General features: G+C 45.1%; 7 protein-coding genes across 7 annotated transcripts in view; 3 read left to right on the forward strand and 4 right to left on the reverse strand.

Annotated features, from left to right (window-relative positions):
* Nucleotides 1-451: 451 nt before the first annotated feature.
* Nucleotides 452-2325, reverse strand: LOC117057346 (putative olfactory receptor 10D4). Its single transcript, XM_033168187.1, has 2 exons — nucleotides 2264-2325; nucleotides 452-1403 (listed from the first exon to the last, which is right to left on the reverse strand). Exons 1-2 carry the CDS (start codon nucleotides 2323-2325, stop codon nucleotides 452-454), a joined length of 1014 nt encoding a protein of 337 aa, XP_033024078.1.
* Nucleotides 2326-6579: 4254 nt separating this feature from the next.
* Nucleotides 6580-7503, reverse strand: LOC117058992 (olfactory receptor 10G6-like). Its single transcript, XM_033170426.1, has one exon. It carries the CDS (start codon nucleotides 7501-7503, stop codon nucleotides 6580-6582), a length of 924 nt encoding a protein of 307 aa, XP_033026317.1.
* A 4035-nt stretch (nucleotides 7504-11538) lies between these two features.
* LOC117058726 (olfactory receptor 958-like) lies at nucleotides 11539-12460 on the reverse strand. The gene has a single exon (XM_033170071.1). The coding sequence runs from the start codon at nucleotides 12448-12450 to the stop codon at nucleotides 11539-11541; it is 912 nt and encodes a 303-aa protein (XP_033025962.1). The 5' UTR covers nucleotides 12451-12460.
* Nucleotides 12461-25351: 12891 nt separating this feature from the next.
* LOC117058489 (olfactory receptor 4E1-like) lies at nucleotides 25352-26332 on the forward strand. The gene has a single exon (XM_033169678.1). The coding sequence runs from the start codon at nucleotides 25355-25357 to the stop codon at nucleotides 26318-26320; it is 966 nt and encodes a 321-aa protein (XP_033025569.1). The 5' UTR covers nucleotides 25352-25354; the 3' UTR covers nucleotides 26321-26332.
* Nucleotides 26333-32889: 6557 nt separating this feature from the next.
* Nucleotides 32890-33852, forward strand: LOC117058517 (olfactory receptor 4E1-like). The gene has a single exon (XM_033169715.1). The coding sequence runs from the start codon at nucleotides 32890-32892 to the stop codon at nucleotides 33835-33837; it is 948 nt and encodes a 315-aa protein (XP_033025606.1). The 3' UTR covers nucleotides 33838-33852.
* Nucleotides 33853-40244: 6392 nt separating this feature from the next.
* Nucleotides 40245-41183, reverse strand: LOC117057347 (olfactory receptor 1509-like). The gene has a single exon (XM_033168188.1). It carries the CDS (start codon nucleotides 41181-41183, stop codon nucleotides 40245-40247), a length of 939 nt encoding a protein of 312 aa, XP_033024079.1.
* A 14333-nt stretch (nucleotides 41184-55516) lies between these two features.
* The window catches only part of SALL2 (spalt like transcription factor 2), a 21608-nt gene continuing 21406 nt past the window's right edge, over nucleotides 55517-55718 (forward strand). Inside the window, exon 1 of the mRNA XM_033169558.1 lies at nucleotides 55517-55697. Coding sequence (XP_033025449.1) covers nucleotides 55625-55697 — 73 coding nt within the window. The 5' untranslated portion in view covers nucleotides 55517-55624. The remainder of the gene's footprint in view (nucleotides 55698-55718) is intronic.

Below are 55718 nucleotides of genomic sequence, written 5' to 3' on the forward strand. Positions count from 1 at the left end.
TAATTCCTTTTTGTGACTATGTGGAACCCAGTCCAGCTATTGATTGATTGATCGATCGATCGATTGAGTGACTGTGGAAATGGATAAAAGCCCCCCATCCAAACAATGACTATCACCTGTGCAGGTAAAATAATTTTTTTTTATCATCTACAAACTGTCTTATTTATTTTATAGTACAGTACATTGATTCTTGCTTTCATTTTATGGATCAATGGTCTCGTTAGATAAAATTCATGTTAAATTGCTGTTTTAGGGGTTGTTTTTAAAAGTCTGGAACGGATTAATCCATTTTGCATTACTTTCTATGGGAAAGAGCGCCTTGGTTTTGGAACACTTTGGTTTTGGAACAGACTTCCGGAACAGATTAAGTTTTAGAACCAAGTTACCACTGTAATATGCTCAATAAAAGGCCAAAATGTTTATTCCAAGCATGCACCCTTTAGGAACATCATTAATGTGCCATCAACTGTGGGGCTGTCTGCCTCCCCATTAGTTTCTTCAGAGCTGCTTTCACATCCTTGTTTCGCAGAGTGTAGATGACTGGGTTGAGCATGGGTGTAACAACATTGCCAAAGATCTGCACCGGGGTGACCAGGACCCCACTCAGAGACGGCTGGGTGTAAATCAAGGCACAGGGTCCAAAGAAGAAGGTAACCACCAGAAGATGGGAGGCGCATGTGGAGGCCGCTTTGCGCCTCCCCTCCCCAGAATTCATCCGTGCGATGGAGTAAATGATGCGGACATAAGACAAGAGGATGAGGAAGAAGCAGCTCACACCCACAATGCCAATATTGTTGAAGCCCACAGCTTCAATGGTGGAAGTATCTGCACAGGCCAACTTGACGACTGGGAAAACATCACAGAAGAAATAATCTATTATGTTAGGGCCACAGTAAGGCAATGTGAAAGTGAGGCTGGTGAGAACGATGCCCTGGATGGAACTGGCGAGCCATGTACCTGCCGCCAAGATGATGCACACCTTCCAGTTCATAATGACCATATATCGCAGTGGGTAACAAATGGCAATGTAGCGATCATACGCCATGACGGTGTACAGCAGGCACTCAGAACATCCCATAAAATGGTAGAAGAAGACCTGGGACATGCACCCCCCTACGGAGATAGTCCTGCTCTGTGCCCAAAGGATGGATAACATTTTGGGAGTGGTGACGGAAGAGAAACCAATGTCTAGGATGGCCAGGTTGCAGAGGAAAAAGTACATAGGGGTGTGGAGATGGAAGTCGAGGAGGACAGCCGACATAATGGTCAGATTTCCCAGCAAAGTGCAGAGATAGAAAGCCGAGAAGACAATGAAGAGGGTGGTCTGCAGGCCTTCAGTGTTGGGGATTCCGAGGAGAATGAAATGGGTCACTACTGTGTGGTTCTTCTGGTCGGACCCATCCCTACAGCAGCAGAAAGATAAGAACGTTCATGTTGTTTCTCCTCTTGTGCTCTGAATCGTGATAGGAACATGGGAAGCTGCCTTAAACTATATCAGGCTATCTGGTGCAATATTGTCTACACTGACTAGCATTTTCACATATCCTCCAACCTTTCTCTGATGAAAATAGGGACGTCCCATTCCGTAATGATAATTTTACTGTTTATACCCCACACATCTGACTGGGTTGCCCAAGCCACTCTGGGCAGCTTCCAACATATATTTTAAAAAAAACATAATAAAACATTAAACATTTTTTTTTAAAAAAAAAACTTCCCTATACAGGATTGCCTTTAGATGGCTCAAGGGTCAGATAACTCCATACCCTCCAACATTTCTCCAGTGAAAATAGGGACATCCTAAGAAAAAGCAGGACATTCTGGGATCAAATCCGAAACTCGGATGGCTTCTGTTACTCAGGAATGTCCCTGGAAAATGGGGACACTTGGAGGGTCTGGTGTCATGCCAGGACAACAGAGCACTTTAATTGCATGAACCTAAATTTCCTGTTATGCCCTCCTGCAAAATCTTGGCCGTCAGCAGACACCCGGTCTCTGAACCTTGAGGTTTCATTAAACTATTGTAGCTAATACCCACTGGTGCCCTGCCACTCCCTTCATTTTTACACTACCATTTCAAAGTCACCCAATCCTGCAACCATTGGCACTTCTTGAGCAGCAAATCCCACAGTTGTTTCATGCATTTATGTGAAGAAATAAACCAATGTTTAACATGCAACACTGGTGATGTGGAAAACAAATTCAGGTGCCAGAGAAACTTGGATGCAGAATGAAGCCGATTCCCCATAACTCCTTCACCAACGTTGTGATGCCACGAGCTATTCTCACACCAGCCATAACAATTTGGTTGTGGAAGAATGCCATCTCTCACAGATCTATTCACAAACACATCTGCCTTTTGACTTACCTACAGGATGCATTCAGTTTTCCAGAGCACATAATCAATTAGCATGGAAGAAATTAATGCTCTAACTCATGAACACCATACATGGTGCTACACTGTTGCTTAACCCCAGTGGCTTCACTGCTTTTATGCCATCCTCTTTTGCCCATCCTGGCGTCTCAGCCAGGTTTGTTTGTTGTTTAATAGTTTGACAACCTTAAGGGACTTGATCCCTGATGGTTCACCAGTTTCCCAAGCCTGAAACCTCCAAGGAGATAGCAACTAAGTGCAACGGTTTCATCATTTCAGACATAACCTTATGTAAGATGGAGCCAGGCAAATGAATGAATCTTACTGGATGAGTGTCATGCCAGGACAAGGGTTCTACTTAGCTAATTGTCACTTCTGGGGGCTCATGACCAGGAGCTCGTGACCAGAGGTGAGGGATTGGTGGAGGAGGCTGAAGAGAGTGAGCTTGTTTCTTTTGGTTTAAGGCCGGTTGCTTGTCTCAGCTGTTCGGAGATTTGATTGTGAGTTTGCTTGTGGGTGTGGCTGTGAGCTCTGCTAGAGCACATGGTCTGAGGGGAGGGGCTACTGCTGAATGAATAAGTGAGTTGGGGGAGGAGTTAGCAGCCAGCAGCTGTTCTACTTGTTAGCAGCCAGCAGTTGTTTCCTGACAGTGAGAGCTGTTCGGCAGTGGAATTTGCTACCAAGGAGTGTGGTGGAGTCTCCTTCTTTGGAGGTCTTTAAGCAGAGGCTTGACAGCCATCTGTCAGGAATGCTTTGATGGTGTTTCCTGCTTGGCATGGGGTTGGACTGGATGGCCCTTGTGGTCTCTTCCAACTCTATGGTTCTATGATTCTACTTAGCTGTAATACGAGGCAGACTCTCTTTACATCTGTGTGTCTCCTAAAAAGAAAAAGGAAATCCCATCTGGCAGCTATCTTTGCAGGGCAGTTGTCCTTGGACATTGTAATGATACATGCTTTAGAATGGAACTGTGTTTCCGTAACCCATGTTACAAGTGGATTTTTGCAAAATCGGTAAAGCTCAACAACTTTGACCTAAACAAAAAAACTACTCAACAATTTTGTCCGGATTTTCACTTTCGGGAATACTAAGAACATTAGCATTGAGGCCCAACAAGACGTGATGTTGGGAGGGTGTGTGTCTGTGAATAGGAAATAATAATAATAATAATAATAATAATAATAATAATAATAATAATAATGGCAGACACACGATGCTGGATTAGGATCACATTACTTTGGAGTGAAAGTTAACCCTTTCTCTCATGTTTAAATAAAAAATTTAAACCTCTCCCCAAATTTATTTTCACTCTGCGAAGCAAAACATGCAGGTATTGTAAGTGTACCTGTATGTGGTGTAAATAACATATTCAGTTTGGCTAGTGTGAATCAGGAAAACAGGCATGATCCCAGTCTGAATCAGGGCACCTCACAACTGCAATTTATAAAAGTAATAAATTAAAAAGCAACTTTCTCAAACTTTTAAAAAACTTTTAGAAACAGATCCTGATCATTGATCTCTTGAAACATCTACTTTGACTCCGAATAATTATATTAATAGAATAGTAAAGCACAGGGATGGGTGAATTTGTAAATTTTTTTGTTAATCTCCATTTCTCATCTTTGCAGATTTAAGGTCATTTCTCCACATTTCCACATCAGCTTGCAATTTCTTTTTTTAAAAAAACTCATGAAAACTCATCGTATTAAGGGCAAATTCCTCCTAATATACAAATTTTTATACATGATTGTGCTTAACACACATATTTTTGTATATATTTTTGCCGAATGTAACTCACTTTTGCAAGTTATTTTCGTTAATATTCATTTTATGATCACTTTATCTTGCTGTATATGTTTTGGTACACCTTACAGTACTTGCAGTGCAAAGTTCAGTGCAAATTTTTAAGGATGGTTGTGTTTCAGTTCACGTATTATTTCAGGAAGTGTGAGAACTAGGTAGGTCCACCTTTAAACGTGAACTGAATCAGATGTTTCACCCCAGTGAACAAGATGATGCTGAAGACATCTTTCACATGTCTCTAATGTTTCTGATACAAATAAACTGGCTGTGATGGCCTGGGAGTCAGACTCTGATGCTGAACCTGAGGGATCCCAGCCTGCACAGGATTCCCGGCCTCCAGAACCAGCTGAGCCGGGGCCAGGGCTTGAGCCTGAAGGATCCCCACCTGTGCTGGATCCCCAGGTGCAGGCATCAGCAGAGTCTGCTCTGGCTCCTGATGGGAGGGAGGACCCATTGCCTGCAGGTGCTCCACTCCCAGCCTCTTCAGAGGAAGCTGAGGCATCCCCTGGGTCCAGTAACCCACCAGCCTCTCCTGAGCTACAGAGGCTCAGGGCAGAGAGGCGAAGGGAGCTAAGTGCCTACAGGAGGAGTGCTCGCCTCCAGGCCCGGAGGAGAGGCGAGTCTCCGGAGGATCGGGGCCGCCCTAAGCATAGGGCCAGATAAAAGCCAGCCAGACCCAGCCCAAGTTGCGTGAGCAACTTAGTTGCAAGCGTGTGCTCAACCTCGTGCCTGCACCTGCCTTGGACCTTGACCTGCTCCCTGCCTCGCTCCCCGCCGGACTGACCTCCTTTGGACCCCTAGACCCCTGGGGCCAGCACACTGGCATGCAATCCTCATCTTCGGGATTTCACTTGTAGGAATTCCACTCGTCAAATGGAAGAAAGAGGACGAAAACATATTCCCAACAGTGCCAGAGGGAAGAACAAACTTTAATGGGCTCCAGTTACAGGATGATCAATTTCACATGAACCTCAGGAGAAATTTGTTTATGGCAATGGAGCCAGTTAACTACAGGCGTGGTAAGCTCTGCGCTGCTAGAGGTCTTCAAAGAGAGGCTGGGCAAACATCTCTCTGGGATGCTGTAGGTCTCTGTATCTTTTTTATTAAGCAGGATGTTGGGGTAAATGGTCTACAAAGCCTCCACTAAACTCTATGACTCTGTGCCCTGATTCAAACCATTTGTCATGGCAATGGTGCATGTTGTGTACATGGTACATGGTGCATGTTGTGTAATAAGCTATACTTGTCATCCTTCTTTTGCTTGAGGCAAGATGGTTGTCCAGTTGAATCACTGCAAGAGAAGTTCGCAGGCAAACCCATAATAACAAGGCTGAATTCTCCAGTGCACCTTCCTTGATCCCCATTGCAACGGCAATAGAAGCCCACTTGAATGTGCGAGTGGACACTCACAGATTAAACATAGAGTCATAGAGTTGGAAGAGACCACAAGGGCCATCCAGTCCAACCCCCTGCCAAGCAGGAAACACCATCAAAGCATTCCTGACAGATGGCTGTCAAGCCTCCGCTTAAAGACCTCCAAAGAAGGAGACTCCACCACACTCCTTGGTAGCAAATTCCACTGCCGAACAGCTCTCACTGTCAGGAAGTTCTTCCTAATGTTTAGGTGAAATCTTCTTTCTTGTAGTTTGAATCCATTGCCCCATTTCTGCTTCTCTGGAGCAGCAGAAAACAACCTTTCACCCTCCTCTATATGACATGCTTTTATATATTTGAACATGGCTATCATATCACCCCTTAACCTTCTCTTCTCCAGGCTAAACATACCCAGCTCCCTAAGCCGTTCCTCATAAGGCATCGTTTCCAGGCCTTTGACCATCAGGGATGGAGGCTTCCTGTAGCTTCCACATCCCCTCAAAATATTTGACTGTGCAGCCAGTTCACTGCTTAGCCGCAGGTCAACAAAGCATGTTGGGCACTTATGCATGTACATCTGTTACACACATTTGTCCTGCTGGGGAAAACCATGTGCTTGAGATGTGCTTGGGATGGTTTGGATACGACTACAGTCTTCTACTCAATCATTTCTCCAAGCCATTTTCGGAATATGTCATACTGACTATTATTATCATTATTATCACTGTTATCATAAGAATAATCTTCATCAACACTGTGGTCATTGTCCAAAGGTCCATCTAATCTAGCATTGTATTCTCAAATTGACCAAGCAGATGCCTATGGGAAGCGACACGAGCAAAACAGCAACCTACTTATGATTTCAGAGACATACTAGTAGCCACTGGTAAACTTTATCTCACAAGAATTTTTCTAAAACCCTTTGATGGGCACCAAAGTTAGTGGCCATTACTATATCTTGAAAGTGTAAGATGCAGCCAGGAACAGACCTTAGAAAGATCTGTCTGAGCATACACATGGGAGAGGAACTATGTTTTCCTGTCTCTTAGTCTCAAGACAGCAGCTTTCATCTCCTTGTTTCTCAGAGTGTATATGACAGGGTTCAGGAAGGGAGTCACCGTGGTGTAAAACACAGCCACCACCCCTCCCAGTGGATCTTGTGCTCCTGGTCTTAGATAAGTAAAGGTTAGAGGAATATAGCAGATCATTACAATAATGATATGGGATGTACATGTAGAGAAGGCGCGCCGTCGCCCCTCGGCACTACGAATCCTTAGGACTGCCAAAACAATGTACATATAAGAAACGAGGAGAAGGAAAACACAAGTCATGGCTACAAGACCAACATCAATCAAGGTCACCATCTCATTGAGGGTTGTATCAGCACAGGCAAGTTTCAGCACAGCAGGAATGTCACAGAAGATATACCTCACCTCATTCCCTGGTCCATAGGGCAAGCGGAAGGTGAGAGCTGTCTCCATGGCTGAGTGCAGACAACCACCTCCCCACGTGCCAATAGCAAGCCAGAGGCAGGCATTGCGGTTCATGAGGGTGCCATAATGGAGTGGCCGGCAGATGGCCAGGAAGCGGTCATAAGCCATCAGGGTGTAGAGGAAGCATTCTGTGCACCCCACAAAGTGGTAGGAGAAGAGTTGGCTCACACAACCCGCAAAGGAGATGGTCCCACCACCCTCTAGAAACCCAGCAATCAATTTGGGCACCACTACGGTCGAGGTGGCAATGTCCAAGACGGACAAGTGGTAGAGGAACCAGTACATGGGCTTGTGCAGCTGTGGTTCACATATCACAGCTAAGAGGACAAGGAGATTACTAAGGAGGGTCAGCAAGTAGATGGACACAAAGAAGCAAAATAAAGCAGCATGTAGCTCAGGTGGGTGTGGAATCCCCAAGAGGACAAAATACATCAGGGCTGTTTGATTTTCACACTCCATTCTTTGAATGCCTTTAAAGTTTATCCCTACAATGTACAAAAGAGAGTGACAAAAAATATGAAGCTTTGGCAAGCTCTGCGTAACATTTTGGATATCACACCAAGCTCTTGTCATTTGTTGCCTGGGAGGAGGGAAGTAGTGAGATGTGGAATATCCATCTTTTCCACCCTAAATTCTAAAGATCCAGAGTCTGGGTGTAACAATCATGTAACTTCATCCCCGGGGTTCATTTCAATCACGGTTCATCAGTACTTTCCTCAAGAAGCTGTTTTCAGATACATTCCACATATAAACCAGGAAAATGCAAAAAGAGAGTGCTTTTAAATAATGAGCACCATACCTTCTCCTATCCTTCCTCCAGACATACAGATGCACAAAACAAATTGTGGGGAAAGTGTTCTAGGTTGGAGGACATGATATAACCAGACTTGAATGCCTGTTTCTATACATTTAGCAGTTGGTCACTTTTCTCCCGCATATTCCATGCAACTGTGGAAAAGGTTGTAATCTGATAACTGTCCTTATCATAATGGAGACCCTTAGGAAGGAGAGGTCCAAGCAATACAGGTTGTGTGCTTGGGTCATGAAGACACAGAACCCCACCTGCTTATTCATATTGAGATCCCCAATAGAAAAGGTTCTGTGCCTTTTTCGTGCCTTCACTCAACTATCTGGAGAGACAGCCAATCCTTTTTCTGTCCTTCAGTCAAGTTTGAACCCTGAAATAAAAGGGTTATTCAATGTTCAATGGCCAGCACAGCAGAAGAAGTACTCTTCTCTAGAGGTCCTAAGTTTCTCATCGTAAATCCGTTCCTAACATTCTCCCACAGCTCTGGATTTTTCCTATAACTTCTTCCCTTTTCTATAATACCATGTTTGTGTCTGATCTTCTTTATATCTTCTCCCTCCCTTGTGCATTTCTTTCCTCCCTAGGTTTCTGATTTCCAAGCTTTTGGGATTTGAAGGCATTTCTGAACTCATGATTGCGCTGTGTGTTTTGATCATAACAATGTACCTTGGGCTTATAATAACTCCATTTGGAGTTACATCAGATTTTCAAAACATCATCATGGCAAAGTGAAAGGCCATAACTCAGTGGTAGAGCACATCTTTTGTGTGCAAAAGGTACCGAGTATCGTTGGCAATACTATGCTAGATGAACCAATATAAGGCAGCTTCCTACATCCACGCTGAATATACGGTTTCTAAATACATGCTGTGCTTCCTTTCTCCCATATATGTTTGTGGCTTCCTTTAGTTTTCATGGGGAACAGTATAGCTGCCGAAATTAATAACAGCAAACAGGCCTGTTGCCCTTGATGGTTGGTAGCGATGAAGCCTGGGAGACCAATAGGAAGAGGAGCTAGAGCCAATGGTAGGCAAAGTCACTCCCTGATTGGTTGGAAGTAAGAAGGCAGGCAGCTGACTGAAGCTGGCACAGGGAATACCCAATTCACCCTAATGAACCAATCTCCACTGCTCTTGTCTCTTGCACATAGATCTTTATTATTTGTAGCTAGAACCAAGTTTCTACATAACAAAGTCCCTACCTGAAAGCAACTGCATGATCTAAGAGACCTTACACAGGAGCAGGCGATCTTTCAGGTTACCTGGTCTCTGTTAAGAATAATTGTTTAATGCAGTGGCATAGCATGGGTTGCCAGTGCCCGGAGCCATGCAGAGGGGGTAGTGGTAGGAAGGTAAACAGATGGAGTAGGCATGCACATTCAACTGCCCAATGGCATCCGCATCACCTAGGAGATCACAGCTGCAGAGATACAAAAAGAGTCATTCATTGTCTGCAGAGGTCACTTCCTGGTTCGCATGGAGAAGCTGTTTTCAATGGAAACCAGCTATGGAAGCAAGCAACTTTATTGAGGCAGCACCGGATGTTGAAATTTTGTATCCCCGAACAATTTTGCACCCAGGGCAACTGCCCTTGTACCTCCCCCAACCACCTATGCTACACCACTGATTTAATGTACATTGAAACAGAGGCGTAGGAAGGTCAGGTGGTACCCGGTGTGGAAAATTTCTTGTCACCACCACCCCCCATTGATTGTGGGTTGGTTTTTTTGCATAAATAATTTTACATTATTTCATATTGTCTTACAAAGGTATGTGGATTATGGGCCTCTGATAACAAGGAGGTGACTGTGGACAGATACTTGAATCTACAAGATGGATTGTGTTTTGGCTCCACTGAATTGAAATTTCAGTCTTCACGACATATGAAAACGGCCAAGTAAACAGTTATTTTCGTGGAGGAGGGTCAGGATATTAACTGATATGCATGAAATTTCAGATATAGCTATATAATCCCTAGTGTAGTAAAATAAGACCTTTGGAGCAGGCATTTTCAAAAACAGTTTTTTAATGAACCGCCCTAGTAGGGCAGTAATTGTTCCTTTTTGACACCCCCCTCCATGATGGAACATGGGACAACTCGCCCCCCACTCACCCTTCCTACGCCCCTGCATTGAAATGAAAGATTGAAGCATATTTTTTGAATGGGAATTTTTTATTTCGATACAAGAGCTAGTTTTTGTTTATCCAGCAGCTTCTACATGCAATAATAATAATAATAATAATAATAATAAGGAGGAGGAGGAGGAGGAGGAGGAGGAGGAAGAAGAAGACCTCCAAGGTAACCTGGTAACTGATTGTCAGCCAACGCACTTCTCTCAGCACAGGTATAATAGATGCATATCCAGTTGCTTCACTCGACAGCCTGGCCACAGGGTTCTGCACCAGCTGCTGCTTCCAGGACCTCAAAACCACATTTCCCCATGTCATTGGTACCAATATATATATATATATATATATATATATATATATATATATAAAACCAACTAACCTCACATCACCATTCTTTCACACTTCTTCACATAGTCAACTACAATTCAATGAGTGATGCAAAGGGCTGGTGCAGTATCTGCTTTGCTTTCAAAAAGTCCAAGGTTAAATCCCCAGCATCTCCAGGTGGGACTGGGAAAGGCCTTTGTTTGAAACAAACAGCCAGTGTGGTGTAGTGGTTAAGAGTGGTAGATTCGTAATCTGGGGAACCGGGTTCGTGTCTCCGCTCCTCCACATGCAGCTGCTGGGTGACCTTGGGCTAGTCACACTTCTCTGAAGTCTCTCAGCCCCACTCACCTCACAGAGAGTTTGTTGTGGGGGAGGAAGGGAAAGGAGAATGTTAGCCGCTTTGAGACTCCTTTGGGTAGTGAAAAGCGGGATATCAAATCCAAACTCTTCTTCTTCTTCTTCTTCTTCTTCTTCTTCTTCTTCTTCTTCTTCTTCTCCCTCCTACAGACATGTTTAAAAAGCTGTAGAATGTTAATCAGCCAAACACCTTCCCTAGCCGCTGGACGAGGCTGAGATCCTCGCAGCCTCGCAAAGCAGATTGGGGCTGGCGTCACGTTGGTGGCAAGGGTTGGGCTCGTGCATCTGCACTCACCTGCCAGCCCTGGATGCCAGGAAGACATACTCCACCACTGCCCTCTTGCAAGAAGGCATTAATCACCTACCTCCCTGTGCCAGACAGCTGCCCCATTTCCTGCTACTTTTAATCAGCCAAGAAGGGCAAGGGTCTAGAGCGCAAGTGATCGCCCTGGCCAATCCAAGCAGTTTGTCGACATGCTTGAGCCTTACGAACTGAAAGTCACCCAACACAACAGGACCAGACAGTGCTGCTCTGGACACCCCTTGAGATTCATCTGCTATAATAGATGATGAATAATAATAATTGTTTTTATTTCTCTCCTCTTTGCTAAATAATCTTGCTTCACTGGGCCTTATCTCAGACACATTCCAAACAATCAAAAGCACTTCCTGAGAGAGGGGATGTGGCCTGGGAAGGGACATGGCCTGGGAAGAGCCTTGAAGGTCACATCGTGAGTTCTGGAGGGCTGTATTTTGCTACCGGGCCTGAGGATCCCAGTATCCCTCATGTTATCATATTGTGCCATCCAGAGGTGGGAAGCTTAGTCTGGTGTTCTGTTTCCAATTTGTTTCCCCCTCTTCAACAGAAAGGATCTAAGCACCTTTCATCCTCTTGAAAGCTGCCTGAACCTCCTTGTTCCGCAGAGTGTAGATGATGGGGTTCAACATCGGAGTGACCACGTTGCAGAAAATCTGGATGGGTGTAGCTAACACATCGCTCAGGGACGGCTGGGTGTAGAGGAGAGCACAAGGCCCAAAGAAGAAGCAAACGACAGTCAAATGGGACGCACAGGTGGAAGCTGCCTTGCGCCGGCTTTCCGCCGAGCGCATCTTCAGGACCGAGATGGCAATTCTGACATAGGATGTGAGGATGAGGCAGAAGCAGGCCATGGGCACCACGCCAATGTTGGTGAAGCTCACCGTCTCAATGATGTAGGTGTCAGCGCAGGCTAGCTTGACCACTGGGAAGATGTCGCACAAGAAGTAGTCCACCTCATTGGTTCTGCAGTAAGGCAACGTGAAGGTCAAGCTGGTCAAAATGGTGGCATGGAACGAACTAGTGAACCACGTGCCCGCTGCCAGAAGGGCACACACTTTCCGGTTCATGATGACCGTGTACCTCAGTGGGTGGCAGATGGCGGCATAGCGATCATAGGCCATGACAGTGTAGAGGAGGCACTCAGTGCTTCCCAGGAAGTGGTAGAAGAAGACCTGGCACATGCAACCACCTAAGGAGATGGTTCTGCTCCCTGCCCAGATGTTGGCCAGGAACTTGGGAGTGCTGATGGAGGAGAAGCCCAGGTCTACCACAGAGAGATTGCAGAGGAACCAGTACATGGGAGTGTGGAGGCGAGCATCAGTGATGATGGCAGAGAGGATGAGGAGGTTGCCGAGCAAAGTGGTGAGGTAGAAAGATAGAAAGACGGCAAAGAGGATGTTGTGTATGCCTTCGGTGTGGGGGATGCCAAGGAGAATGAATTCCAAGATGACAGTGTGGTTTCGCATTTCAGATCCAACCATGTTGCTAAAGGGATTTTGGGGGGGAGGGGAGACAGAAAAAAACACACAATCTTGGTCAATTCTTCAGAAATGCAGCAAATCTATTTAGGATACTGAGTTGCAAAGGATCTACATCTGTTGTGAGGAACCTGTGGCCCTCCAGATGTTGATGGAATCTCAGCTCTCATTAGACCCAGCCTGCATGGCTGATGGACAAGGATGATGGGACTTGTAGTCAACATCTGGAAGGTTCCCCGTTCTACAGGAGCTGGAAGCAATTCTCCAATGTTTCAAACAAAAGTCTTCCCCAACCCTACCTGGAGGTGCCAAGGATTGAACCATTTGCAGCGTTTGTCAAGCATATACACCCAGAGTCAGCTCCAGATATTATTGGAGGGGTTGCAGATAAGAGTCCTAGCTCATCTTCTTCCTCCTGTCCTGACTGGCTACCTGACATAGAAGGTACACACTGTAAGGCAGAGCCTGGAATGAATAGCAGCTGAGGGAAGGAAAGCACCAAAGGTTGGGGGCTGGAAGCAAGTGAGCAGCAGAAGGGAGAGGAGAGGCTGCAAAACAGATTGGAGCATCAACTGGACTGCAAATCCCTTTGAACTCAGCAGGATCTATTTCTGAGTAAGCTTGCATAGTGTCAGTCTGTGATCCCTTTGAACTTCTGAGTAAGCCTTTTAGCCCAATAAGATTTGCAGCTATGTAAGCATTTTTAGGATCGGGCTGTGGAGTGCTGGGATGTCCGGCAGTGTGCACAAATGTGTGAACTGTGCATGTTTCTACGGGATCTCATTCACAGATCTTTTCCTGATAATCTCCAGGTGAAGCACCCATTTTGGTATCAAGCTTTTACATGTAGCGCACGCCATGGGAATCATTCCAGAATTAGTCCTGCTGAAATCCATGCCACTGTGAACCCTTGGCCTCAGTTCCTCCATCTCTAAAATGGGAAGCTGCCCACCTCATCAGAAGGGCAGGTTGTAGCAGCTGGAGTGGGTGATCAAGGCTTAATTAGGTGCCTCCTGCAGCTAAGAGCCTGGCGTAATCCTGCAAGCATTTCACCAAAGGACAGGGTGAAGATTTTAAATGGATTTTGCAAATGCAGAAGTTATATATGAATAATAATGCAGTAAAGGCAATTATCCTGAATCAGGCTGCAGCAGAGGTAGAGTGAGGGAAGTTCTGCTGAGAAGCCAGCTCTGGCAGGCTGCTCTCTCCATCAATTGTCACCTGGAAGCAGTTTCAGCAGAAAGAGAGAAGGGAAGCAAGAGACTCTGGGCTCATCCACACTTACCTTTTGCCCTGTGCTTTCTAGACATGTGTTAAAGCATCATGTCCCAGTACATTCCCTGCACAAACCTGTTCTCAATGCTGAATCAGAACAAATGACAATTTGGATTTTCCACATATTGCTGTTTGCTCTGATTCAGCAGTAAAGAGCAGTTTTTTCATCTGGAAAGCAGCATGGAAAAAAAGTGTTCAGATATTATAGAATCATGGAGTTGGAAGGGACCATGTGGATGATCTAGTCCAGGGGTGGCCAACTCCCAAGAGACTGCGATATACTCATAGTTAAAAACTGACAGTGATCAACCCCATTTTGGGAGGTTCAGGTCAGATTTGTTGAGCTTTTTTTAGGGGAGCCAAGGTTGTTGAGCTTCTTTGGGGGGAACCAGTGATCTACCAGTGATCTACAGATGGCCGGTGATCTACCTGTTGGACCCAAGGTGAAATCTCACAACCCTGAGATTAAAAGTCTCATACTCTACCAGCTGAGCTATCCCAGCTATGTGGCTCTTGGAAGTATGAACCTATTCCTAGAAACGTGGCACAAAAGGAAGTCCGGATGAGCCCTCAGTGGTGAGAAACATGTGTGCTACCAGGTCTTTTTATTAAGCTCCAACTCCCATCAGCCCTTGCCAGCATGGCCAATGGTCGCAGAGGAAGAGAACATCTGGAGGATCGCACCCTGAACTAGCACCTGAGTTTGTTTGTTTTCCCTCCTCCCTTCCTATCCCTTTTTCCCTTTGTGTCATCTCTCTTAAGACTGCAAGCGGAAGAGTAGGATCATTGTCCTTTGCAAGCCATTCAGCCAATTTGTACGGAAGAACAGGGCAAATGCATTTGGTGAATTGGCAGCAAAATGGGACCTTTTGAATAAGGAAAGGTAGATTTTTTTAAAGCATTTGAACAACAAATAAAAGGAGCCGGAGAAAAGAAATATTCACTTACCCTGCATGCATCGAAGACAGAGAGTTACTGCATTCCTTAGTTCTCTCTGATACTGGATCTTATCATCTCAGCCCACCAGCAGCACCTGTTTCCTTGAAATAAAACGTCTACTGAGTGATTTTCACAAGAAAATCTACTTGGCTCTTACATCAGTTCAGTAAAAATGCAGAACTCCTGCACTGCAGGTTCTGAAAGTCTGAACGGCCCCAGCCTTCTGGAGGCATCTTTACATCTTCTGTGTCCTTCTGTAGGGATTTGAGGCTCTGGAGAATTTCTTCCAGTCTCCCTGTCTCATGGCAGCACTCAATGAAATCACCAGCAGTGTTGCATCAGTTGTTTTGAACAGTCAATTAGCTTCCTGTAAAATGGAAGGGGAGGTAGCCGTCTCTTAGGGGTGGGCCGTCGAACAAAGCCTGGGGCCTTTAAAAGATCTCTGTGGCACCCTTAGCACCCTTCAAGAAAATGATCATCTCCAGGTTTAAGGATTAGTGCCTTTGTAGGAAAGCAAAGGAGTTACGTGTGACCTCTAAAGATTGTGAAGGATGCACAGAGATCATGGTGGATATGTTCTCCCTCCAATGTCCCAGGCAGTATGCCTCTGAAAACCTGTTGCTTGGAATCGGAATTGTGGAGATCACTGCCAAACTCCTGCCCTCCTTGCAGGCTTCCCATAGGCATCTGGTTGGCCACTGTGAGAGAAGTATGCCAGACCAGATGGGAGCTGCAGTTCAACAGCGTCTGGTGTGCCTTTCATTGGTTACCCTTGGAGTGGACGCGGGTGGCGTTGTGGCCTAAACCACTGAGCCTCTTGGGCTTGCTGATCTGAAGGTTGGCGGTTTGAATCCCCACGGCGGGGTGAGCTCCCGTTGCTCTGTCCCAGCTCCTGCCAACACAAAAGCACACTAGTGCAAATAGATAAATAGGTACCGCTGTGGTGGGAAGGTAAATGGCATGTCCGTGTGTTCTGGTTTCCGTCACGGTGTCCAGTTGCACCAGAAGAGGCTTAGTCATGCTGGCCGCATGACCCGGAAAGCTGTCTGTGGACAAATGCTGGCTCCCTTGGCCTGAAACCGAGATGAGCGCCGCACCCCATAGTCACCTTTGACTGGACTTAACCATCCAGGGGTCCTTTACCTTTTACCTTTTACCCTTAGAGTAGCCATCTGGACTGTGGGAACAAAGGGTTCTATCCAAATAAGTCTTATTCAGATTAGGCCCACTGAAATTCATTGACTTAGTCATGTTCATTAACTTCTTTTTTCCAATTATATTTTATAAAGGTTCAACATAGCATATACAATCAAAACACAATTACATCTTTTTGCTTATTTTTGTTGACTTCCCACCCCATTTTCCATGGAATTGCTGTTTCTTCCCTTCTGCTGCCCTGTTGTCTATCTACTAAATCATAACCTCAATATTATAATCTAATTACTTACGTTGCTCATGGCTCAAATCCTGCTTGCGAGTTCGTCATATGGTAGCATTTCTTTAAGTAGTCCAAAAAGTCGTGTTCATTAACTTCAGTGGGTCTATGCTGAAGTAAGCATTGGATGGGACCCAGAATGCTGGACCAGACAGACCTTTCATCTGATCCAGCAACCTCCTCTTACATCCTTCTGTTTGACAGTGGATCAGAGTGTCTAGGAAAGGGATGGACTCTTCTCCATTAGAGGTTGACTGGCTGCCTATCAGGGATGCTGCAGCAGCTGTTTACTGACAGGACGGTGGACTGGAAGACCTTTGAGGGCCCTTCCAACTCTAGGATCCTGTCAATGGTATCCACGGCAGGGCACTGTGCTGAGATTCTGCTCCAAGAGCAACACTTGAGCAGGCCGGTAGCTTTTGTGCAGATGGCGCCTGGCTTCCTTCCACTGTGTTACTCATGGCACAGAAGTATACAGCAGCGTCGCTCAGTCTTGCCACGTCTTTTTTCAGCGTGGTGCGGCGAGATTCTTTGATCACATCTAGCGTGAACTCCTCGGCAGCTGCAACAGACTTTCCATCATAGCTGTGTCCCAAGTAGGACATTGTGCTCCCAGCCTGCTTGTACCAATACATTGTGTCATGGGATGCGCTTAGGTTTTGAGTACAGTCAATCAGGATCTTGCCTCCTTCCAAGGAGAAGACTTTCTCAGGTTGCATGACTTGGCCAAAGACAAAGCGCTGAGCCACTGTGCGGAAAGAGACGGTGATTATAGGCATTGAAGGAAGGGCTGTAATTCACTGGTGGTGCAGAAGGTCCCAGGTTCGATCTCTCACAGCATCTACAGGTAGTACTGGGAGAGACACTCTTTCTGAAATCCTGGAGAGCTTCTGCCAGTTGATGTAGACAACGTGGAGCTGGATGGATTGGAACAATCTCCGTCTCTAAGACCCTGGAAGGCTACTGCTGGTCAGACTATTGGACTAGATCTGGCTTAGCTTACATGGTGCCCCCCAGAGTTCTTCCTGGACCACAACATGGCAGGGGGTTGGACTGGATGGCCCTTGTGGTCTCTTCCAACTCTATGATTCTATGAACTCCCATCAGCCCCAGCCAGCATGACAAATAATAATAATAATAATTGTCAAAACAAAATAAAAAATCCTTCCAGTAGCACCTTAGAGACCAACTAAGTTTGTTCTTGGTATGAGCTTTCATGTGCATGCACACTTCAGTGTATCTGAAGAAATGTGCATGCACACAAAAGTTCATACCAAGAACAAACTTAGTTGGTCTCTAAGGTAAAGGGACCCAGGTGGCGCTGTGGGTTAAACCACAGAGTCTAGGGCTTGCTGATCAGAAGGTCGGCGGTTCGAATCCCTGCCACAGGGTGAGCTCCCGTTGCTCGGTCCCAGCTCCTGCCCACCTAGCAGTTCGAAAGCACATTAAAGTGCAAGTAGATAAATAGGGACCGCTCCAGCGGGAAGGTAAACGGTGTTTCCGTGCGCTGCTCTGGTTCGCCAGAAGCGGCTTTGTCATGCTGGCCACATGACCCGGAAGCTGTCTGCGGACAAATGCCGGCTCCCTTGGCCTATAGAGCGAGATGAGCGCCGCAACCCCAGAGTCGGACACGACTGGACCTGATGGTCAGGGGTCCCTTTACCTTTACCTTTAAGGTGCTACTGGAAGGATTTTTTATTTTTGTTTTGACTATGGCAGACCAACACAGCTACCTACCTGTAACTGTAATAATAATTGTATTATTTGTACTCTGCCCGTCTGACTGGTTTGCCCCAGCCACTCTGAGCAACTCCCAGCACATACAAAAACATAATAAAACATTAAACATTAAAAAAAAACAATACAGGGCTGCCTTCAGATGTCTTCTAAAGGTTGTGTAGTTACTTATCTCCTTGACATTTGATGGGAGGGCGTTCCGCAGGGTAGGCACCACTACGAAGAAGGCCCTCTGCCTGATCAGAGATGATGGGAGTTGAGGACCAACAATATCTGGAGGACAGCACATTGCCTAGTCCGAGGCTAGATGGACGTATGGTTTGACTCGGGCCACACCGTACATTGAAAGCACTATGATAGCACTTTAAACAGCCATGGCTTCCCCTGAAGAATTCTGGGCACTGTAATTTGTTAAGGGTGCTAAATGTATATGGGTAGCTCCCTACGCACCTCACGGAACTACAATTCCCAGACTTCCCTGTGAAAGAGGATTGATAGTTAAATCATTGTAGTAATTGTATCTCTCAGGGGAACAGGGGTCCCCTAATGACGCTCAGCATCCTTAACAAACAACAGTTCACAGGATGAGCTAGACTTCAAGAGCAAATAGCAGGCTCACCAATTGTGAAGAGCAGGGTCAGGAACATCTTTCGGCTCAAGGCTGAAGAGTAGCTGTTCTGCTGAAACGAGGAGGGTGCCTGGCGTCCCCTAGCTCTTAACAGGTCCTTCTGTCAAAAGATCACCACATTACGAATGACAGTAAGGGAGTTTCCTGTATCGCTCTGAAAAGCCTACTGATCTCGGCACACCACAAACCACCACCACAAACTGATGCTTTGCTTTCACCCTGTTTCCCCTTCTTAAAGCTGAATGATCCAGAACATTCTATATGCAACACATGACCAATTGTGGAATCTGTTGTAGTTTTCTTATATAGCAGCTTGGGGGGGGGGGGAGTGATTTAAACCAGGGAAACAGTACGGATGGAAGGGTTAAACAACCCCACGCCCCAAATAGCACTGCTCCTCTAATATTTGTAGCCCCTTGTGCATAGGAAGCACCCTGCTTCAGTGTCTAACATGTGGAAGAACATGTGGAAAAGGAAAAGCTGTCCCTTTAAAGTCAAGAAGAGTAGAAGTTGGCCCCCCTCTTCGCCACACATTTAAAGCAATATCATATCGCTTTAAATTGGCACGGCATCCCCCAAAGATTCCTGGGTGCTGGACTTTGTTAAGGGTGCTACATGTGGTTTAACAATCAATCCCTCTTCCCAGGGAATTCTGGGAACTGGAGCTCTGTGGGGCGAATGGGGTCTCCAAATGACTCTCATGCTGAGCGGAATTGGCCTCTATATGTTTAGAACAACAGATTTAACAATGGTTAGAAAACATGTTTTAACCTCCATTTACAGGGGCAGAATTCCTTGGAATGAGGGAAGGAAAAGGATGAAAAGGGGGGGGGATTAAAAGGAGGCCCATTTTTCAAGCTGGGGTGAAGGGAGGAGAGCAACCTGTTCAACCCACACTGAGCATTAAAGGCCGTGCCTGTACCTTCACTCTTCCCCACTCCCTCACTATATTTAAGGGTCTGGTGACTTCCATTTCAGTGTATCTGAAGAAGTGTGCATGCACACAAAATCTCATACCAAGAACAAACTTAGTTGGTCTCTAAGGTGCTACTGAAAAGAATTTTTTTTGTGTTTTGTTTTGTTTTGACTATGGCAGACCAACACGGCTACCCACCTGTAACCTGTACCTTCAGTTGCTGTGACTTGCTGATAACACAACCTCTTGCTCTTCTAGGTCCAATGTGTGAGACAGAGAATGGCTAGGGAAGTTATCATCAGAAATATCTACATGAAGCATGAAGAAGACTTAAATTTCTCATTCACATGGGCTGATGTCCATGATGTAATTTGGTGTTGGGACACTGGCAGGCCCTGTAATGAGATCCGAAGCCTCTCATTCTGTTTCAATCACACCTTCATCTCCTCTTCGTCCTCCTTTTTTTCCAGAATTGTATCCTTCCTTATCACAAAATTTTAAAAGCCATTGATCATTCCTGGTTGTTTTCTGACACCTAGTGGTCACTTTTGTCATTCTCCAAGCTTACCTAAAACAGATGTTGGGGGTGAATATAAACACCTCCTCTCTCTACTTGCATCTTTCTTCTTTAAAAACATCTAGTCCAGCATCCTGTTCTCCTGTGGGAATCCTCAAGCAGTACCCAAGCACAATATCCCTCTCTCCACCTGAGGTTTCCAGCAACAGGCATAGAGAGGCATTGCTTCCCCCAACCACAATGATTCTTCAACATCAACTTCGTTGGACTGGTCATGTTATTCGGATGCCTGATTATCGACTTCCAAAGCAACTACTCTATTCCGAACTTGAAAATGGAAAGTGTAATGCTGGAGGTCAACAAAAGACTCTCTCAAGGCAAATCTTTTTTTTTTAATATAGTTTAAACACAGACAACTGGGAAACACTGGCCTGTGAGTACTCCAATTGGAGAACAACCTTTACCAAAGGTGTCGTGGGCTTTGAAGACGCTTGAACTCAGGACGAAAGGGAGAAACGTGCTAAGAGGAAGGCACGTTTGGCAAACCCTCGCCGTGATCAACTCCCGCCCAGAAACCTATGTCCCTGCTGTGGAAGGATGTGTGGATCCAGAATTGGCCTCCACAGTCACTTATGGACTCACTGTTAAGACTGTGTTCATGGAAGACAATCTTACTTGGCTACAAGTGATCGCCAAAGAAGAAGACTATGCCCCTAACTGGACAGGGATAGCCTAACTACTGTTGTCTGTGCTCTGGTAACCTCAAGGTTAGATTACTGCAATGTGTTATATGTAGGGCTGCCTCTGAAGATGATCCAGAAACTTCAGCTAGTGCAGAATTCAGTGGCCAGAGGCCAGAGTGGGACAGTTTGAGCATATTACACCAATCCTGGTCCAACTGCACTGGCTACTAATTAGTTTTTTGTACCCAATTCAGAGTGCTGGTTTTGACCTCTAAAGCCTTGAAACGGCTCAGGACCGCAATGCCTCAAGGACCACCTCTTTCCATATGAACCTACCTGGATCCTGAGATCATCTTCTGAGGCCCTTCTTCATGAGCTTCCTCCTCGAGAGATCCGGAGGGTGGCAACACGAGAACAGGGCCTTCTCTGCAGTGGCTCCTAGTCTGTGGAATGCTCTCACCAGGGAAGTTCGCCTGGCGCCTTCATTATACACCTTTAGACACCAGGCAAAAATGATTCTTTTCAACCAGGCCTTTGGTTGATTTGATTGACATCCTATGCCCTTTTAAAATGTGATTATATATATTGTGGTTTTATATTTTTGATTTTGTTCTGAGACTTCAAGTATAGGGTGATATATAAATTCAATAAATAAATAAATATATGTTTGTTAAGAGGTGCTGAGAGCTATTAGGGGACCCCTGTTCCCCAGAGCTAAAATTATCAGAATGGCCAGTTCTTCTTGACATGGAACTCTGGGGATTGTAGTTCTGTGCGGAGAGAATTGTTGTTCCAAGAGAAAAGCAGTTCAGCTCCGACCTCTGCAGCCAGTGAGAAAGGCACCCTTTTCCGGGGAGGGAATTTTTTTGTGTGTGGGTGTGTGAGACATCACATGTCTACGTTGTGGCAGTGGGCACCCACAGGCCTGAGAATAAGATGCCATCCCTGACACAGTTTGTATGAGGCTGCCCTGGACCCCTCTAGTTCTCCAGATGTCACTGAACTCAAACTCCCATCAGTCCCAATCAGAATAACAGGGGATGGTGGGAGTTGTAGTCCAGCAGCAACTGCAGGACCAGAGGTTCCACATCTCAGGGAGGGGCATGATTAGGTTGAAATTGGGGGGAGTCAGGCTTGTGGGCTCTTGCCTCCTCCTCCTCACCACCACCATTATTCAAGGGCTCCTTCATATCTCATCTAACCGGGCAGCACAAAAGCACACCACCTTGGATCAGAACAGCAGAGAATCCAAATTAAAGAATAAAGTTGTCGTGTGTTTTTTTTCTCCCCCTTGCAGAGAACAGCGGTGCTGTACAAATGTTCGAAAGCATCGTGGAAGTTTCGAACATCCTAACTATCTCCCTTGTGGTGCCATGTCAGGAGTTCTGATCTCTGTGGGGCTGACTTGCTGAAGATTTGCAACAAAGTGAAATTGGCAAGAGCCTGGATTGGTGCAAAACAGCGGACGGTTATATATCCTGAGAGAAGCAGTGCTGCAACCTGGTTCTTAAACTTTTCAGAAGGCAACAGCGGAGACGGCAGCTATATTCCCGAGACTACTGCAACGTCGCAGGTCTTTTCAATTTATCATTTGAAAGCATGGATCACTTGAAAAGATTTAGGGGTTGGTTGATGCTAAAAAAAAACTTCCTTAGAGGTTCGAAATAAGGCTCCTTGTCAGCTCCTCCTGCTCCTCTTCTTCTGCTTCTTTTAAGATAAATCTTAAAAGCAGGGATGTGGGTGTGAAAGCAATTCAGATCAGGGAGTGGTGTTGCTCCCCAAAGCACTTATTCTGATCAAAATCTCTCTCTCTCTCTCTCTCTCTCTCTCTCTCTCTCTCTCTCTCTCTCACACACACACACACACACACACACACACACACAGCTGCTATTGCATTTGCCCCAATGTACGAAAAATACCTGGATTCATTTTTCTCCAGCAAAATTAGCAGCTGTGTGTGTGTGTGTGTGTGTGTGTGTGTGTGAGATTTCGATAGGGGAAATCTCAAGGATGGCGAGGGGTAAACAGTGTGAATTTCCCTGAAGAAACAGATTTTGTATGCAATTTTGACTAGAGTAAACATTTTTGCGAGCACTTGCTCCTAACGTAACGCATTTTCGTATGTCATTTCTACTGTTATGTTCATTCCCCTAATATATGCATTTTTGTAAAGCTTCATTGGCCGGAGACCTTCACTGCAAGATTTAGATAAGTGTGGGTTTTGATGGATGGCTGTGTGTGTGATGCTTATGATTGTTTCAGCAAGAGCGAAGTTAATAGGTTCATCTTTAAATGTGGCCTGAATCAAATCTCTCCCTCATCCCTTACCACCTCTAAATTAAGGTGTACTTTGGCCATAGTGAAGCTATAGTAACAATTATCTATATTTCATTTGAAAGCAATCTGGCTGCATTGCCTTATTTCTTTACCACTCTTTACAATCCTTCTTCTCCTCTCCTCTCTCAAAGGAGGGGGATTCTCCCAAAGAACCCCGGGAAGGAACTGTAGTTTGTTAAGAGGTGCTGAGAGCTATTAGGAGTCCCCTGTTCCCCTCACAGAGCTAATATTCTCAGAACGGTCAGTTCTTCTTCACAGGAAACTCTGGGAATTGTAGTTCTGTGCGGAGAGAATCGTAGTTCCGAGAGAGCAGATCAGCTCCGTCCTCCGCAGCCAGTGAACAAGGCACCCTTTTCTGGGGAGGGAGTTGTGTGTGTGTGTGTGTGTGTGTGTGTGTGACATCACATGTCTACGTTGTGGCAGTGGGCACCCACGGGCCTGAGCGTGAGATGCCACATATATGGTTAACTGAGAGTTGGTGGTATGTGTGTACAGGGGGCAGAATACATGGGTGGATAGGAAGATCATTGTGTCAAAGATCTGACCCACATGGAGAGGCAGAAAAGGCTCCTGGATTATTCAGCACCAGGGTGGATAAAAATCATTTACAAAAATAATAATCAATGATTTAAAAAAAATTAAAAATTGATTTTAAATTTTTTAATCAGATTTTATTTTTTTTAAATGCATTTTTTTAATTTAAGTTGGGTTTTAAAAATAAAATGATTTTGGAGGGAAAATCTTTCTAAAGATAGTTTTCTATTTAAGTTGCATTATAGTCCAAAGGATTCATCAGGAAATAAGGGTTTGTTTTAAGTTTTTCATGTGTGCTAAAACTTTTATATATTAAAAAAAAGTTTATCCACATCAGTTAAGAAACATGGATACATATGCTATAATGTTACTGTTTTAATTAAATAAATTGTTTAAATTGTTATTACGAAAAGGATTATTTTTCTCCTTCCGATAAAGTACAGCAGATAAAGTTGTCCAAATATAAACAGTTAACTTATTAAACCTCACAATAATTTCATAAGTATCCGTCTATGTATTTCTAATAATATAACCAAATCAGTAATTTTTGATATAACTGTAAAAACTACTCTGAAAATTTATTATTCCGAAAATGAAACCTTCATCTGGTTGTAAATATTAAGACTATAGCAGCAAGAATGTTCTGTTAAAATCATGTCCAAAATTTGGGGTCGTCTTATCCATGGGCAGTTCAGAATTGGGACAGGTGATTGCTTTCTGCCACAAGTTTGAGATTGTCAGTGGCGACCGTTCTGGTGATTGGTGGCTGTGGCAAGGGCTGCTGCTGATTGGCTGCTGTTTCGGCAATTGGGTGGGCGATTGGCGGCTGATGTCACCGACTGGGCAGACGATTTTAGGCTTCTGTGACATTTGGAATTGGCAGTGTTGGCCAGTTGGGTGAGTGACTACCAAAAGCTCAACAACTTTGGCCAATCCTCCACAAAAAAGCTCAAAAACTCTGGGCAGTCTCCCCCCATTTTCTTAATTTTGAGTCCCCCAAAATAGGGAGCGTCTTATGCAGGGGGGCGTGTTATACACAGAATAATATGGTAATCAAAAACAACCCAATAACCCCTCCACACACACACATTGGCCATGATAACTACATAGAACCTCCATGGTCAAATTATGCCATTGGAGGTGAATTTCTAGGGAGCCAGTAGCTTATGAATCTGTGACTGTCATTGCTGTACTGAAGTGTGGATTTGAAACCCCTCCCAATTTTGTAAGAAATTGATCTTTCTGTGTGGCAGAACCCACACTTTGAAATTGCCTTCCTATTGACATCTAACCAGTGGCTTCACTGTACTCTTTTTTTCCCAGTGCAAAACACGTATTTGTTCAAGCAAGTCTACCCAGATATGTAGAAGGTTAATCTGGTTTTTAGCTTATCGTTGGCTTTCTTTTATTTTTTTTTAATGTCTTAAATAACTGTTTTTGCTGACAACTTTGTTGCACCATTCTTTTTTTTGACATCTCTATTGAAAGTTTAAAAAATACATAATTATATGTGCACTAAACATGGTGAGATGTAAATGAGAGAGAGAGAGAGAGAGAGAGAGAGAGAGAGAGAGAGAGAGAGAGAGAGAGAGAGAGAGAGAAGAAAGTAACAAGGGAAAATAAAGGGGGGGAGACACCCAAAACTGTATACTTTACAAAGTTGTTATTGTGCTTCACCTGTACAACCTGTTACAGTATTTGTAAGAATGGATTCCAAATATCATTGAATTGGTCCATGGCAAGTCTGCGTTTATATGCAAGTTGTTCATATGTTGCTCTGAGGGTTTCTCTTTTCAATCAAGCGGTATGTAGAGTTTATGAAATAATAAATAAAGGACCTTCTAGGTCACTCAAAATGTTCTTCTGCTCTTTCCCTTTCTCTAGAACGGAAATGGAAGAACGTGTGGTTCCAAACTGGACTGTGGCAGCCCCAAACCAGACCTCGGTGACTGAGTTCATCCTCGTGGGGCTGTCCAACGACCCTGGGACGCAGCTGGTGCTCTTTGTGGTCTTCCTGGTGGTCTACCTACTCACCTTGGCTGGCAATATTCTCATTGTGGTCACCATCATCCACAACCAGGGGCTCCACACTCCCATGTACTTCTTCCTGAGCAACCTCTCCTTCATCGATGTCTGCCACGCCACGGTCACTGTACCCAAAATGCTGGCTGACTTCCTCTCGGCTGCAAAGACCATCTCCTTTGGGGGCTGCGTGGCCCAGATGTTCTTCCTCCACCTCTTTGCCTGCACTGAGATCTTCCTCCTCACCGTCATGGCCTATGACCGCTATGTGGCCATCTGCAACCCGATGCATTACCTCACCATCATGAACCACAAGGTCTGCCTCCTGCTGGCTGGCACGATCTGGCTGGGCGGCACGGTGCACTCTCTCGCCTTGATTGGCATGACCATCAAGCTACCCTACTGTGGGCCCCAGAAGGTCGACAACTTCTTCTGTGATGTCCCCCCGGTCATCAGGCTTGCATGCACAGACACCTACGTCATTGAGATCCTCATTGTTTCCAACTCGGGGCTGATCTCTGTGGTCTGCTTCGTGGTCCTGGTGGTCTCCTACGGCATCATCCTGGTCTCCCTCCGCAAACGTTTTGCGGAAGGCCGACGCAAGGCACTCTCGACATGCGCAGCCCACCTCACGGTGGTGACCCTCTTCCTGGGGCACTGCATCTTCATTTATTCCCGCCCCTCCACCAGCTTCTCGGAGGACAAGGTGGTGTCTGTCTTCTTCACTGCCGTCACCCCTCTGCTGAACCCCATCATCTACACGCTGAGGAACGAGGATATGAAGCAGGCGCTCAACAAACTGTTTGGCAGGAAGGTGGCGGTGGAGGAAAAGTGAGGGTCCGGCTGTACTATGAGGAGGTGCAGAGGGAAGTTGGGGAGAAGGGCCCAGGTGGAATGTCACCACGGCCAGTGCGAAATCAGGCAAGCAAGCATGGAACCCTATGGATCTCAAGCACTGCACATCTTCCATGGGTTCACCATGAAAATGTGGGGTTTGGAACATAGAGGAGAACCTGGCACTCAGAGCTTTTCAACTTGGGGGACAGTGCATGAGTTAAGAAGGAGAGTTTGGATTTGATATCCCGCTTTTCACTACCCAAAGGAGTCTCAAAGCGGCTAACATTCTCCTTTCCCTTCCTCCCTCACAACAAACACTCTGTGAGGTGAGTGGGGCTGAGAGACTTCAGAGAAGTGTGACTAGCCCAAGGTCACCCAGCAGCTGCATGTGGAGGAGCGGAGACGCGAACCCGGTTCCCCAGATTACGAGTCTACCGCTCTTAACCACTACACCACACTGGCTCCAGACAGTTTCCTGATCCCCCTGATCAAATTTTGCACTCCTGCACTCACAAAAGACTTATCCTTATTATGTTACTGGGTGAGCACTTGCTGCATTTGAAGAGCCTATGGACCAGAGCTTCTAAATACCAAAGTGTCCATCGATGCCAACATGGCCCCTGGCAAACTCGCAAACTCTAGATTCTGCATATGGAGCAAATGAAAATAAACATGAGCAGCAAATGTTGATGAACAAAATGTGTATTTAATAAATGTTATGTACTGAGTTGAATAGGATCCAAACTGCAGCAGGCTGATTGGTCCTAGAACAATAGGATTGAGATTGCAGCAGTCTGACTGGTCCCAGAACAATAGGATTGAGATTGCAGCAGTCTGATTGGTCCCAGAACAATAGGATTGAGATTGCAGCAGTCTGATTGGTCTGCAGGAGCCACCCAATCCAGCTCCAGGTGGAAGTGAATCCGCATTCCGATTGGCAGACAGGAGTATCCCGGAATTAGCCAATCACGTGGGGCCCATTGTGTAAATAGTGTATATAAAGCAAACATTTTGGGGGAACTGCATTTCCTCACTACTATGAGCTGAATAAAGAGCATGAAATTCACACTCGACTCCGAGTATCTTTCAATAAACTTACACATGCATCTATAAATGCCACTTGACTTGCACGCTTTAGCTTGGATTTCAAACTATTTTGTGGAGGGGGGGCTTCCGTTTGCTGTACAGAGGGGTGCATTTCGGCGCAGAAACTGTGCAGGGAATCTAACAAAATCCCTGCAGCCACCTGAAACAACTGAAGGATTTCACCGTGTTACTTTAAAGGTCTATGCAGGAGAGGCAGTGTGGCTGGGGGAAGGTTGTCATTCACTGGTAGAGCACCTGCTTTTCATTCAGAAGGTCCCACAATCAATTCCTGGCATCTCCAGACAAAGCTTTTATTCATTGAATAAGATTCATATGCTGCTTAATATTTTTAATAACAAAAACCTCTACACAGTTTACACAGAATAGTATATAATATTCGTGTTTTTTAAGGCAGTAAAAGCAGAAAGACGTAGCAAAACTACGGAAATATAAATGCAAAAGATTTTTAAAACAAATACACTCTACATAATAAAATTACATGCCCGTGTAGGCTTGCCTATTTTTAGCAGACATTAACAGCACCAAGGAAATGCCTGCCTCAAATCCAGTGACAGGGAGTTCCAGAGAACAGGCACACTAAAGATCAAGTCTTTATTAAGTGTAAAACAGGCACTTGGTAATGTGGCACTTGTAAATGTGCCCGCCCAATAGAAAGAAAGGCTCTTCCAGACCTGCCCCCCCCTTTTTTGCCGGTACAGTATATGTTGCACCATGTGCTAGCTTTCTGCATGCAAGGACGCCCGCCCCCCATAGAGGACCTGCAATCTGAAGTGGTATAGACTTGGTGACCAGTAGAGGGTCAGACAAACTCAAACATGCTTTGTTTCCTTTCAGGCTTACTTTAGAGACAGAATGCCTCTGAAAACCAGTTCCTGGGAATCTCAAGCGGGGACAAAACTCCGATTCTTCTGCTTGCAGGCTTCCAGGCTGGAAGCATCTGCTTGGTATCCTGCTTGGGGTATTGAACTAGATGGGCCTTTGGCCTAATCCACCCACCTTTGGTTAAAATTATCTAGCTAGTGATCCTCACTGCATCCCCTGATCTAGACCTGTGCCATTAATGGAGTTAGACTGGATGAGTTTTCGTTGTGCAATTATGGGCAATTGTTGTGTTGTTCTCTGTCCAAACTGACACACGATTCCTCAAAGCCTAAGAGGGCTTGTTAAACGACGCCAGGCTTAACTTTGGCGTTTCTAAAACTTTGTGGCAACTTGCGTAAGACCTCCCCTGTGACTTAATTGTGAGAACTTCAACTTGCAATCCTCGCTTTGATGCTCCAATTGGAGTTACACATTCTCGGCTATGACAGAATAAGAAGCATGTCGAGAGAGGAAAAGCATAAAGGATCTCCAATGGTGGCAACCAGAAGGGACAAAGCAACATTTCATGAGTCTTTTTCCCTTCCCTGTGTAGTCCTTTGCAGGCTTACTTTAACCACAACTCCTTAGGTCTCTCAAGCTTCCCAGAAACGAACTTGAACGAAACTGTATTTCAATATTTAAATTATGCCAAAGGAAAACCAAAATGTAGAGACCTGATCTGGATCTAAACTTCACGTTGGTTCAGAGGCAATTTATATACAGGATTATTCATTTGGCCCAAGACAACACTTTGTAGTAGCAATTTTATACAAAGCAAATTCAGCTAGGACTGTCGTTCTTAGAAACGCAGCCTGGAAGGGTCAAAATGCACTTCGAAGAGAGTGTTGAAATTACAAGTTCTTCTCTCTGATTCCCTTAAGCTGATCTGTGTAGCCTTCAGAGGCATTCAGAAGAAACTGTTTTTTAAATTGAACGTTAGGCGCTTGTCCAAAAATATCTCCGCCCAAAGAATCTCCAGCACCTCCGGAAAGAAATGTAAGTGGCATTTCATTCATTCAGTTAGAGAAGGGAGGGTTGGGGGTTCTGTGAGCGGGTGCACAGCATTCACTGAAAGCACATACTGTATATTCTGGCGTATAAGACTACTTTTTAATCCAGGAATGTCTTCTCAAAAGTCGGGGGTCGTCTTATACGCCGGGTGGAGAATCTGTGGTTGAGTATATCTCAAACTCTATATTTTAACTGGAAAAGTTGGGGGTCGTCTTATACGCCAGAAAATACGGTATACCTAATGCACATCTAAAGTGCATTAATTCTCACCCCAAAAAATCCTGGGAACTGTCGTTTGTTAAGGATGCTGGGAATTGCAGCTGTGCAAGAGGGAAACTACAATTTCTAGGATTTGTTGGGGGAGCCCTATGCTTTCAATGTGCTCTGGACGTGCTTTAAATCTATCCTATGGATCTGCCCAGATCTTAAATGAACAAAACTTCTCTGTTGAAATTATAAATGGAAACACACTCGAAATCACACCTGTCACTGAGGTCCAAAACTGTGACAAATTAGCCAAGTCCTAGCAGTTGTTAATTTTTAAATGGGTGTAAATGCATCGTTCATCTACAGAGCTGTGTGTGTTCTTCATTTGCACTACCCAAATGCAGAAATGAGATCCAGCATAATGAGAATAACATATTTAAATAATAACAGAAAATTTAAATAATAAATCAGAAAGCTTCTAAATCCTTTCTGATGTGAGGACAGGTTTTCAAGTGTCTTGAGCTACACATGGCAGCATCTCAAAAGCTGTGTGTGTACGGTGCGGGGTGGGGAGAGAGAGAGAGAAAATGTCTTTGCCCTCTAACTAGCAGAAACAGTAGAAATTGTGCAAATAAATGGGTTATACGCAAACCATCATGATTTTCATCATTTATAGTCAGGGACGTCCAACACCCAATAGACTCACAGTATAAAAAAAACTGGCAGTGATCTGCCCATTGTCGTTGGATGGGCCAAAGTTGTTGAGCTTTTTTGGAAAGGCAAAGTTGTTGAGCTTTTGAGGGGCCAGAGATCTACCAGGAACGCCCCGTGATCTACCAGTAGATCATGATCTACTTGTTGGACATGCCCATAGCTGTCAACTTTTCCCTTTTTTTAAGGGAAATTGCCTTGTTCCAAATAGGATTCCTCGCAAGAAAAGGAGAAAGTTGCCGGCTATGGACATGCCTGATTTATACAAATGCACATTATTCAGAGCTTCTGAGAGCAGAGCTTCAAGCCTTTTAGCACAGACTACGGTCACCTCCAGATGGTTTGTTCATTGAGCATTTATCCTGATTTGGCTGCATAGTTTGCAGAGGGGCGGTCGAGACAATCCAGTGCTTTCCCAAATTCATGAAAATCTGCAGTGGTGCTGAGGCTGATACCTACATTGACGCATCCTGAGTCTGCTGGTTAGCGAGATACGTTTGCAGGTGGTGGTGTGATATTGCACCCGGCAAATGTTATCCCACATTTCGCACTGCATTTTCTCATTGCTTGCCTTATTGCAAAAAGTTCAGTCTCTGGGAAGGGAGGTGTGTTTGCCACATAAGAGGGCCAAATCAACTTCAGTTGCGCAAGCAGTATGCGAGATCGAATCCCTCTCTTGAACACAGCAACAGTCTGGAAGGAAGCGATTTCTCCATCTCAACCTCTCTCTCTCTCTCTCTCTCTCTCTCTCTCTCTCTCTCTCTCTCTCTTTCTCTCCCTCTCCCTCTCCCTTCCTTCCTTCCTTCCTTCCTTTCATTGTTCTATTGCAGAACATTGTTCTATTGTGGCCCAATGATAGGAAGGGGACAGAAATTCAGTTCTGCTTGCATTTAAAGGAGAACCCTACCTCATTTGCACTTGCCGAAGGAATGCGTAAACCAAAGCACAACCATGATTCAGCGTTTGCACTGCTCCGAATCTTGCAATACAGTTCTCCAGCCAACTAATGGGGACACAGTGGCATGCACTAAGCCTATATTAGTGGGAAAAGGCATACAAATATTTCTTTCTATGAGGGAACACGGCTCTGCCAAATTGTGTACATGTAGGCAAAATAGCACACCAAATTGCACATGTTAGGAGAAATTTGCACTAAAAATGCTGGTGGTTTTTCATGGGGACCTTTTTTTAAAAGGGGTGGGGGACGTGAACCGATCCAGAAATGTGGAGAAATGAATTTAGGACTCAAAAATGGAGAAAAATACTCATCGCAGCAGATCTCGCCATAGGACTGCCCCTTCACCTCTGTTATTTGTTTTTATCTGGCCTTTTTAATCATGGTTGAACTGAAAGGTGCCTTTTTTTGTTTCTGGCCACTACATGTTGTTTCAATTCCTTAGGCTAGTTTTATATATATTGTGAGCCTCCTCAGGCAAGCTATGGCTCGAAAGGTGGCATATCCATAAATCTATCAATAGAAATAAGTATATCTTTTATTTTACGAATAAGTATATATTTTATTTTACGAATATATGAATAAAAGAGGCATTAATAAAAATTTATTGATACGTATAGATTGAGTTCACAAAGTTAAAATAAATCAAAATACAATAGGTAAATATAAAATTATGACATAGAAAAATAATCTCAATATGAAGGTTCATATAAAATCAATAAGGAAGTCACAGTCGGGTAGAGGGAAGTCATAGGGCTAAGGGGGAGGAAGGGGGAGGGTGATATATAAGGGAAATAAAACTGGGAAGTGAAGAATATACAATGCATATGTACATGACTAAGTATATGCATAAGGTTATGCATATAATATATATGGAAAATTGTGTAAATGTGATATATTATGAAGAATTGCATAAATGTACAAAACTTAACTTGTAATATAAAATAACAGTAAATAAATAAAATTATAAAAAGGCAAAAAAAGAAATAAGTATATCTTTTCCCCCTCCTCAGAGTGGGGACATGGCAGAGAGGAAAGAATTAACCCTCCTCTCTCCCACTGCCCCAGCCCCAAACTAGATCTGTTTTTTAAAATTATTATTTTTATGTACTTTTCAGAGATATACACTTCACTGATTTTACAATCCATTTTGACATTTTAAAACTTGACTTCCTTCCCCCTTTTTCTGTGGTTCCTTAAATTTATTTTTAATATCTTCTGCATATCCAAATTCACTTAACTTATCTCTCTTCTTTCAATATATACTCTTACGTAACTGCAGGTTATTACAATAATCCTGCCAGTGTTTTTATCTGTTTACTGTAAATATTCAAGAAACCATTTCCATTCTTTTATCAAAAGTTTGTTATCTTGATTTCTTATTCTTCCAGTAAGTTTCACCATTTCTGCATATTGCATAAGTTTCTGTATCCGTTCTTCCTTTGCTGGGAGTCTGCGGCTGGTTTTTTAGCATAAAAAAAAAAGATTCAAGGTTTCTGATCAAAGGCCTCCCATGTCATATAACACTAGTCACAGGTGGAAGTAGATTTCAACTTCCTTTTCCTTTAAAAAACAAATCAGGTCCCCTATCCTCTTCCTGTGTATTTGGGGTGGTTCTGTCTGTTTTCACCCAAAGAGACTCCAGGCCAATCAGAATTTCAGTTTCTCATCTTCCCTGTTTCTGTCCTGCATCCCTTCCAGCCTCCACCACAGAGATGGATGCAGTACCAGGGAATGTCACTACAGTGAAGACATTTGTCCTGTCAGGCTTGACCAGCAGCCACAGCACCGAACTGGCGCTCTTCGTTTTCTTCACAGCTATCTACTCCCTGATCCTAGTTGGCAACGTTCTCATCGTCGTCACCATCATCTACGACCAACATCTCCACACGCCCATGTATTTCTTCCTCAGCAACCTCTCCTTCATCGACGTCTGCCATTCTTCCGTGGTCATGCCCAAAATGCTCGCCGACTTCCTAGCGGAGACGAAGACCATCTCCTTTGGGGAATGCATAGCCCAGATGTTCTTCCTCCACCTCTTTGCTTGCACGGAGATCTTCCTCCTCACCATCATGGCCTACGACCGCTACGCCGCCATATGCAATCCCCTCCATTACGGTACCATCATGAGCCGCCGCGTCTGCCTCCGGTTGGCTGTGGCCATGTGGCTGGGTGGTTTGCTGCACTCCATAGCCCTGACATTGTTGACACTCAATGTGCCCTACTGCGGCCCCAACAGCATCGACAACTTCTTCTGCGACGTCCCTTTGGTCATCAAACTGGCCTGCGCCAACACTTACGTCTTCGAAATCCTCATCGTCTCCAACTCGGGGTTGATCTCGGTGGTCTGCTTCGTGGTCCTGGTGGTCTCCTACGTGGTCATCCTCGTTTCCTTGAGGAACCGCTTCTCTGAAGGGCGGCGGAAGGCTCTGTCGACTTGCGCTGCTCACCTAACGGTGGTCACCTTCTTCCTGGGCCACTGCATCTTCATCTACCTCAGACCGGCCAAGAGTTTGGCTGCGGACAAGGTGGTTTCTATCTTCTTCACGGCAGTCACACCCCTCCTCAACCCGGTCATCTACACCCTGCGGAACGAGGACATGCTGAATGCCCTGAACAAGCTGCGAGGCCGACAGGTCAATCTGGAAGGCAAAGGGCATTAGGAGGAAGAGGAATGAAATGGTACATTCATAAAAGCGCAAATCTGCTTTATTTCAATCATCCTTTGCAAACTAGTAAGAAGGAACAGCTTTTGACTACAATCAGTAAACAATATTTCATATTGAACTCGGGTATACCCCAGAATTCAGCAGTGGATTTGAAACCTTAGTTTTACTGGATTCATTTCAGTGCAGACTCCTTACTAATCTTTGGAACTCCCTGCCAATTGACATCAAGCAGGTCCCTTCTGTACTTTTTTCAACATTTGCTAAAAAAAAAAAATCAGGCAAGCCTATCTAGACATGTAGAATGTTGACATGTTCTTTAACCTGGTTTTTAGCTTGTTGTTGATTTTAATTAATTTTTGAATGTGTTAAATAGTTGTTATTAACTTACGTTTTTTAACTGATGATTTTATTCCTTTTGTAAAATGCTTTGAGGAGGTTTCTTAAAATAAGCGGTATATAATTTTCTTGAAGTCGATTGATAAAATGCCCTTCAGAGTCTGTGGCCACATCCGCACCATATATATTTAAACCAGACTTGCCCCACTTTAACCCTTGTGGCTTTCCTCAAAGAATCTTGGGAACTGGATTTTCTTAAGAGTGCTGGGAATGATAGCTCTGTGAGGGGTCTCTTAACTAACCCTCAGCACCCTTAACTAACTACAGTTCCCAGGATTCTTTGGGGGAAAGTCATGGCTGTTAAAGTGGTATAAATATGTTTTCGATCCAAGGTGTTCTTACAATCTGTGCCTGCTCCATGATGGACTTGTATCGGACCTTTATAGATGGAGGGGTTGGGACCATAAAACCCCGGGGCCTAATGTGGCCCTCCAGACTTCTCTGCCTGGCCCTTGAGTCTCTTCCCAGGCCATAATCCCTCTTCAGCTATTCCTCTTTCCTCACGCCATGGCCTTCGCCTGTCCTACTTCACACTATCCTTGTGTGGTTTTGCCTTGCTGGAATTTGTCCTTGAGCTCTGATTATGCCTGGTTGGAGACCAGAGAGGGGCGTGAAAGCATCTGTAGGAAGCAGTCCAATGTAGCAAGGTAAAGGTAAAGGTAAAGGTACCCCTGACCATTAGGTCCAGTCGCGGATGAATCTGGGCCTGCGTACTCATATCGCTCTATAGGCCAAGGTAGCCAGCGTTTGTCCACAGACAGCTTCCGGGTCATGTGACCAGCATGACAAAGCCGCTTCTGGCGACACCAGAGCACCGCATGGAAACGCAGTTTACCTTCCCACCTATTTATCTATTTGCACTTTGACGTGCTTTCGAACTGCTAGGTGGGCAGGAGCTGACACCGAACAATGGAAGGATTTGAACCACCGACCTTCCGATCGGCAAGCCCTACGCTCTGTGGTTTAGACCACAGCGCCACCCACACCCCGCATGTAGCAAGGAAAAATTCAACATACCCTATATACTCGAGTATAAGCCTACTTTTTCAGTACATTTTTAATGCTTAAAAAGCGCCCCTCGGCTTATATTCGAGTGAGGGTCCCCGGCAGAGGCTGTTGTCGGCAGAGGAGGAGGAACAAGCGGCCTGAAAGCAGCCCTATCGAGCTGCTCTTTCCTCCTCCACCACCTTTGCCGCTGTCAGCGGAGGAGGAGGAGGAACGAGCAGCCTGAAAGGGCTGCTTTCAGACTGCTCCTCCCTCCTCCGCCTTTGCCGCTGTCGGCTTATACTCAAGTCAATGAGTTTTCCCAGATTTTTGTGGTAAAATTAGGTGCTTCGGCTTATATTCAGGTCGGCTGCTGCTGAGCTGAGGGAGGAAAATGAGCTTGTGCTTGTCCTCAGCACCTGTGAGGGAGCATCCTGTTGCCTCTCCAGGGCTGCCGCTGCTAGCCTCCTTTCTCAGACAGCTCGTAGCTGTTGCTGGAGAGCAGGTGAGGAGGAGAAGAGACCGCTGCCACCAAGGACCAGCTCTGTATGAGGAACTGGCTCTAAGGGGCAGGCAGAGGGCAGGGCTATCCTGGGTGGGAAGACAGGAGGAGCGGAACACAAGGAGTCTTGATTTTTATTTTTATTTTTATTTTTAAAATGCTCTGTTAATTGTGTCCTTTCCTAATATTTATTTATCCGTGCCTTGTTTTTGTTTTTGTAAATCTACCCAAGAATAAAAGAAAATCGGGATGAAGGGGTTTTCTCAGGATGGTGGAAGCAGTGGCCACTCGCCCTTCTTCTGATAGGAAATGCTGTGCCGGGGCAGGTGGGGAAAAAATGGGGGAGTTGAGGAGGGTCAGTTGGGGTAGAGTGGGAAATGTCCCTATTTTCATCTGAGGGATGTTGGAAGGTCCGCATTATGCCTCTGGCTCTTCCCACCACCACTGGAATGTGGCCCTCTGGCACACCAGGCACATCCAGGTTCAGGTGCATTGTGATGACATCATCACCGTAGACCAGGTCCTGGAGGCATCAAACCCTGCTTCAGCCTTCATGCCATGAGTTGAGAAGTTTCTGGACAATGGTGGCTCAAGAATCTCCTTCATGGCATAAAAGAAGAAGAGGAGGAGGAGGAGGAGGAGGAGGAGGAGTTTGGATTTGATATCCCGCTTTATCACTACCCGAAGGAGTCTCAAAGCGGCTAACATTCTCCTTTCCCTTCCTCCCCCGCAACAAACACTCTGTGAGGTGAGTGGGGCTGAGAGACTTCAGAGAAGTGTGACTAGCCGCAGCTGCATGTGGAGGAGCGGAGACGCGAACCCGGTTCACCAGATTACAAGTCTACCACTCTTAACCACTACACCACACTGGCTCTCTAGTGGCAGTTTCACTCAGGCATTGGATACCACACTTGCCACTAGAGTTACCAGGACTCCTGACGCTCAGATTTTGGAGGGGCTGGTTGCTCAGGGATGGTGCCTGTTGCAGTTAAAGGCAAATCCTGAAGGCACATGTTTATATATGGGGCGGGGTGGCATGCAACTCATTGGTCAAGTAGGTACCCAATAGGCTGTCCTCCACATATTATTTGAACATCCCAACTCCCAACCACTCTGCATGGTTGGTGGTCAGGACTTATGGGGCAGTAATTAGGGTTTGCCGGACAATGTTGTTGACCCTTTTTCTTAGGAGGGCACACAAAGTTGTTGAGATATTTGTTTTGGGAAGTTGCTTGTCTTTGGGCTTTGGGGGTATTTTTGATGCATTCTTCTTAAAAAGTCGCCCTAGTTGCCATACATCCAGGTTTTTGCCAATTCGGATGCCATTACAACAGTGTTATTTCCAGACATGTCCAGGAAAACTCAGACGTATGGCAGTCCTAGCAGTAATCCATCCACATCTGGAGGAATACAAGTGAGCCCCCTTTGCCCTAAGACCTAGCAGTTCTATTTCCACGATCCTGTTTGGTGCATCCAAGGTAGCTAAATATCTTGGGAGCTGGAGGTCAAGAGTGGGGAACCTGCGGCCCTTCAGGTGGCCTGCATCTTTCACTACCACTCCACCTGACCATGGCCTGCTTGGGCTGCAGCTGATGGCAGTTGGAGTCCCACAACATCTAGAAGCCACATGTTCACTTCCCCTTGGCTGATGAAAACCGAAAACCTTAACACCCACTCGCTGCTCACTATTGGTATTGCTAAAGGGTCAAAAGTTGCTTTGGGCTTTGGAACACAATGGACCCACAAATGGGGTGAAGGGAAAAGATGTCTCCAAAGGAAGCTGCAAAGCATTGCCATTATCTTATGTCCCTTTCCATTTTTGGTTGCCATTCCAAGGGGGTGATTCGGGTGTACATGTTTTTGCACCTGTGGAAGACACGATCATGCTGTAAATAAAGCATTGAGGCCTTTGTAATGTGTGCATGTAGCTTATCTTAGAGACAGTGATATGAGTAGACCAGCACCGTCCCTGGTTCCATGTAGATGAGGGATAGGGAACAATTTTCAGCATACAATTGCCTTCTGGGGGCCATATGCCAGAGGTGGGCGGAGCCATAGGCAAAAGTGGGTGGGGCATTGAATATAAATGTTCCCTGGTTTCTCTACATGCCCCTCTCTATCCAGGCAAACCAGAGGCATCATAGAGTTCAAGGGGACACTCTAGCCAGGTAAAAACCACTCTAGGGGCTCAGCTATACAGCTGCAAACATAACGTTTTTAAGTGTGCTTTAAGTGCATTATACAAATGTGACACTAGATGGTGATGGTGGGCTTATGGCAAATTCAATATATTTTTCAAAACTTTTTTTTTTTTTTAGCATTTTCGCAGCGTTCTTTTGTATGTGTCTAGATTCCACCTAGGAGAGTAAAGTATGGTCAGTGGTGGGAGTGATCTGGGGAGTTGGGGTGTGGCTGAATAGGGGGAGTGGCCTGCAGAGTATCCCAAGGGCCAGATACAGTGGTCCAGGGGGCCACTTTTGCCCTTCCCTCTGCCCTAAGGTTTCCCGCCTCTGGCCTATACTGACTGATAGTGGACTGAGAACTTCTCCAACCCTACCTAGAAATGCTAGGGTTTGAACCCGAGACCTCTTGCATGCAAAACATCTGCGCTGCCGACTCTTTTTGCTGGCTCATCTCACCCTTCCTGTTCAGCTTTCATTAGCACAAAAGGGATATCCCACACACACACACACACTCCTTGCAATTCTTTACATTGAAAGATCATTTGGCCCCTGTCTGCGTCATGTCGTCCCACAGCAAGAAAAGAAAAAGGAAATCTTCTTTGCTCTAATCAACTCCCCCTGGAACCTATTAAAAGTTTCTTTGATGAGGAACGGTGGATGGTGAAACTTCACCAGCAAGTTTCTAAGGCTTTAATTAAACGAAGACAGAAGTTTTCGTGTGGTGGAAGAGTGATGGGCAAAAGTGCATGAGAAACTTCATAAAAGACTGTGAAGAAGGAGCGGGGGTGGGGGGAAAGAGATCAACTTAAAGCATTATATTAGGGAAGGAATAAACCTTACAATCTGTGTCTTGTTTTGTTTTGAATTTGATGTCTCTGCCATCCTAATGAGACCATCTCAAGTTGTTGAGTCCTAAACAGAGATGTTGTGGAGAAGCTAGTTTGACCTAGGAAGTTTTACCTCAGTCTTTGGAAGGGAAGAGCACCTAGTAAAGAGAGGGAAATTCTCTGTGCATGTTCAGAGGCAATCCTTCCATTTGTTGCCATTTTTGAAATTGCACATTCATTTGAGGGGGGGGGGAGAGATTGAACTCTGGCGTGATCAAGCCTGGGGAAAAGTCCAGTGCTGACCTAGATGGATCAGTTCAGTACAGTGGCACCTCAGGTTACATACGCTTCAGGTTACAGACTCCGCTAACCCAGAAATAACGCTGCAGGTTAAGAACTTTGCTTCAGGATAAGAACAGAAATCGTGCTCTGGTGGCACAGCAGCAGCGGGAGGCCCCATTAGCTAAAGTGGTGCTTCAGGTTAAGAACAGTTTCAGGTTAAGAACGGACCTCCAGAACGAATTAAGTTCTTAACCCGAGGTACCACTGTATTGATATTGATATCATGTTGTATTTGATATCATGATATCATGTATCATTCGTATTTGATATCATGTTGTTGATGTTAGTCTGCCCTTCAGCCTAACATCCCAGGGCAGGTCACACCAATTTAAACAAAATATGAAAAACAGTTTAAAACAACTTTAAAAATCACAGAAATAAGGTGGGTCTTAAAAATATGCACCTCAGTTGTCCAGATCAAAGAGGTACATCTTCAGCATCTGCCAAAAGTCGTATAATGAAGATGCCAGTTGCACTTCTGTGGGAATGGAGTTCCACAGCTTACAGGCTGCCATAGAGAATCAAACATTTTTTATGGAATAAACAAACAAACAAATAATATTTCATTTATTATTTATTCATTGCTTGCCTTTCCACCCCACCTTTTCCAGAGAGCCAGTGTGGTGTAGTGGTTAAGAGCGGTAGACTCGTAATCTGGGGGACTGGGTTCGCGTCTCCGCTCCTCCACATGCAGCTGCTGGGTGACCTTGGGCTAGTCACACTTCTTTGAAGTCTCTCAGCCCCACTCACCTCACAGAGTGTTTGTTGTGGGGGAGGAAGGGAAAGGAGAATGTTAGCCGCTTTGAGACTCCTTCGGGTAGTGATAAAGCGGGATATCAAATCCAAACTCTTCTTCTTCTTCTTCCAGGGAGCTCATACATGGTTCTTCCCCTCCTCACTTAATCCCCACAAAAACCCTGTGAGGTAGGCTAGGCTGAAAGGTGAGTTTCATGGCACCCTCCCTGTGGTCTCCCAGGTCCTAGTCCGAGGCTCTAACCACTACACCACACTGGTTCCCTTCTACCATAGGTCCACCTAGCTCAATATTGTCTACAAGCTTTCCCAGCCTTACCTGGAGGAAAAATGAGAAGCTGAGAGAAAGCAAAACTAATAGATTCACCATCTGTACCATCTACCAATCTTTCCCCATCTGAGGATGACAGCCACTCATTTCCTCAAAAAGAAGACCTTCCGGTCCCTGAGTTTCTTCATGGCGCGCTTCACCTCTTCGTTCCTCAGCGTGTAGATGACCGGGTTGAGCACGGGAGTCACCACGGTGTAGAAGACAGCCACCACTTTCTCCATGGAAAAGTTCGAGGCAGGGCGGGTGTAAAGGACGAGGCAAGGCCCCAGGAACAGCACCACGACAAGGAGGTGGGCGGCACAGGTGGAGAGGGCCTTGCGCCTCCCCTCGGCGGTCCTCCCTCTTAGCGAGACCAGGATGATGGCATAGGAAGCCAGGAGGGCCAGGAAACAAACCAAGGAGATCATGCCGCTATTGGACACAATCAGTAGCCCTGTCAAGTAAGTGTCAGTGCAAGCCAACTTGATGACCGGGGGTACATCGCAGAAAAAGCTGTCAATGACGTTAGGGCCGCAATACGGGAGGCGGATGGTGAGGACAGTCTGCACCAGGGAATGGACCATGGCTCCCACCCACAGGGCGCCCACCAACCAGACGCAGACCTTCAGGCTCATGATGGACATGTACTGCAGCGGGTGGCAGATGGCAACATAGCGGTCGTAGGCCATGATGGTGAGGAGGAAGATCTCGGCACAGGCGCTGAGGTGGAGGAAGAAGAGCTGGGCTATGCAGCCGCCAAAGGTGATGGTCTTCCGGGCAAACAGGAAGTCGTGGAGCATCTTTGGCGCAGTGACGGAGGAATGGCAGATGTCGATGAAAGAGAGGTTTCCCAGGAAGAAGTACATGGGGGTGTGGAGACACCGGTCGCAAACCACGGTCACCATGATGAGGAAGTTACCTGCTAGGATGAGCAGGTAGATGATAGAGAAGATGGCAAATAAAGCCAGCTCAAGTTGCCGTTGGTTGCCAGTCAACCCCAAGAACACAAAATGGGTCACTGTGGTGTGGTTTAGACTATCCATTTAAACAGAGCAGTGGGAGGTCCATACGACAAACCTGAACACAGAGGAGGAAAGCACAGATTGTCTATATATTTGTCTATAAAACACAACACTGTATTGGCCCGAATATAAGCCACGCTTTTTTTTTTTCAAATTCCAACCATGAAAAGTTAAAGTGCGGCTTAAATTCGTGACCTCAGGTGGGCAGGGTATAAATATTATTATTATTATCATTATTATTATTAAATCAGCTGTCCCTACTTTCATCCGAGAAATGTTGGCGGGTATGTCAGATGACTTCCCCACAAAAGAATCCTGGGAATTGTGGTTTGTTAAGGGTACTGGGAATTGTAGTTCTGTGGGGTGTAAACTACAGCTCCCATGATTGGGAGAATTCATGTGCTTTTAATGTATGGTGTGGACACAGCCTTACCTTAGCCTCCTCCACTGCACTTGAGGGCAGTAGGCTAGCTTAGACACACACACCAAAAAAACAACAACCCCACAATGTCCCTCCAGACTGTCAGTATTTTGCGGGAGGGATTCAAGTGCCTAATAATGAGTAGATTATTGGTAGTAATAAAAGTGCTCTGTTGCCCTAGTGTGGCAAATCCAGTTTTAGAAAGAAAGAAAGAAAGAAAGAAAGAAAGAAAGAAAGAAAGAAAGAAAGAAAGAGGCTTTGTGAAGGTGAAAAAGAAGGGGGAGGAGGAGGAGGAGGAGGAGTTTGGATCTGATATCCCGTTTTATCACTACCCAAAGGAGTCTCAAAGCGGCTAACATTCTCCTTTCCCTTTCTCCCTCAAAGAAGTGTGACTAGCCCAAGGTCACCCAGCAGCTGCATGTGGAAGAGCGGAGACACGAACCCGGTTCCCCAGATTACGAGACTATCGCTCTTAACCACTACACCACACTGAAAGTGGCAGGGAAGTGCATTAAAAGATATAGAATGATCAAATGCTTAATGGAAAGATGTATAAACACGCTGTATGCAAATCCAAATGAAAGCAGGATCAGTGCTTTTTTCTGGGGGGATGCAGGGGCACGCGTACCCCTAAACATTTTGTGAATCTTTGTACTTTTGTCCACTTACTGTATTTATTTTTCCTGATTTGAACTATAAAATGGTGATTTTCTTGAGAGTACCCCAAAACATTTTTTTTGAAAGAAAAAAAAAAACACTGAGCAGGATAAATGCTCATTTTCCTATAAAATTCCTGCAAGCAAATCAGAACAAGTGCTTAATAAATGCAAAATATAACCTAACGTTTGCATAAGTGTTTTGCAAGCAAATCAGGGGTGAATGATCAATAAATACCCACACATGTAAATACACACACTAGGGATAGTAGCAGAATTCATCCTACCTCTTTGCAAAGCAGCCTCGCCTGCAGAAACATTCTGCAGATTTCCCTGTACTGGTTGTGGTCGTAGTTTAGAATTTTTTCAAATAGGACAATTGCAATTGCAATATTTACAATTGCAATATTTACAATTTAGTCAGCTACCGTCGTCATCTACCCTTGGCTTTAACTGTCTGCTAACTGACTACTGCTATCGCTCAGTTTAAACGTATTACGTTTCATTATTAATCCGTGCAAAAATGCAAGCTGCGTTTTGTTGTTATTTCCTGTTTCCTGGGCAAACTGAGTGGGTGGGTTGCAGGGGTCCATATGGACAACCTGATGAATGAGCATCTAAACAAGAGGAGGAGGAGGAGGAGGAGGAGGAGGAGGAGGAGGAGGAGAAGAAGAAGAAGAAGAAGAAGAAGAAGAAGAAGAAGAAGAAGAAGAAGAAGAAGAAGAGGAGGAGGAGGAGGAGGAGGAGGAGGAGTTTGGATTTGATATCCCACTTTATCACTACCCAAAGAAGTCTCAAAGCGGTTAACATTCTCCTTTCCCTTCCTCCCCCACAACAAACACTCTGTGAGGTGAGTGGGCTGAGAGACTTCAAAGAAGTGTGACTAGCCCAAGGTCACCCAGCAGCTGCATGTGGAGGAGCAGGGAATCAAACCTGGTTCTCCAGATTATGAGCCCACTGCTCTTAACCACTACACCACACTGAGATCTCCTTTGACCTCAGCTCGGCTCAGAAAACCTCAGGTGTCCTTCTCAAGAAGTCTGTCTCTGTGCTGGAGGACCAGTAGGTGGGGTGGGTGTTTCACTTTGCAAAATCAATGAAATGGGTCACTCATTTGCTTTGTGATATAAGTTGGTAACGTCCTGGCTAGCTGTCAATGGGAAAAAAATGGAAAGGAACAGTAGCTGGGGAGAAGGAGCAGGTCTATTACCTCTTCATTCTCGCTAGAACAGACAGTAACCTGAGGCAAGATGCCTAATTCATGCATACTCATGCATAAGCAATTACAAGCTCACTGGATTTTCAACCAGCTCTGAAATGGCCATTAAAAAGGTAAACAGTAACACTGTTTTCAAAAAGCTAAAAGACCAGATTGGGGATAGTTACATTTAGTAAAGGGAGAACTGAAGCAAAATGGTCCGAGTGATGAGTTCACCGAATCCTAATCCAAACCGATTTTGGCAAGAATTAGATTATAATGAATTGATAGCCATAGCCTTCTGTATACTAACCTTTTATGCTCTTCCACATTCGTTTAATGCTCCTAACCCTTCTTTTAGTTTTTAGGGTTTTTTTAGATTCTTATAGTCTTTTATATATACCTTCTGTTTTAATAATTTTAGCTTTCCAAAACGTTTTACAGATTTTAAATGACTGTACCCCACCCTACTTATGCTGGTCTATGACTGTAATAAAGATTTGATGGATTGAAGAATTAGATTACACCCCTACCACTCACTGCCCCTCAAGATCTGCCGCCTGAGGCAGCTGCCTTACTCTGCCTCATGGTAGGACCAGCCCTGTTAAGAAGGATACTTTAGAAGAGTGCAAGATATTACTGGCTTGGGCTAAACCAGGGGAATGTTTTATTGCAATATGAGGATTTATGATCTCTTTGTTTTCTCCTTACTTTGCTCTCTTTCATCTGCCATGCCCATCTTCCTTCCTTCCTTCCTTCCCAGTCTCTCTCTCACAAATAATCCTGTCACATTCAGCTAAGTTGTTGTGTGTGGAAAGAGGTATGTGCATACAATAGCACCTTCTTTCCCTCTCCTCTCCACCCTTCGCACTCCACACACCCCATGCCCCATAAATCTGCTCTGGACCCAGCTATCTTTCGAAATACATGCTTCTCTGAATTTTGCAGTTCAGTTCTCCAGTCAAATAATTGTGTGTGCGCGCGCATGCATGCATGCATGCATGTGTATTAGGTTAAAGAGTACACATAAATGTGCATAATCAAAAATAACATACAAACTTGCCTTGTAGTAGGAAAAATTGCCTTGCAAAAATATGTGTACCGGGCAAAATGGCATGCAATGATGTACACGTTAGGAGAAAGTCACAAAGTGCTGGTGGTTTTCATAAAGAGTCGCAAAACCAAATCACAAACGCATATGGAAATGTGGGAGACTGCAAGTTAAGAGTGAAAAAAATTGAGAATCTGAACCTGAAACTGATAGATTCGCCCAGCCACCATTTCAGACTTATATTATCTCCATTGGTTTGTATCCAATGGTAGTCCTACTCAGAGGAGACCCGCTGAAATTAATGAACCTAAGTTAGTCATGTCCGCTAATTTCAATGGGGCTAACTCTGTGTAGCCCTAGCAGTGGACGCAACCCGTTCTGTCCTTGTCAAAGTAGCAAATATTTGCCTGAAGAGGTCAAGAAAGAAAGCGATTGTGACAACGTCTTCATGACTTGATCCTACCTCTTTGTTGTGATCTCTCCTTCAAGCTCGTTGCTTACCCAGAGTCCTTTTCGATCCACCTCTGATATTTTCCTTCTTCCAATTATATGAAGGTTGAGGGTTTGTTTGTTTGTTTTTCATGCAAGAACTTGGTGTGACATCTTGGAAGACAATGGAGGCAAAAGAAGAAGATCTTGGGAGATCTAAACTCCTCAGACTAATTAATTCACCAAGGGGCTTGGGTGTTTGTTATTCTGAAGGTTTCCACATGTGCAAAAGGTCTTAGGCAGACTTTGGTAGCAGCGGAGGAATAAAATATATTGTTTCTGGAAGGTACAGACCCATAACAGACACTATCGTGAGCTCCTTGGAGGAAAGGTGGGATATAAAATTCAGTAAATAAATCAAATGATGATTTTTTCATGGGGGAGTTTTATTCCACTTGATTCCCATTACACTTTTTGAATGAATAGCCATTGGCCTAATGCCAGACATAAACTTTGTGGTAAAGGTGAAATAACTCTGTACATGCTTATGGGCTTGCTTGCTTACTTGCTTGCTTTCCCCTCCAATACTTCAGAAGTGGATATAGGAACATTTATTTGCCCATAAAAGACCACTTGGTCAGGCCTCCATGAAAGCCTTTCTCTACCTGTGGTACAGAGGGTTGTGATTTAAAAAATAAATAAAAAATATTCAGCTTTTGTGCTGTGCTGCTCATTGGTGCAGACCACACTGCTAATGAATGGCACAGCTGCAGAGGTCATTTGAAAAGTTGGCAACCTAACCAAGAAACATTCACGTCTTGTACAACAGCTGGCTAAATGCAGTGGATTCTGAAGCAAGGCAAGTTGGTAAACAGACTGCAAGAGTTCCCTTTCTTAAAAAATAATAATATGAGTTTCTTTTCTTTCCTAGGATCCTGTTGGTTAGCCAGTTGCCTGTTGCTCCTTCAAAGCTATGAGTAATTTAATATTTGTTGGAAGCCGCCCTGGGTAGCTGGGGAGACCCAGTCAGATGGGCGGGGTACAAATAATAAATTATATTATTATTATTATTATTATTATTATTATTATTATTATTATTATTATATCATAGCTCCACAAGGCTCACGAGTTAAACTATGGAACTCGCTGCCAGAGGATATAGTGACAGCTCTGTGAGGGAGGTAAGCTACGCTCCCTAGGAATCTTTCAGGGAAGCCATGAAAGCAGTATAAATGTGCATTAAATGCAAGGTGTGGGTGGCACCATAGAATCTGAAGCCGGAAGGTAACTTGGAGGTCATTTACTCCAACCCCTTAGCCCAGCACATCTTGATGAGAACAGGAAGCAGAGAATTTCAATTCTAAGAGTGGTTTAGCGATCCATCCCTTCTCCTAGGGAACTCTGACAATTGTAGCTCTGAGAGGGGAACGCGGGTATCTTAACAGCTCTCAGCAGCCTTAACAAACTGCAGTTCCCAGGATGCTTTGGGGGCTGTTAAAGTACGGTTACCAGATGTCCCCGTTTACCGGGGACAGTCCCCGGATTTACGAATCAGTCCCCATACAAAATCCATTGAAAAGTGTCCCCAGATTCATTGAAAAAAATCTGGTAACCTTATGTTAAAGTGGCATAACAGTGCTGCAGATTAGGGTTGTTGCCATATTTCAAAAAGTGAATTTAAGTTTTGGAGGTATTTTTAAGGAAATTTGCCAAAACCCAGATGTCCAACATCAGTTGCCATATGTCCGGATTTTCCTGGGCATTTCAGCAATTCTCTCCTGGACACTGCTTCCAGCTACAGTATTCGGTCTATGTCTGGGAAATTCCGGACACCTGGCAACCCTACAGATGTGTGGGGCAGATGTGGCTCCCCCGTGCTGCTCACGCAGGCAAATTTTGTGCAGTGTATGTGCATAATGCCATCCAAGTTTTTCTTTAATCTGGGCTTGCTGGTAAGTTAAAACGCCCTGCAGAAAAGGAGTAGATCCAGATTCAGTGGGGAAGTATTATGGGATGGCATTCTGATGGGTATGCCGTGTGAAGCACCTGCCTGCCAGTGTTAAATCGGCAACAAACCGCTGTGCAGAAGCACCTTGGCGTAAATATGCAGATTTTAGCCTTAAAAATAAAATCCTTGGCAGAGGATAAACCCCTGCAGTGGTGAAATCTGGTGGGCAGATCTCGAGTTTAAAACTCGCTGATATTAAACTCAAAGATCGAAAGAAGGCACATTTTACTACATGTGGTGGATGTGCAAGAAAATGAAAGTATATTGGGAAATGATTTATAATGAGTTGAAAAAAATGTTTAGAATTACTTTTGTGAAAAAAACCTGAAGCTTTATTACTAGGAATTTTAGGTCCAGAAATACCTACGGATCAGAAGAGACTATTTATATATGCTACAACAACTCCATGGATGCTACTTGCCCAAAGATGGAAGGAGAACAAACTATCTAAAAAAAAGAAAAGGAAGAATGGTTGATAAAGATGATGGACTATCCCAAAATGGCAAAAACGACCAGGAAAATTAGAGATCAAGAGGACAATAAATTTAATAACGAATGGGGTAATTTTATAAGTTACTTGAAAGAACACTCTAAACAATTAAAAACATTGGCAGGATTTTTAAAAGAGAAAAAAAAACCACTTGCAATGAAGCATGAACTATGGTAAGAATTGAGTTTTAAGAAAATATAGAGAATATGATATGATGCAGTGTGAAAAGATTACCAGTATGTAGGGAAACCATGGAAGGGTGGAGGGAAGTTCTGGGATTCTGAGAATCTTATTTGTAAAATGATTGTGATTTTTATATGATGATAATCGTTAAAAGTGAAAATGATTTAAAAAAAAAAAGATATTAAACTAAAAGGTTTAATATCAGTAAGCAAGAACAATCCACTATTCTGTTCCAGTAACTCTGTTGAATGAGGAATTGTCAAGAACTGTAAGGCAGAAACAGAGATAGTTGCCTTCTATTCTCTCTCTCTCTCTCTCTCTCTCTATCGTTTCATGGCTGAACATATAAATCTGGTTCTCTTTTCTCCACTGAGGTGACGAACCCCAAAACTAGAAGGAATAAAAGGCTACCATGCTTACCTTTGTACCTCATGGATGTGTCCCTCTGGTGGGTGGTTTTAACATAACGGTCTGGCAAATGCTGCAGAAGAAACGATGTGCTGCGGAGATGGAAGGGGTGACTCCTAACGGTTGGTATTTCTCTGGAGGAATTCAATTGCGCACTGGCATTTAGAAGGGATTAAAGGAGTCGGACACCCTAGCTTTCCTTCTGTAAGGTCTTAAGCAGAGCAGCAGCCCCACAGCTGAACAGGGATTGGATCTGGTGTCAGCTTAAAGGTAAAAGTAAAAGGACCCCTGACCCATTAGGTCCAGTAGCGGACGACTCTGGGGTTGCAGTGCTCATCTCGCTTTATTGACCGAGGGAGCCTTGTTTAGGAAAGTTTTTTTATGTTTGAAGTTTTATTCTGTTTTTAATGTTCTGTTGAAAGCCGCCCAGAGTAGCTGGGGAAACTCCAGCCAGATGGGCGGGGTACAAATATATTATTATTATTATTATTATTATTATTATTATTATTATTATTATTATATTATTATTATTATTATTATTATTATTATTATTATTATTATTATATATTATTATTATAATAATTATTATTATTATAATGCAAGAAGATCAAACCTATCCATTCTCAAAGAAATCAGCCCTGAGTACTCACTAGAAGGACAGATCCTGAAGTTGAGGCTCCAGTACTTTGGCCACCTCATGAGAAGAGAAGAATCCCTAGAAAAGACCCTGATGTTGGGAAAGATGGAGGGCACAAGGAGAAGGGGACGACAGAGGATGAGATGGTTGGACAGTGTTCTTGAAGCTACTAACATGAGTTTGGCCAAACTGCGAGAGACAGTGAAGGATAGGCGTGCCTGGCGTACTCTGGTCCATGGGGTCACGAAGAGTCGGACACGACTGAACGACTGAACAACAACAACAACAACAACAACAACAACAACAACAACAACAACAACAACATTATTATTATTATTCCCTTACATGTTTTTACCTGGCCAGAATGTGTCCTTGGCTTTCATACTTGGAAAGCAGCTCAAAAGAGCCACCAGCACATGAATAAAAAGCTATATAAATAAGAAGGACAGGAGAAGAGCCTTGCAGGATCAGGCCCATCTAGCCCAGCATCCTGTTCTCACAGTGGCCAGCCAGAGGCCCTTTATGGGAGGAAGCCCAAAAAAGCAAGACCTGGATGAGCATAAGAGCACGATCTCCTCTTGAGATTTCCAGCAAACAGTGAACTAAAGGAAACATCAGTTAACTACAAGAATAAGGAACCCCAGTAAAATGCTACTGACTTTTCTCTATGGCTTGCAAAGTCGCTGTCTATTTATTTATTTATTCATTTATTTATTTATTTAGCACCAACGAAAAGCAAAAATTGCTGCCAAAATCTTGGCATGCAGAACACACACATGGACGCCAGCGATCTCCCCCATGTTGATGTCCCAGCTGTGGGCCCGGCTTGCCCGCTTCCTCTCTCAGTCCTCCTCCTCCTCCTCCTCTTCCCCCCCACCCGCATGTAAAAAGAGTCAATGCTTTTATCCACCACACTCATTCACCTCCCGTGCAGCCACCTCCTGTCCCCCTTTCAGCTCCTCCATGTCAGAATCCTGTGCAACACGGAAAGAAAAGGGGCTTGTGTAGGAGACAATGCCTTGGAGGAGAGAGAGTGAGCGGGGGGGGGGGGGAGCGAGGATGGGGTGGCCTTGGTGGTGGGGAATGGGGGACTCCAGCCAAAGCGAGGGGGAGGGGAGGATGGGAGGAGAGGGAGAGAGAGAGAGAGAGAGAGAGAGAGAGAGAGATTGTGTCAGGGGTGGCTTCAGCTCACATCTCTTGCCAACTCCAGTTGCATGCGGCGAAGATGGATATGGCCAATTTGTATGGCCCCAGGAAACCGGCGGTTGCTAAAAGGAATGGGTCAGCTCCAGAGCAAGAGGGGAGAAAGAGAAGAGAGAGAAATAAAGGGATGGGGTAATAGCAAACAGAGTAGTAGCAGCAAGGGAAGAGGAAGAGTTTAGGCTGCATATACAGCATTCATTCAAAGCACATTTACTGTGTAGCGTATTGCCCCCAGAAAGAATCCGGAGACCTCTACAGTCGTACCTTGGTTGTCGAAAGGAATCCGTTCCGGAAGTCCATTTGACTTCCGAAAACGTTTGAAAACCGAGGCGCGGCTTCTGATTGGCTGCAGGAGCTTCCTGCAGCCAATCAGAACCTGCGGAAGTTCCGTCAGATGTTCGGGTTCCAAAGAATGTTCGCAAACCAGAACACTCACTTCCGGGTTTGCGGCATTCGGGTGTCAAAACGTCCGAGTACCAAGGCGTTCGTGATCCAAGCTATGACTGTAGTGAGGAGGCCAGACGCACCTTGGAAGGGGAAACATCCCACAGCTTGGGGGGCCACCACAGAGAAGGTCCTCTTGTGTACTGCTGCCCCACAAACTTCACTGTGTGGCCGAAAGGCCAGCAGGGCACCCCTGCAAATCGCAACACCTGGGCAGGGTCTAGAGTCCATAATTTTCCCAGTGTGCTGTCCCCGTCGGTGGTCAGTTGGATGCTGTACCCTAAGGGTGGGGGACAGGATCTGGCCAGTAGGGAGGATGCTGAGCTCCCCCCACCCGCTGTTCGAGTTGCGAGGCATTTGTCAACCAATGTACCACTGTACTGTATTCCTCAGAGAGCTACAGTTCCCAGGATTCATTTTTTTGTTTGTGTGGGAGGGGTAAGTTTTAAATATATGGCGTGTAAACAGTTGAGTTATGCCTCTCAGGATCCTAGTCGAGAGGGAGTCAGATGACACAAGGAACATTTGTGGCTTTGAGAAGTTCAGGCTTCCCTGTTCAAGTGAAACGCTGGGCACTTCCAGACAAGATAAGGACTGTAAAACCAGGTAAATCAGGGCACCCAGAGTCAGGAAGAATCAAGTTTGTTGCATGGATCTTTCTAGGTGATGTTCACAGGAGCATAAATGCTGCGTGCGTGCATTTCCCCTCCACCGAACCTCTTGAGATTGTCCTCAGAGTTGCTGTGGATGCAACTGCACAGCCTAACCACACACACACACACACACACACACACACACACACACACAGTCCAGCCCATGTCCAGGTAAGCAGCAGTGAGGCTGGTAGCAACGGGGGTGGGGGGGACCCCAGCTTTTGACAAACCATGCTATTGAAGCCACAGCACGACCATCTTACATGAAGCGGGAGGTGACTGAGACAGGGACTTCTTGGTGGTGGTGCCCTTGGAATTGAGAGACTCTGCTGGCACTCATATATTATTAGACCCTCCAAGCTGGATAAATGGGTCTTTGCCCCCACAAGGGCCCACTTGTTAGGATTTTAGTCTATTTGGTTTTGTGTGTGTTTTCAACTGTTTTTAGTTATCTTTTGTGTAATCGCCTTGAACTGTTGCTGGATTAGAAGGCAATTAACAAATCAATAATAATATTTTTACTGCCAGGCAAATTTTTTAAACATTCTCTTTGATATGCTGATATGTGTGTGAGGCTGGGAAGAGGAGTTTAAAATGGTTTTTTGATGTTGGCCGTTGTCACTGCTATTTGTTAGTTTATCGTTTTCAACCCGACAGATAAAACTGTTGCTTTTAATTGTCAGCTGAACTCCTTTTTACTGTTGAAGCGTGAGCCATAAATTTTTGCTAAGTAGTTTCTTCATTCGTTAACGTAAGAGTGACCCACCTGTTGAACCTGACGGAACTTATCTCCAAGCAAGATGTGCTCAGAGCTACGTGGTAAGAATGGAAATGGAAGAATTATTATTCAATCAATTAATCCTCTTTCGAGGTTAATAACAATGGCAGTTTGGTTTGCGGGGGGGGGGATTGTTTTGCTTTTTAATTGGGCTGTCCCCAAATTGCTAACATCTCTGGATCCAGAGGTGCAAAGGAGATTAAAATAAATTATGATAATGCACTGGAAAATTAGAGTTTGCTTTATTTGTCTTTGGAAAGGCAAAGGCTGAGTCTCTGCTTACATTTAATTCTGACCCTCAGGGGTTCAGGTGACTGAACTTACCAACTGATACAATAAGACGAAGGAGGGATAGTGGAAAAGGAAGGGATGAAAGAAGGAAAGAAAGGAGCCTTCTCCACTCTTCCTAATTTTCTTGGCGCTTTCGGAGACACGGACAGAGATCCCTTCTCCACCACCACCACCCCCCTCTCAAAATCCTCTCCACTCCGCCACACACAGAAATATCGTCTCACAAAGGGGCCCGTTTTCTACCTCCCCCCAGAACCACTGAAGTAAAAGTCTTTGCGCCTTTGTGCTGGGGATTCATTAACATTCCCGTGGCGAGCTTCTCCGAGGATTTTACTTTTGTAGCTCTGGGGGGAGGTCAAAAGGCCACAGGGAAGAGGTAAAAAGGAGGCAGGAATGGTGTGGGGCAAAAAAAGAAGAAAAAAATTGAGAGACCCCGGAGGCGGATGGGGGGGGGGAGAGTCAAAGATGTTGGCTTTCAAAGGGGGATGGGAGAGAAGGATGGAGCCTGAAGGAGGTGTATAGGACAGATGGAGAGAGGAATGGCGAGGTGGTGCCCAGGAGTGTGGCGAAGGAAGGAAGGAAGGAAGGAAGGAAGGAAGGAAGGAAGGAAGGAAGGAAGGGAGGGTTTTATGGGAAATGAAGGAAAGAACATACCGAAAGAACAAGAATAGAACGTGTGAGCGCAACATCGCTTTCCCTGCTTGTGAGTCCCTGAAACTGGTACTGTATTCAGAAGCATTACTGTGAAGGTAGAACAAAATAAAATAAAATAAATCCTTCCAGTAGCACCTTAGAGACCAACTAAGTTTGTCGTGTGCATGCACACTTCTTCAGATACACTGAAACAGAAGTCACCAGACCCTTAAATATAGTGAGGGAGTGGGGAGTGGGGAGGGGAAAGCTCATACCAAGAACGAACTTAGTTGGTCTCTAAGGTGCTACTGGAAGGAATTTTTTATTTTGTTTTGTTTTGACTATGACAGACCAACACGGCTACCTACCTGTAACTGTGAAGGTAGAACCTTAGCCATCATGGCTGATATAAGCACTGATAGCCGCATCCTCCATGAATTTTGTCTCGTCCTCTTTTAAAGTTTTGGGACATCGGTTTTGTTTTTGTTGTTGTTGTTGTTGTTTGCAAAAAGCCACAAATAAGTATAACAACGGCAAAAACCAGCAAAATAAATAAACAAACAAGGTTGGAAGCTTCAGCCTCACAAAGGTTCCTAAGGGCTCCCTCAAACCCAGTAATGACTTGTGCATGGCAACTTCTGCAAGCACGACTTGCACAAGTGCAGCAGAACTTCCCTCCTCCGTCTCCTGCCCTCACTACCCTCAGTGCACCAATCCCTCAGTGCACCAATCCCAAATGTGCTCCGTAGGCTTGGGGGAATCCCCAGGGCAGATTTGGGGGTGGGCAGGGGAGAAGAGGAAATTCCTGCTGCAGAGGTTTGCAGAAGTCATTCCGTACGCACACTGATTTAATTTGACGGAACACCCAGCGACGGGATCTGGAAAGATCCCCCAAAAGCAGCAGCGTTCGTGGAGCACATCACACGGTTCAGGAGGTTCCTCCATCGGCCAATGTCTACCGAAGAAAGGTGTGGGTACCAGGTACCAGGTGCAAGAGGGTCCATCTATTTACTTTCTGCTTTCCATTTTATGAGCTTCAAAGAGCACAGACGGCGATAAAGCTTCTTATTTATCCCAGCGCGAGAGAAAACGTGGCAAAATGGTTACGATTACGCCTTGGAAGACCAGGGTTCAGCTGCTTAAACCTTCTCTTGGCCTAGCCTACCTCACAGGGTTGTTGTGAAGATAAACTGGAGGGAGGAGAACCGTGCACCTTGTGCCTTGAATGTTAGTGCCTTGAAGGAAATGGAATAAGAAGTAAATAAAAATCCCAGGTTTTTCTGCTCATTCTAGATCAGAAACAGACCACTGGTGATTGTGGGCCCCACCATTCAACTCTTCAGCTTGCCCATATTTTATGGACAGCCAATGCAACACAAATACAAGTGAGGAAGGGCTGAAAAGTTTCAGACCCTACACTACTATCCCATAAATGTTCCGGAACCCCATGAAATCTCAGCACCCCTTTAATGATCTCTTCCTCATCTTGGATTATCTCCTCCTTATTTACATACTTAGCTTGCCCTGGCAATTTAAATTGTACTTACTATTGCCGTCTTGCCCATTTCACAGATGGGGAAAACGGAGGCTCAGCTGCCACCTTCTCCGAGACAATTTAAGAAGCCCGTAGCTTGGATGGGGTTGAAGTGCAGTATTCTGCACCCCAGATCTGAGCACCAGCCACTCAAGCACATGATCGCATTTCTCTTAAAAGTCTGGTACCCAGGCTCACCTAATGACTCACAACAAAGTGAGAGATCTGCATCTTCCTTTACAGTGGCAGATATAAGGCAGATTCTAGTGCCTGAACCAGGCGCCAGCAACCTTTTTCAGCAAGGGGCCGGTCCACGGTCCACCGTCCCCCAGACCATGTGGTGGGCCAGACTATATTTTTTGGGGGGGTGGAATGAACAAATTCCTATGTCCCACAAATAACCCAGAGATGCATTTTAAATAAAAGGACACATTCTACTCATGTAAAAATACGCTGATTCCCAGACTGTCCGTGGGCCGGATTGAGAAGACGATTGGGCCGCATCCGGCCCCCGGGCCTTAGGTTGCCTACCCCTGGCCTAAACTAACTTTTTTTGCAGGATGGGAGTCTGAGGTAAGGAGGCAGAAGGTAGTGCTGAGTGCTTATAGGCCTAATCGGGAAAATAAAAACTGACCGGTTGCCGCATCTGGATGGCATCCACCTGAGAGAACTCAAAAGCGAAATCGCTGGTCTTATAACAAAAATATATGTCCCTCAGTCTAGCCTGCATACCCAAGGACTATAAAATGTCCAATGTAGCACCAGTTTTTAAAAAGGGATCCAAGTGGGATCCTGTAAACTACAGGCCAGTTGGCTTTACATCTGCCCCAGGAAAACTGGTGAGAATTTTCCTGAAAGATAAAATAACTGACCATTCAGGAAGACAAGCTTCACTGAAGCAGATCCAGCCTGTTGGACACATAATATTAGTGAACTGTAAATCTCCTGCAACCGCATTTGAACTGGCATAAATTCTTTGGGCGCCATCAAATAAATTTCACCTCTAGCAGGGAGTGTGGCCTCGCACCACAGAGGTGGCTGAATTTCTGCGTTAAAATGCAGATTCTCTCCTATATGTTGTTGTTGTTTGTTTGTTTTTTAACATTGCTGAGGGCTGGGATAGCCGCAGGCAAAGAAGGAGTTAATTTTGCCCTCTCCCTCTCTCTTTTCCCACCCCCCCTCCTTTCAATCCCTGCTAGTACAAAAGAAAAAGAGTGTTCAGAAAGATTAAGAGTTTTGCTTTTACAATGAGGTTCACAAAAGCAGGAGGCGTGTCCCTTAAGTATGTGTGAGTGTGGGAGAGGAGGGGGCTTGGGTTTGGGGGGGGGTTGCTGGAGAGATCCCATTCCTGAGAGAGAGAGGGATCAGGTGCCCACTGGCTCCCCACCAAAGAGAGAGAGAGAGACTTGGGGTCCCCTCCCCAGCCCCCCAGCCCCTCCGCAGGGATGTCTCGGAGAAAACAGCGGAACCCCCAACAGCTCATCTCCGACTGTGAAGGTTCCACAGCCTCTGAGAACGGTGGGTTCCTGGAGGGGAGGG

The sequence above is a fragment of the Lacerta agilis genome, chromosome 14 (assembly GCF_009819535.1).
Source record: "Lacerta agilis isolate rLacAgi1 chromosome 14, rLacAgi1.pri, whole genome shotgun sequence".
In the NCBI taxonomy this organism is placed as follows: domain Eukaryota; kingdom Metazoa; phylum Chordata; class Lepidosauria; order Squamata; family Lacertidae; genus Lacerta; species Lacerta agilis.

Excerpts from the sequence above, each read along its gene's own strand:
- LOC117058489 (XM_033169678.1), top strand. The coding sequence starts at position 25,355 with ATGGAAGAACGTGTGGTTCCAAACTGGACTGTGGCAGCCCCAAACCAG.
- LOC117058992 (XM_033170426.1), bottom strand. The coding sequence starts at position 7,503 with ATGGAGTGTGAAAATCAAACAGCCCTGATGTATTTTGTCCTCTTGGGG.
- LOC117058726 (XM_033170071.1), bottom strand. The coding sequence starts at position 12,450 with ATGCGAAACCACACTGTCATCTTGGAATTCATTCTCCTTGGCATCCCC.
- LOC117057346 (XM_033168187.1), bottom strand. The coding sequence starts at position 2,325 with ATGGCATTCTTCCACAACCAAATTGTTATGGCTGGTGTGAGAATAGCT. Across the intron at positions 1,404-2,263 it reads ATAGCTCGTGGCATCACAAC|GGATGGGTCCGACCAGAAGA; the intron begins GTTGGTGAAGGA and ends CTGCTGCTGTAG.
- LOC117058517 (XM_033169715.1), top strand. The coding sequence starts at position 32,890 with ATGGATGCAGTACCAGGGAATGTCACTACAGTGAAGACATTTGTCCTG.
- LOC117057347 (XM_033168188.1), bottom strand. The coding sequence starts at position 41,183 with ATGGATAGTCTAAACCACACCACAGTGACCCATTTTGTGTTCTTGGGG.